Genomic DNA, 72,089 nt, shown 5'->3' on the forward strand with positions numbered 1-72,089 from the left:
AACTTTTATATGTTTAATAGAGGGCAAAGCTTATTGTTAATCACTATTTATAGTATCTTGTGTTTAAGCAATAAGGGGAATCCAAGGAATGTATTTGATCTAAGAGACAAGTGATTTAAGTTAGTTAAATTAACGAGACCTTTCTCTTATGTTCATTCCTAAAACGTTCCTAGCCATAGGATTGCCAATTGGGCATTGACAATCCGCTAAGGTTAGTATGTGTTATGTCGACTCAAGCGTGAGTATGAACTAGTCTCAAGTCATTTGGTGTTGGACACTAAGGCAAACACATAGGTGCTCGAAAGAGTAATCGAGTACACTAAACAACGATCAAACGAGAGTTCGAACATACATGTCATGTGAGAACTCGATAGTTGCAATATGCAAAGTAGTCCTTTGACCTGAGGCATCATTGATGTCTAATGGTTAGGTCCTTGATCTTTGATTATGTCAACGGCATTCCATTGGAGTGTCCACGGCATTGTTGGGATTCCATCTAGTCATGTAGGCATATGAATGCACAACAAGGGATCTCTAACCTTCCATGGTGGAAGGAGAATACTCTAAGATATGATTCGAGAGTCTTTGGCCAAAGCATATGAATATGACTAAGGAAGCTTGTTCCAAATCTTATTCAATTGAATCATATAGAGAAGTATCACATTGGATAGTAGACATGAAACAAACTATCACTTAAACAATGTGATTAAGAGTATTGTATTAGAGAAGGGCCGTATTGCATTGTAGTTGTAACTAGATAGGTTCTCCAACCATTTCTACTTAGCTTGGGTAACCATGACATGCTGCTAGGCGTCACCCATGGTTTGTGGAAGCCCTAAAGATTAGCAAACACTAATTTTAAGGGAGAATTGAAATGTGGTTTCAATTCACAATCAATCGTTAAGAGTAACATCGCCCACTACCTCGCTAATTGGAACCTAATGGATCGTACACCGAGTAAGGATATAAGTGAAGAAATTATATGAAATGGATAAGCAATTAAATGGTTTAATTGAAGAATGGTCAAGATTAATTAAATAGTTAATTAATTATACGAAACGTTCGTATTGGGCGTTTAAGTTAGTTTTGGGCTTCGGGGCACAAAAACGTTTTGGTCCACAAGGCCCATTATGTTTAAGTTGTATGACAACTAAAACAAAATGGGCAATTAAGCCCAATAACAACATATGGCCGGCCATAAGGGTGAGGGGTAGCAAACTTGTATTAATTACAAGTTTGCCACTCACATGAAATGAAGTATAAAATCAACATTATAGCTTTGTTTCACATTATGGGTTTTCTAATTGAATTTGGGTGAAACATATTCTCTCATTTTCTACATAGAGGCCGGCCACTTAGGGGAGGAACATCTAGCAATCTATTCTTCCCTAAGTCATCCATTTCATCTTCACACTACATCTTTGGTGTGGAGACTTAGAGACACCAAACCTTTGGTGTTTTGGAGAACAAATCCTCAAATCCTCAAAGTAGAAAAGGAGCACTAAAAGGGAGGAAATCACAAGGAAGATCCAAGGAGCAAGGAGGTGACTTGAAGGCCCTCCACTTGGGTGAATCCCTTGTGCAATCAAGGATGAGCTTCAAGGGTAAAGAATCTCTAAATTCTTATTCTCTTTAATATTGTTAAAGAGTCTTATGGTTCACCATATACTAGGCTTTGAAAGTCATGGGTTTTATGAATTGTTTTTGGATGCATGCCTACTTTAATTTGTTAATAGTTTGCCTATGTATTCAAATGTTCTTTACATGTTCTTAGCTAGGACATAAATTTTCCTTCATAATTCACATAAAACACAACCTCAAGGGCATTCTAAAATAGTTTGAGACCCATTGACCACAAGTCAACAGTCAATTAAAGATCGACAGTAGGGTCTACAACCCTGTATAACTCGACCCAGAAGATCCACATATCAGATTTCCAATCCGTAACTCCCAAAGATCCACAATATGCTTCAAGAATAACATATTAAAATTTCATTACGATCCAACGGTCGGATCTCCGCCAATTGCCTAAAACAAGTGGCCGTGAACATTTATTTTACTAACTTACAAATCCAATTCGGGAAAGATCCGTACGTTGGATTCTCGATCCATAAATTCCTATGATCTTTAAATATTACGTATTATAATGTGTCCAATTTTGGTGACGATCCAACGGTCGGATCGTCGATTCACATTTTTATCAAGTAATGTATCGTAACAAATTTAGGTTCCAACGATCAACCTACGTCATTCAAATAACAAATTTGGATTCAAGACATTCGACATAGCCTAAAAATAACATTGGCAGCCCACTGGCCACGCGCCGCCGCACGCGCCACCGCAGGTGGTGGTCGACCGCCCCAACTCGCTGGAAAATCCAACTATTTCCAAAAATTCTCAAACTTCACAGAAATGAAGACCTCAATGAGTGGAGCAACTTTCATACCTGCCACGAAGTCCAAAAGTGGACGGAAGATGGTCAATTGTTCCCACAAAGCCGGCAGGTGCCTAAAACTTCCCGGTGTCGATTCGTCTTCTACAGTGGTCAAACGGGGTCAAGGTTGGTTGGGTTTTGCTCCTGGGATGATGGGATACAAGGCCCAAGTGGTGGCATCGGCCATCACTTTGCCGATTTGCCGGAAAATCAAAAAAGGTGCCCGAAGCACCGTGAGAACCGCCAACTTTCGTGGCCTCAAACCGCCACATACCATGGTTAATCAAGGTGGTTCTTGGATGGGTTTTGTAGAGGGGAATGAAAGCTTCAAGATGGTGGTGGTGGCGTCGAAAAACTCCATCGGAGTTGGCCGGAATTGGCCTTGGAAAATGGGTGGTCACACAGGGTCGGGCACGGGTGCACGGGAAGCTTTCCCCTTTTTTTTTTTTTTTTTTTTTTTTTTTTTTTTTTCTTTCTTTTCTGATTGGGTCTCACCCTCTCCCTCTAATTTTAATTGGTTGCTTCCTATTTGTGCCTAAAATCTGATTGGCCACTTTCCCACAAGTTGGGAATTCAAATAATTTATAACTAAACTTTAAATAACCATTTTCAAACGTCCATAACTCTACCATTATAATCCGGACTCGCAAACAGTTTTCGCCTATGCGTTCACACCAACGAGTACTACAAGAATATGTTAAAAGAATAAGTCATACATCTTTCTAGACGATGGTCAACATAAGTCAAAATCTTTGTCTCTATGGCATTTTCGTAAATTCACGCTTTTAAAATAAAATAAAAACGTAACATTCGGAACGGGTTGTCACAAAAAGAATCTTTTACGTTATACCATGATTAAACTAAAGTCTATAAGAATTAGTGTATTGGCAGAATTTATGAATTATCATAAATCCTACGGGATGCACAAGTATGCGTACTATTATGGGATGCCTTAATTATATTTATGGCCATGAATAGTATTATATTGATTAGAATTATCGAATTACCATGGCATAATCATATTTATGTTAATTGCTTATTGTGCATGCTAGACTGGTGTTAGTACTCACTCAGGCTAGGGCCAGCCTTCATGTGTATGTTCACATCGCACCGATACCCTCACTTTGGATCTGTTGTAGGTGTCAGTCTTGTCTTAGATTGCTATAAGCAATTATGACTCGTATGTGATGCGCATAGCACCAATCTTCATGTGATTGTAGTACTAAAGTGTAAATCATTATTACACTTAGAGCGCAAGTTTTTTTAGTAATTCAAAATGATTTAATAACTTTTTTCTTAACGTGTTGAAATGGGTTACTCGCGTGTAAACTTGTTAAGGACCCATTCTTAACAGGTTCTTATCGTGTGACCTAATAACGATCCAATTAGTTATTGTGCTGATCCAAAACCCGTTATTTTCGTGTCGTGTTAATGGGTCGTGTAAGAAATTGCCAGGTCTACTTTTCTTCTTAAACTATGGGTTTTTGTCCTATCTTGAATTTTACCCTAGCCAAGTTTTGTGAGTTTTACTACTTATGCATTCTTCTGTTTATTTTTTAAACTCACATTTGCTTATTGTGCCGACTAAACGAGACAACTTCATCAAATATTCACATTAAGACCTGATATGCCATTTACTTGAGTATTTACACAATCAAGGTGAGTGTTCCAGTCCAATTTCATTAAGAGTGTGATTGTGTAAATTCTAGTAGATTAGATCTAGAATATCTTTTCTTGTATAACTTGTATTACTCAGAGAGCAAGTTTTTCTCTCCCTTATTAGTATAAAGAAAGGCACAAGGCATGAGGAATGACATATACAAAATTCCTTAAATCCTTCTCTCTGGTCGATCTTCGTCACTAAATTTAAGGGTGTGCTATCCACACACCATTTTTTACTTCTCACACAACCCTTGTTTATGTCATTTGATCTTCTTCAATTCATCTGATTCGACAGTCGAAAACTCAAAAGATGTGAGAGAAGTAAAAAGGAGTGTGTGGATATCACACCCCTAAATTTATACTACAATATTGATTTATAAGTCTTATCTTTATTGTCCCAACGGCTAGCCTTGAACAGTACATTTCTATTTGTTACATTTCTTAGGGTTATACTTTTATTAGTATTTAATACTATGTTTTGTGAATATGAATTAAGTTACAAAGCCAAAGGTTATAAAAAGGGAGGAGGTGCAGCCGATCTTTGAGAGATAAATATATACTTCATTCTATCACTTGTTACTCATCGTGTTCTTATTTTCGTTTTCTTTGTTGGGTTCCATTCTTTTGGCTTCGCTTTAACTTTGTTATTATGAGTGCACACCTAGCAAAGTTCTTTGATTGTTTCTACTTCTATAGCTTTATTTGTATGATGGGCGATTCGGTTTGGTTGAAAATATTACATTTTCGTAATTAACGAGCAAGTTTTTTGAGGGAGTTCAGCTTAGATAGATAAGAATGATAAAAGAAAACACATTTATTATAGCAACTTTTTAGTCTCTCTTGACTTTTGAAAATGATTCTTCTTCTTTTAGTAGTATTAGTAAATGCATGAATAAGAATGATATTAGCTATTTGTAAATTTATTAGATTAACCATAAAACTCAATGACTTGTAACCTCTAAAGTATCACTAACTAATGTATATGTCAAACAGTAATTGGTCTGAAGTTTCATCCAATAGGTCCATCTTAGGATGAATTTTTTAGTATGTCTAAAACACAGACACATAAACTATATATCATTATATCAACGAATGGACAACCACTTGTATAATAGTATATGATATACCGTCTCGTATTTTGCCACATGTAAAAATCTCTGCCGACTTAGGAAACTAGTCTTGGGCCTTTGAATATCCTACTGCGTGTTTCAAAATACAAGTACAACAAAATCCAACAAATCTAAGGGGAAGAAGACAGAGAGAGAGAGAGAGAGAGAGGTGATGAGGTGATAAAATGAGGGAGAACGAAAACGAGAGGCCCGAAATTAATTGCTTACCCTTACGTTCTCCCTGTGTGCGGGTGTCTAAGGCGCTGCTTTGCTTACCTTATCCTATCCTTCTCCCTCTCTCTCTCTCCTCTCTCTCTCTCTCTCTCTCTGAGACAAACATACAGACTCACTCTCTGTGTCCCCATCACAGCACTCTCTAATCAAATCACTAAATTGCGCTGGAGAATATGCCACTTCAGTACTTGTTCACGCTCTTCAATCCCCACCCACTCTGCCATGCCATGTAAAAGCTCCTCTTTCAGCTAGCTCCTCAAATCCAACACAACCCAATCCAATCCTATACTATCCTTGTTCATTTGTTAAAAAAGAAAAATATGAGAAAAACATAAATACAAATTTCCAGCTGGTTTTCAACTAAGTACGTTAGAGCCACTAACCCTTTGGATTTCTGTTTGGTTTTGCTGGTTGATTAGTTGAAGGGTGGGCGGACTGACGGAGATTTCATTTTCTTTCAAGAGTTTTGGTTCCAAGAGAGAGAGACTGCAGTTCGATACGTTCAATTTCAAAGTCATAGTTATCATCGCATCGCTAAGGTTATTAATTAGAAGGAAGAAAAAGCAGCAGCAGCCACAGTATAGTAGTTAGTTTTGGTGGACAATGGCTCCCAAGACTGGCAAGGCCAAGCCCCATAAACCCAAGGGAGACAAGAAGAAAAAGGAGGAGAAAGGTTCCTCCTTTTTTTTCCTTTTCTTTTTATTATTACTTTCAATTTCTTCTCTTCATTTGATACCATATGTTATCTCTTCTGTAACTCTTTTTCTTTGTTTGTATGTTTTTGGTCTAACAGTATCACTTTAATTTTGTTGGTGTTCTTTGCTGTGTGTATATATACATATATGTATGCATGTATGGATGTATGGATGTATGTATGTATGTATGTATGCATACAAGTAGTTGAAAGTAATTAAGAAACGCAAATACACTATTCTTTTCATTTTTCAAATAGAGATTATGTACGTGTTCTCTCTTAATGTTATTTAACTCCATTGTTTACTAATTCTTGCAGTTTTGCCTACCGTAATAGAGATTAGCATCGAAACACCAGATGAGTTACAAGTAACTCTCAAGGTACGTAAATAGGTATTTTGGACTTGTAAATACATAATCTACCTTGATTACATTTCATCACCTGCTGGCCATATGCACAAAGTTATATTAGTTGGTTGCTAATATTATAAAACACAACCTCGTTTTAAATCTGCAATGTAATGCATCCACCTGTTTTTAAACATTTTTTGTTTATTTTATATTTAGGTAAACAATGATAGACTGTTCGACAAAATATAATATCACAAACATTTCAACAAAATGTTATAACGGAAGATGATGCCATACATCTTCATAATCTAAACAATATAATTTCATGAAAAATGTAAAAAAGTAAATTTAATTAGACAACATAAGCAGCCTTTGTGTAACAAAGTAAGTAATTTGGGTTGGAATAATTAGATCTTCTAATTATTATTTTTGTAAAGATTTTTTATGTGTTTGGTAATTGTAATAAGAATGTATATGCATACATAGGGCATCTCTACGGACAGGATCCTGGACGTGAGAAAGCTGTTGGGAGTCCACGTGGAGACATGTCATTTGACCAATTTCTCCTTATCACACGAGGTAGCCTCTCCCTCCTGAGTTCCATTTTGCATCCTTTTCACTTGCACTGCGTACAGTACCTGGTGCCACTGGGTCCCACCTCTCATTTATTGTGATTGGTGATTGGTGATTGGTGATTGGTGATTGGTGTGATATAGGCAAGCATATCATTTAATTCCCATCTCACCCATTACGGCTTTCATGTTCCTTTTCATCTGAGTCAATTGAGTACAAAATTTAGATTTTTAAAATTTGATTCAACGATTATAAATAAAGGATTCCATTAAAAATTATAATAATTTTAACCGTTGAATCAAATTTCAATAATCCAAATTTTGTGATCAATTAGCTCAGGTGGAAGGAATGCGGTCGCAAAGAGGATCTCTTTCCATGTTTTAATTCTATTGTGACCGTGGGATGGATGGGACGTGCTCCTCCATTTCCGATCGCCACCGTTCGAAATTGACATCGATTGTGACGAAATCCTAATCAGGTGCGAGGACCCAAACTCAAAGATTCGGTCGACATCCTCTCCCTCAAACCCTGCCACCTCACCATCGTCGAAGGTAGGTCCATCCAACCGCTCTCCATTGCTAGCCTATTATACAAGACTTCCCTATATTTTATCAAAACTAGTAAGTTCCTAAATTTGAAAATTAAATTGTGTATCAATTAAACAGAAGAAATTCTTGCCAAAATAGAAGAAAACCATGTTACAAACCATAAATCACATACCAAGTTTAATTCTTTTAATGCATATTTGGTTTAGATATGACGCTTGGTTTTTCTAATTCACCTCTTATTGAGGTAAAAGAACCAACTTGTACGCTTATAAAGTTGGTACCTATGCCACAGATACACAAATTAATGTGTGGAGATAAAATTTATAATCTAAAATCAAGATATAAAATGTCACACCCGTCCAAAACATCGTATTTTATTTCCTGATATCGAAATATTACGAAAATTCTTTTGGTGGGCTAAGTGGAAACTCTTCGTGGATATCTAAATACTTTTCACCTATCTCTTTCTCGTCTTTCTAGATAGTACGTGTCCTTACGACCACGTGAGCGCAAACAAGACGTAAATTTGATATGCAACGAATTATTTAAACACAATTCACAATCAGGAGGGCAAAATGGTAATTTTACACTCTCATAAATCAACAACTTGTTTTTCGAGATAACAACAAGCTCTTAGTGTTGCAAGCTACAAACTGTGATATTATTGCCTTACTTGTTGGACTTATTAACAAATGGGCAAGTGGACCCGTTTATTTTAGTTCCTAATTAGGCTAGTGCCTAATAGACTTATTGTTTGACCCACGCACACAGATATTCTTGTAGTGCTCATAACTATGACCAAGTGGGCGCAAGCAAAACAAAATTTGAACTTATGATTTTACGAAACACACAACGCAAGCAAGGGTAAATTGGTCATTTACATTTATTGAAATTATCTTATTGTCATTTTCTTTGGTTGGAGTGGTGCCAAGTGGGGGCCCACAACATTGCCCGTGTACCCTTTCCAATTCTGACACTCTCTCTGACTTCCCTCATCTTTCTCTTTCTCTCTCAGCACTCTCTAACCCTCTCCTCCCTGTGAAAACATAGAAAAAGGGAAACAACCACCACCTCGAACTCGCTCACTCCCGCAAGCGTCACCAACATCCCTTGTTTCTTCTCTTCTCCCAAACTGAGAAACAAGGACAAAAACCTCGAGCTAGAGTCCAAACCTGAGGGATCATGATTTCCAATTCAAACTCAGAATTCTCTGGTTACTTTCTACCATTCCCGGCCAAGATAAGCCTCGGGGTAACCACTTTTCTCTTCCTCTCGTTGTGTAGATAAAGATTTGTTTATTGGATGTGAAATAGATGTGTCTTGGCGCAGATGAAGAAATGGAAAACCCACAACTTTTCGGTGAGACTATAGATTATTGACCTTTTTCAGACCGCCTCTAGCCACTAATTGAACTCCGAATAAGTATAATCGTATTCTTCTCGTTCCAAGCTTCAATTTGATATATAAATTGCTGACTTCAAGATTTGAGCTCGGAATGAGCCATGGAAAATCTGCCCAAATTCCGGCCATTCTCAGGTTTTCAAAGAACTCACGTAGTTATAGTTCGGCATGTGGCGATAACCTAACTCGAAGGTATAATGCTCTATAGTCGGCGACCTTTTGGCTACCCAACTAGCGTGTGGGAGAACTTGGGGTCCCTCCTTAGGTTTCTCGATGTGCAGAATCCAAATCTACCTTCTGCTTTCCCAAATTCGACTATTTTAATATAGTTTCTCCAATAGTCGTGTTTTGTAAAAATACGTGAAATTACTTTTGTCTTTTTTATTTACTTTAGTGGTTTTGTATTTAGGTGAAACATATCTCAAGGGCCTCTGAGACCCACACGTTGCACACACTTACTTTAGTTACCTTAGATTTTATTTTATTCGAACTTTTCCGCATCACCTTCACTTTATGGCTTCATCACCTTCTAGGTATCGACCATCACAGCTCGATTCAAGTGTCCAAGTAGACATTCCAGGTCGGGGTGTGTCAGTTTGGTATCAGAGCATAGGTTCAGCTAGTCTTGCATTCATCACACACTTGTAAACACTCTCAATTCTTGATCTCTAATGCCAGAATTATGCCTCCTCGTAGAGCACAGACCACACAAGTTTTTACTAATTTTGGCCAATTCAGTGTAGATTCCACCAATCTCGAAACAATGTTTTGGAGACTACCTTTGGTCTTCAAGTGAATCACTTTTATGAAGACCCCAAGTAGTCGAGAAAATGTTCTGCACCACGCAAAAGCAGGGAAACTTCCCCAGTTGATCAATGGATCATGACAACATCATAGTTCCTACAAGGACTAGCAAAGTCGTGGTGGAGGTATGAGAAGGAACAAATCTCGGAAAACAAAAGAGAAGACTAGGATAAATTGAAGCAACAGTTTGTGAGTAAGTTCTTGCCTCTTTAGTACAAGACCTAGAAGAGGGATGAGTTCATGAACAAGAAGCAGGCAGATTTTGGCAGCTAAGTACCACCAGAAGTCTAATGATCTGTCCGCTACTGTCAAGCCATCAGTACCAACCCTACAAAAATACTCCACCAGTTTAAGAAAGGGACTCACAAGTAGCTTCGCTCCTTGGTAGCATCTACACTATGTACCACATACAAGGAATTCTACGAGGCTTAACTTCGTGTCGAGAATTCTGAAAATGGCCTGAGTGACAATATTGGTGTTGAAGGTAGTAGGACTCAACGAAAAAATCAGGAAGTGATCTTTTTTTGGTCACCGGCAGAACTTGTCTTTAAAAAAAAACGACTACAATTCCATATCTTCTAAATGGGGATTGGATTCCAGAAAATCCTTTTGTGGGGTAAATCCAACGACAGTTCCTGTTTCCGTCCTCAAGGCAGTTCCAACAACACCAATGCCTAGAATTACTTCTGATGCAACACTCGTCAGTATATTGAGTGTAGGCAAGAAAGTACAAGTTATTACACCTATGGTTAGCAGGAATATCTAGCTAACTAGTGTCCTCATAAACAATAGAATCAACTCATCAAAGCAATTCCCTACCAGCAACCTCATAGGATCCAACCCTTATCACCAGCTAACTTATAATGGTACTATACACTATAAGTACGACACTATTCAATATCCAAAAGCTGTCAACCATTGTCCAAGCGGTATGATTCCTTATAATGGAAACACAAGGCAGTACTAGGTAGTCATGTCTCGGTGCCATAATTCTGGTTTATAGTGGTATGAAGATGGATAATACTATAATGCCAAGGAAACGTTAGGTAGCAACGCATTCGACAGGTAGGCTAATAGAGGCAATTACGGTTGAGGAAATCAAAATTGTGGAAATAGATGAAAAGGTCATGCAGGAGGATAGCAAACTCATGACCATGTCAACGATGTCACTTACTAGGATGCTCAGAATAATCTCGACGTAATCACGGGTACGTTAAAAATTCTTGGCCATTTCCTGGAGTTTTGATTGCTCTGGGTGCAGCCCACTTAGCCATATCACTCTTATTTATTCAAATGACTCTAACTCAAGGTACTCCTATCAGGTAAGACATGAGAATCGCAATGCCACAAGGGAAAGTCTGCTATGTCCAATAGGAATCCAAATGATTCACCGTTCTAATTGCCAACCAAATGATGCCAGTTAATCTCATTCCATTAGAGATCGTAGGCTTTGACGTGATCCTAAGAATGGATTGGCTACATCAGAATTATGTTTTGGTGGATTGTCGATAATAACTTTTGAATGGATAAGCATGATTGTGGTCACTTTCACAGACGAACATAGGAAACTAAAGCATAAGTTATTATTTGCCATAAACGTAAAACGAATACTAAGAGAAAGCTGTGAAGGCTTCTTAGCTCATGTCATAGTAGAAGAAAACAATCTAATACGACTCGAAGACATACATTCTTGACGTCCTTCTCAAAGATATATATGAGATACCTCTAGATTGAGGAGTGGTGTTCACCTCGATCTACTTCTAGGTACAATACATATCCCTCTTATCACCTTATCATATGGCTCATGTAGAATTGTGAGAACTAAAGGCTCATGTAGAATTGCGAGAACTAAAGGCTCAGTTGCAAGAACTCGTAGATAAGGGATTCATCCAACCTATCACTTCATTATGGGGAGCTCCGGTCCTATTTGTGAAGAAGAAAGACAGAATTGTGAGGTTGTGCATCGATTATAGGTAACAATTAAAAACTGTTATCCTTTGCCTTGAATTAATGATCTTTTCGACCAACACTATGGAGCCCGATTCTCAAAGATCGATCTAAGGTCTGATGTTTATCAACCGAAGATCAAATTTGATGTTCCTAAGGTTGCATTCAAGACTTGATATGGTCGTTATAAGTTCCTTATGATGCTTTTCAGGTTTACAAATGCTCCAATAGCTTTCATGGACATGATGGACTGACTATTCCTCTCTAGCTCGGCAGGTTTGTGATAGTATTTATCAACAACATTCTTGTCTACTCTAAGAGTGAAACCAAACATGCCAAACACCTACGATGGGTTCTAAGCAAACTCAAGGAGGATCAACTATACACCAATTTTAGCAAATGCTAGTCCTGGTTCAATCAGGTGTCTTTCTTGGGACACGGGCTCTCAACATATGGTATTCTTGTTAATCCTCAGACGGTAGCAACAATGGAAAATTTGGAGTGTCCACGAAATGTTATCGAGATACAAAATTTTCTTGGTCTTACTGGCTATTATTGGTGCTTTGTCAAGGATTTCTCGCCCATAGCCTTACGTTCACAAAGTTGGCCAAGAAAGGAGTCAAATTCGAATGGGACAATGAATGTGAGTAGATTTTTTAGCAGCTGAAGTATTGTCTCACTCAAACCCCTATCCTTACACTTCCTAACAATAGTGGTAACTTTGAATTCTACACTAATGGTTAGCCGAATAGTTAAGGCTGCGTGCTGACACAACATAGTGGGGTAAGCGCTTATGCTTCCGTCAGCTGAAGCCGCATGAAGTGATTTACCCTACCCACAATCTGGAGTTAATAACTGTTGTCCTTGCACTGAAAATCTTATGGCACAATCTCTATGAAAAAATGTGTTGAATCTTAACCAATCATAAACATCTCAAGTATATCTTCACCAAGAAATAGCTTAACCCTAGGCAGAATCGATGGATGAAGCTAATCGGGGACTACGATTGCACCATCGAGTACCGCGCCAGTCATACTAATGGAATGGCTGACATCCTCGATAGAAAACCTTATAGATGGTTTAATACTCTTTAGGCCTATCATATTCCACTTCTAGCAGAACTTAGGAGCATTAGTTGGATGTTAGATACTGATGATCAGGGAGTTTTGTTAGCCAATTTTCAAGTCAGGCCTTTCAACTTTTGGCCTATGATGAAAAAGAAAATTTCTTAGCATGTAAGCAATTGCTTGATTTGTCACTAGATAGAAGCAGAAAGAAAGAAACCGTACAAGTTTTTGCAGTCACTTCCTATATCTGAATGGAAATGGGAGAATATCACCATAAACTTCCTATAAAAATTGCCTCGTACACATTGAGAGATGGTATTTTGATGATTGTCGACTGACTCACTAAGTCAACACACTTTATGCCAGTTCGTGAGAGCTACATTCTAGACCAGTCAACATCTTTTTTTACTATGTCTGCAGTTTCACCTCTAAATTTTCGAAGATATACACATTCTAGTCAGCCTTGGCACACATCTACTCTACAACATAGCTAACCATTCTCAGACGGACGGACAATCTGAGAAAGCTATCCGGACACTAGAGGATATACCGAGACCCTCAGTTCTTCAATGTGTAGACACACACTCTACTGAGCGAGTCTACGAAGTTGGTGATTAGGTGTTTCTGAAGCTATCATCATGGTGATTCTGCATATCAGTAAGAGCTATAAAATTAAACCCCTGTTTATCGGTCCTTACTAGATTTCCAAGCAAGTTGGAGAAGTTGGGAGATTACGAAAATGCCCGTGGCAGGCTAAGTGAAAATCCTACGTGTACATCTGAGTTGTTTTCACTCTTTGTCCATTTTCTTGTATTTCTAGATAGTACATGTCTTTACAAATAAGTGAGCGTGAGTGAGATGTAAATCGAATGTACAAAGAACTAAACGTAAATCCGACGTGTAGTGAATGATATACGCACATTTGACAACGAGAGAAAACTAGTAATTTTGCACTCTTGGAAGTCGACAACTTTTTTTTCGAGACAACCGTGGACTGTTAGTGTTGTAGGCTGCACACTGTGATATTGTTGGCTTACTCGTTGGACTTGTTAAATACGTCGTCAAGTAGACCCATTTATTTTAGTACCTAATTAGGCCAGTACCTAATGGACATTGTTTGGGCTTGAACCAAACACACACATACACACATTCTTGTATCGTTCTTCACTACAAACGTGTGGGCACTAGCGGAATGTAATTTAGACTTATGATGAAGATTTTACGAAACACAGTGTAAGGGCAAATTGGTAATTTCAATAAATGTGAAATTATCTTGTTGTCATTTGCTTTGAAGGTTAAGTGTGTGCCAAGTGGGGTCCACACCTCTACCGCGTACCCTCTCCACTTCCTCACTCTCATTCTCTCTCTTTCTCACTTCCCTTATCTTTCTCTTTCTCTTTCTCTTTCTCTTTATCTTTCTCTCTCAATGATCTAACCCTCTATACTCTGTGAAAAGATGAAAAGACAAAAACAAAACAACCACCACCTTTACCACGCTCACATTGGCAAACTTCACCACCATCCTTCATTCCTTCTCTTCTTCCCGAACGTAGAAACAAAGACAAAATATCGAGCTAGAGTCCAAACCTGAGGGATCATGACCTCCATTTCAAAACCAGAAATCTCCGGTGAATTTCTACCATTCACGACCAAGATAATTCTCCGGTGCCGGCGTCGACCTTAGTGGCACACATGAAATTACTTTGGTAGTTTCGTATTTGTGGCGGCGTGTGAAGAATATAGTTTTTCCAATAGTCGCATTTCGTACAAATACATGAAATTTTTAATATTTACTTTAGTAGTTTCGTATTTAGGTGAAACATAGCTCAAGGACATCTGAGACCCCCAAACTATGCACTCTTACTTTAATTACTTTAGGTTTTAATTTGCACTTTTCCACATCACCTTCACTTTATGGCATCTTCACCTTCCAAGTGCTGACCAGCATAACTTGATTCAGAGTCGAATTAAACATTCCAAGTCGGACTATGTTTTAACCCACAAAATCTCATGTATACAACTACAAATGATACACAAATTGATTGGTAACTATACCAGAGATACACAAAATTGATAACATAAAATATCAAATATCACATAGATTAACTACATAAAAACACACGTATAAGATTGTACAAGAACATTCATCCTTAGTGAGTACCTTATTTACTAGTTTTTTAATTTGGTCCAATCAAAAGATGTCACGCTTTCCTTGCTTTTCTATGAAAAATTAATTAACTTGTCTATTCCTTTTATACAACGAAATATGTGTCAAAATATCATTGGACTAAAATAAAAATGTGAGCATATAAAACGCTTACTAGTGAGTACCTAAGTATTATCCAAATAAAGTAGCCAATACAATGAATGAAACAAATAATAATTTCTTTATGAATAGAATTTGTCAACTGACACACCCCGACCGAAATCAAGGCGTGCTGGCCGTCACGTGAGGATGACGTAGCCATGTGCACAGTGCGGAAGCAAAAGATAATAATAAAAGTACGAATAAATAAAAACCAATCTACTAAATAAACTAGTTAAAGTAACACACTAGTGTGAAACTAAGTGTGATAAACATAATCAAAGCACAGAAAACCTAAGTGCAGTCCAAAAAAAGGAAAACTAATTACACCACACCCAAAGGTGACCCTACATTTGGGATGTTCTGTCATAACCACTATCAAGTCCTCGTGAACCACCAAAGCTGTTTCTAACTAGAACCTGGAGGGGTGCAAAACAGAAAGTGTGAGTGGGCAAAAACAAAGCTTTTCAAAATCATTTCATTATCAAAAATTCTAACCCCTCTCTGTAAAACCTGTATAATTTCCCAGAAAATAGAATATACACATATATAGAAAACATGTTCAGAAATATGCCATGTCGAATGCTTCCACATAAAATGTATGTAACCCAGGTAATGTCAATCAATGCAAGTAACATGTCAGCCGGAGTCACCTAATGTGACCTGTACGGCTGAATCTAGAGCTCAAATCCCCAACTCACTAACTATACTTGCACACGAGTCAGAACCACCTAAAGTTATATGTACGATAGAACTGGGTGTAAATAAATACGCTCAAGTGCTACGATTATGTGAAGACTGGGCGAACAATCGCTGGTCACCTATAAGTTGGAACCACCTATAGTGGTCTGTACGACAGGACTGTGCACCTAACTTGGATCCAAGATGAGCGTGTGGTGCGGGAGGTGAACATCACGTGAAGGACTGTGCCCTACTCTGGGCAGGAGCACTAACACTAGGGGTGCAGGTTATGAGTTCTCTATGCATCTCACATAATCACTAATTCACAATCATAAACCATAAACTTACTTGGCACTTACCTGTGCGTCCGCAACACCAAACATACATATATGCAACTATTAATGCATAAATAAATAGGCAAATGCTATGCATGGCATTTAAAACATATAAAGATTCCATTTCATTTTCTGGGAAAAACCACAAATATATAGGTATATACGGAAAACCAAAAGCCCACTCACTGATATGTGGAAGGGTCGTAACCCCTTTCCCTCGAGTGACTGTGCTCGTCCTCAGGATAGGTCTCACCTATATGCGAAACAACTATAAAAACGTCAATTTAAAGCACATAGCCAAAACTAGGTAATAACTTCTCATACAATGCTCAAATGGGGTGTTTGGATACACCAACATGATCTACTCAACTTCACGAACATCCCCATATTTTTAAAATAATTTTTTGACCTCCCACGCGCCGCCACGCGCCTGCCAAGGCACGGCTAGATGCGCCGGCCACGCACGGGCACGTGCTTGGCACACGTGTGGGAACCCTAACGGCGTTAGGGAATATTCTGTCCAAAAATGGAATATACTGTTATATATACTTGACGCCGTTAGTATATTTCGTCAAAATTGACGGAATATTTCTTGTCTTCTCCGGTGAGTCTCGCCAGCCGTTGCTGTCCGCCACCGTCAGCCCCGCCGTCTGCAACTCGAATTCTCGCCGGAAACTGGAAAATTTTCAAAACTTCATATCTTCTTCATTTCTCAACCAAATTCCCTGAAATTGGTACCAAAATGAAGCTTACAACAAGTAGAACAAAACCTTACCACTTTCAAGCCCTAAAATTCATGGAATCTCACTGGAGAAACTTCGCAAAATCCGGCCAACCTTAGAACTTGCTATCCTGACGTCCAAAATCCTTCAAAGTTGTTCCCCGAGCTTCGTGAAAGTATTCTAAAGCTCCCTAAGACCTTAAAATCCACTGAAACCTTCGCAATGATTAGTGCATGAACAATGCATGAAACTTGGGTTCTCGGGTTCTAGGGTTTTCGAGGGTTTCAAGTTCTAAAAGGGGTATGGATGAACTCAGGAGCTTGCAAGGAGTTCGAATCTTACCTTCTAGATGTCGATCCGTGCGTGAAAGGTTGGTTTTGAAGTTCATCCGTACACTTGCAAAGGAAATGGAAGAAAATCCGAGAGAAAGAAGAGAGAGGGAGTCATGGGAGTGTATAGTATGGGTGTATGTGTGTGTTCTGTAAAGTCAACCACCAAAACAACAAAACAACACACCAAAATGGCAAATATCCACCAAGGACATTATCGCCATTTCACACCTATTGTACAATTAATTCGGGACGGGCTGTCACATCAACTACATAAATTCAATATATAAAAAATCAAAGCATTAACACGTGCCCATTAAAATCTGCCAATAACTAAAGAAAACAACATTAATAAAATGTACACACAAAACCCCACTTATGGAACTATGCATGAATGGAATTTGTCGACATTAGTAAAATGTGCAAAAAAAGATAAACAAAACAATCAGGGATGAAGCCAGAAATTTAACTAAGGGGGGCACCCTAAAAAATTTGAGCTTCTTTTTTGGATAAATAAAACTAGTTCTTTTACAAATGCTGAAAACATTAATTACAAAATGCCTAATTTTATTACTCTATGGTCTAATTTTTGTCTTTAATTGTTGACAATTTAATGCTCATTTGTACTAATTAACTAAATACATGCAACTCAACAAGGTTTAGACATTAGTGCGTGATAAAAATATATAAGACAGAGAAGCATTTAAAAACTAAAAGAGGATTTTCACTATTTTAATATGATTAATTAATATACAAAGTAAAAAAAAATGGCAAAGATTAATTGAATAATTTGTAATGAAAAAAAATAAGGATGGGAGGGGGCATGTGGCCCTACTGGACCTTACCTCCCTCCGTCCATGAAAACAATACAATAGGGGAATTAATTTCATATAATAAATCATGAGCAAATTATGTGCTTACTAGTTGTGGAGAGGATTAAATAGGTTGTAAAATTCACTCAAATCTTGAATTAGCTTTACTCTTAACTCATCACCTTACAAAAGGAAGGTTTACTTACGTGAAATGTTGGTCAAGGATTTAATTAGAAGATACATGATTCTTGGGTTTATTTCAGTTTGATCCTTTAGGGTCTTCTTGATAACTATTTTAAATAATGCTAGTCTAACTGCATTTTTATATTAAGAGTTGGTTTGAAATTATGGTGCTTTGAAAAAATTAAAAAATCTAGAACACTAAATGATGTTACATATTATATGCAATACCACATTAATTATTTATTTTATCTCATTGGATGTTATTGAATATATTGCATGTCACACCAGGTCGTCTTAAAATGTCTTACAAATATGTAATTGCCTATCAGTACTCTTTGGTTTTTATTTTACACTTTTTATAATTGAGATAAGAGAAAAAAATATTGGGTGGGGGAGACTAATAAAAATATGAAATAGGGAAGAAGAAATATAGAAAATTGAAAACAAAAGTTTAAAAGTAAAAACATGAATGATTGTTGGTTTTGGGGTTTTAATTTTTTAATGCGTGCCTATATACATTTCTTTACATATTTCTTCCACTCTTCTATATAACCTCAAATCCTAAACAAATTTCATCGGCCCAAGAAATGACGACACATGCACGGGTTTCGTTTGCTCTTAACCCTTACGTGGGATAGGTAGTAATTGCGAGAGGGGACGCCGCCTATAAATCACGCCTGACAGAGGAGACACCTCTGTTGAGCAAGCGTGCTCTCCATGTCTCACATGATGGACTCACTTTACTCAAGGTATTGGGCCATCCTACCCAGAAGATCGTGGATGTGCTCGGTTGGCCGAGTAAGGTCCAAGATGTTCTCCACGATCCCAGAAAGGCTCACAGGTGAGGTTAGCCTAGAAATGGTTGAAAAGGCAAGAAGTCCAACATGATTTTCATAATATAATGATCCCAATAATCATGGTCCGCATACAGGCCATGATCACCGACGGTCATCCCTAATAGGACTTTCAAGTGGTGCCCCTTATCACATCTAACATAGTCAACCGTTGTTCACTAAATCAGCAAGATAACATTGGGTTTAAACCAACAACTTAGGGAGTGCCACATGTACCCTAATGAATTGTCTTCAAGCCCATGGTAGTCTCTATATAAAGACATGTTCATTTCTATGAGAAGGTAACCGTGCCTAGACAAAGAACACGTTGGTTGTGATTCATTCTACTCAATTAAGTCTAAGTTAGGCATCAGATAGCCTTTGCTCACACCATATCGGTGTGACAAGGTCTTGTCATTTCTTTCTTGGTTACTAACACACTGGAGATATTTCTTCCACTTGTGGGGAATTATTTTGTCAAAATTGGTTGTTTCATCGGGAGCTTGTTCATACTCATAGCCATCTCTCAATTCTGAGTATAGAAAACTTCAGGGAAAACAATTTCCAACCCTAGCACTATCGTTATGGTACGTACTCGGAGTAATAACGATTTAGGGAAAAGCTCTCAACTTCCTATGGTCCTACCTAGCAAAAAGAATAAAACCAAACCCCTCTTCCAAATCATGTTCCCATTTTGGAAGTACATGTTATATATCAATTAGGATCCACCTCTACTGTGGAGAATTGGGTCGATTCTAAGGCCAGAGGTTTCCCACAACCATGGTTTAGTGGTTTGGGGGACGAAAGTGCTGATGGGATTTGATGTTCGGATAGAACTTCTCATCACCGCCTCCTGCATGCAGAGGTAGGAGCTTAATCAAAACGAAAACAATGGTATTCCTGAGAAGGTGAATCTACTCAAACCTCCTTTGCGAAGTCCCGGTCCAAGGAGAGGCAAATTAGGACCTTAACTTGAGGTTATGAAAAGAACTAGCTCATAACGTTGGGATCTGCGTAGGTTCCCCCTCTGGACGGGCCGCAAGATAGCAGAGCTGCAACAAAGGTGCCTTACTCCCTCAATGGGGAAAAGTAAGGGGGCATGAAATGATCCCAATAGTAGAAAAGTTGTAGGGGACCCATGGAACCTCGCACCACAGCTCTTTCCAGAGCTTTTTCAACATATGGGTAATTCAATGAGGAGCTGTAGTGGCAGTAATGTAGGGGCCATTCGCAGCAATAAGGTCTTATTCCGGTGTCAGCCTTTAGTGGAGTTAGTGAAGATGACAAGTCTAACAAGAGGGTTAGCTTCTTTCCCATAGGACTCAGAAGGCTTCTCTACAAAAGATGTAGAGGAAGAATGCAACGTGATCAACACCCAAAAAGGTAGAAAGGCTGATTGAGCAACACCATAGACAGATGCCTACCTTTTCTAATCAACATGAAAAAGAATTGAGAAGGGACATGCGTACGTAGTCCTCCTCTATGTTTACTAACAGGATTCTTAGGACTTATTGACTAGGCATTCTAAGAAGTTTTCTCTCCCTCGCTTCAGGATGTTCTCTGGGAATGATGAACCAATGGTGCATCTAACGCATTATAGAATTGCAATGCTGTTACTGTACCAACATAAATATGCATTGATGTGTAAGATAATCCCTACTACTCCAGAGGGAATGGTTATGCAGTCGTTCAATGACCTGCCTTTTTGAACCATTGACAGTTAACAAGAGCTGAGATCATGTTCTTGACTCAAAATTATGTTCTATAAGGACATAAAGGAGAAGCCAAATCATCTCTACATTGAGGCTCAATGCAGGAGAGAGCCTAAGTAGTTACACTTAGAGGTTCAAAGCCTAAAAGGCTAATATTAAGAACTATGATTGTTGCATTATAGATTGAGCCTTCAAATTGAGGTTACCTACTGGTCATCGTCTTTTCAACACCTAACTAGAAGAGGACATACTTCTTATTGTCCATGCCAGATAGACTTGATAGGACTAAGATCATTAATATTATGATTAATAATCTGCCACATCGTTGTTGTGTAGAAGAGATCAAATTCACCCCAGACAGGACGAAGATCATTCAAATTATGATCAATAAACTTCTCACAGTAAGGTTTAGCGAAGAAGTGATGCATCTGGAGTGGTTGGCTAACGTAGTATTTGTCAGCAAGAAAGGGGGACAAGTGGAGACACTATGTAGATTTCACAAACTTGAACAAGCATTGCCCAAAGGACAACTTTCCTTTGCCAAGGATAAAAACAACTTGTGAATTCTACGTTTGGGAATCACCTCCTAAGCTTTATAGACACATATTCTGGGTACAACCAAATCAAGATGCATGAGAAGGATAAAGAGAAGACCTCTTTTATATTTGAAAGGGGTACATACTGCTACAAAGTCGTATCATTCGATCTAAAAAATGTTGGTGCCACATGCAAGAGGTTGGTGAATCGAATTTTTAAAAATCTCATTGGAAAGAGTATGGAAGTGTATGATAGAAAACTGAAATGAAGTAATGGTATTCATGTTTATGTATTTCAGATAGGGATTTGTTTACAACATGAAAAGGAAAAGAACAAGTAAATTAAAACAACTAGCTCTCTCAAACCCAGTACAATGATAAATGAATTATATATACACAAACGTATGAGACCTAAACTATGCTTAATAGTAAGTGTACGACATGCTTGTCAAGAGAAAAAAGAGTAGAGATATTGGATGTCATTATTAAAAGTAGGGTTAAATATTAGAAGAATAACAAGTGGTGTCTAGTGGTGATGGAGAAACAGCTCAGCTTGTGTCATTGCCTAGCTGTTATCTTCGGTCCTCCCTCTCACCTAGGGAGGACCGAAGATAACACCTAGGCAATGACACAAGCTGAGCTGTTTCTCCATCACCACTAGACACCACTTGTTATTCTTCTAATATTTAACCCTACTTTTAATAATGACATCCAATAAGAGACCATATTACTCACCTTATCCTCAGAAAGTACTATATGAAACTCAACCCTTAGAAATGTACTTTTGGAGTGTCTTTTATCAAATTCCTTGGATGCCTAGTTTCATAGAGAGGTATCAAAGCACACCCAAACCAAATAAAGGCAATCTTATAGGTGAATTCCCCTTCAACGAAAAAGGAGATTCAAAGTCTTACTAACATAGCAACAATGCTCAACCAAAAGAGGACCTATAGGGGTGGCACCTTTCCCGTGGCATTTGGAACATAAGTCGAGGTCCTCATACAGCATGTCATCCCCATTATCCACAATAGCGTGACAGATGTGGACTTTAGTACCCTAACCTAGACCTTTTGGATGAGAACAGAGATACAGCTCTGGTCAGGCAAGTCCAGTACGGTAGCTGGGCTCTTAGTTATGAGTCACCACGACTCAACAAAAGATAAAGAAAAGTTGGGACCTAACTAGGAATGAACCTACATAGTTGAGCAAGCTTAGGGCAGATGAAGCTAGCCAGAGAATTTTATAGCTCATTGACATTGTCATGAGCTAGAGGAGAGTGGCTTCTAGACGGAGGTGAACCCATGGGCACTTTAAGGCTCCAGTTTGAATAAGGACCAGCCTCCGTCTATCGACGTGATCTTGTAGAGGAAGATTCGTCAGTTTGCCTGAGGACCAACCTTTGTCTGGTTGTGGGATCTTGCAAAAGAAGAGTTGTCACGACCATCATTCTCAATCTTTGTTTTCAAGTTGTGCATGTGAGGGTGTTGTTACTAGAGTGCCTCTAGCGCCTTTTATCCAACATTGGAACTTCTTATTCCTCATTTTATTCTGATTCTCATCTTCTCCAAAGTCATGGACGGCCAACATGCTGTTGAGAATGGCCTTGACACGGTCCCACATGCTCTTCACGCCTCACGTGATGGACTCACATTAATCAAGGGTTGGCCATCCTACCTGTCAAGGTAGATGTGCTAAACATATAAAAGCATGTACATTTCTATGAGAAGGTGACTATTCCTTAACCTAGAAATCAGAGGGAATTTGGCTCACACAATATCGTGTGACAATGTCTTACTTATCTTTTCTATCTTGGTTGCAGGAAACCAAAACAATTCTATATATGCTTGTGTGGAATTTATTCTCAACAATTTATTTTGTTTTTAAATGGAATAAACTAAAATTGAGATAATTATCAAACCATCACTTTCACCTAAAAAAAAAAAAAAACAAAAAAAAAAAACCATTACTTTAATTCGTAGATATGTTTTTGTTTAGTCCGTAAAATTTTTTATTAATGGTCCCTGCATTTATATATGCTATAAGAATAGACTGTGATTTCCATTAGACTCAAAGGCACTCCACCATTAACTCTGTAGAATTTTGTAACTCATATTACTCGTTGTTGCCATTTGAGAAGCAAAGTGGAACACCAGTAAAATTTAGAAGGCAAGTTTGTAATTAATTATATAACTTTCTAATAATTATTTTTTAATTTTTTGTTACTTTGGTGATGGCCACAGATGACTACACAGAAGAGCAAGCCGTGGCACACATCCGGCGACTGATGGACATCGTCGCTTGCACGACATCTTTTGGTTCGTCATCCGCTTCTTCACCTAAAACGCCTGGCCGATCAAACTCAAAGGGCGACGTACCGAAGCACCAAAACGACGACGGGCCCAATGCAGATGCAAGGGCCAAAGTTTCGGGTTCAATTTCGATCGTTGATGCCGAGTCAGCTGCTGCCTCAACCGTGTCCATGTATCCTCCTCCAAAGCTCGGGCAGTTCTACGACTTCTTTTCCTTGTCTCACCTTACGCCTCCTCTCCACTGTATGCTTTCCTTCCTCTCTCTCCCTCCCTCTAGAATATGATGGTTTTGTTGAATGTTTATACTTAATGAAGTTGGTGCTTGTTTTGCAGACATAAGAAGATCTACGCGTCCGTTCCTTGAGGATAAGACAGAAGACGACTTGTTTCAAATGGACGTACGCGTTTTGCAACTATATATATATATATTTATTTTAAACTTGGGTTGAGTTGATAATAGTATAGTATTTGGTGAATTGCAGATTCGGGTTTGTAGCGGGAAGCCGACGACAATCGTGGCTTCCAGGAAAGGATTCTACCCTGCTGGAAAACGAGCTCTAATAGTTCACTCTTTGGTTGTTCTTCTTCAGCAAATTAGTAGGCCATTTGATGTTGTATGTTCGAAACTATTTCATGTTTTTAATTAGGTGTTTATTTTTTATTTTTATATTTTACTGTTTTGTTGTTAGTTTAAAATTAATTTTTGTATGGTTGCTGGTTGCAGGCATACAACGCTGTTATGAAGGCTTTCATTGAGCACAATAGAGTAGGTTTTTAGTGTGACCATTATCAATTCAAACTTACATACGATGAATAGGAGAAGAATATTTTACCAGTGCTTGTTTATTATTTTTGATCGCAGTTTGGAAATCTTCCCTACGGTTTTCGCGCAAACACATGGGTTGTCCCTCCAATTGCTGCTGATAAACCGTCAGTTTTCCCATCACTTCCTTTGGAAGACGAAAACTGGGGAGGAAGCGGAGGTGGTCAGGGAAGAGACGGTAAACATGATTACAGGCCATGGGCAAAGGAGTTTGCCATTCTAAAAGTAATGCCTTGCTCAACAGCAGAGGAGAGGCAAGTGCGAGACCGCAAGGCTTTTTTGCTTCACAGTTTATTTGTGGACGTCTCTGTTCTTAAAGCTGTTACAGCAATTAAGCGTCTAGTTGAGACTAACCATTGTGCCTTAAATGATCCCACTTTTTCACTTGTTCACGAGGAAAGTGTTGGAGATTTAATCATTAAGGTGACCAGAAATATGCCCGATGCAAGTATAAAGGTAGACTGTAAAAACGATGGCAGCCAAGTTCTTGGAATTCCGCAAGAACAAGTTACTCAGAGAAACCTACTCAAAGGAATAACAGCTGACGAAAGTGCAACTGTTCATGTGAGTATACTGATAGTATTTTTATAGTCCTACCTCTATAATAAAGTCAAGACGAAAAATATCGAATACTGACTTTTGGTCTTGTAGGATACTGCTACACTAGGTGTTGTGGTTGTCAGACTTTGTGGGTTTACGGCTGTTGTGAGGGTTTCAAGTGAGGTGAATTGGGAAGGAAAACCTGTTCCTAAGGACGTTGAAATTGAGGACCAGCTTGAAGGTGGTGCTAATGCTTTGAATGTTAATAGGTAATGCTTTATATTTTGGGCTTGCTAAGTGATTGGTGGAATGCCTTTTGGAAGAGTATGTATATGTACATCCAAACCACAAAAACTTAAGGTAGTAGGATGTAGGCCAACATTACTTTGTGCACAACTAAACCACTAAATACTAACAACTACAAATATATGTTTCCTCTAACATTTACATTGCACTATTTCAGCTTGAGGCTGTTATTGCAACAGTCCTCCCTGCCTCAATCATCAAATGCGGTTATACGTACAGATTTTGAAAGTATACTTGCTACTAGATCTCTCGTGAAGAAAGTACTTGAAGACAGTCTGTTAAGATTGCAGGATGGACCCACTAATAATACTAAGTCCATTAGATGGGAGCTAGGAGCATGTTGGGTACAACATTTGCAAAATCAAGCTTCGGGAAAAACTGAGTCTAAAAAAACTGAACAAGCTAAGATTGAGCCAGTTGTTAAGGGTCTTGGAAAGCAAGGGGGGTTACTAAAGGAAATTAAAAAGAAAATGGATGTCAGGAGCAACAAAACTGACCAGCTGAAGGATGTTGTTGGGGTTAACAACCTTGATATGAATCAGAATTTTGATACCACTACTCAGGAGGAATTAGAAAAGCGAGATGTAGAAAAGGAAACTATTTGGAGAAAGATGCTTCCTGAATCGTCATATTTGCGCCTCAAAGAATCTGAAACTGGTCTTCACCTTCAGGTTTTCTAGATGCTTTCCCTCCTATTGGCGTTGTGCTATGTAGTTTTCATGTTGCAAATGTGATAAATTGTGCTCATATTTGCAGTCACCCAATGAGTTGATTGAAATGGCACATAAATACTATGTTGACACTGCACTTCCAAAACTGGTTAGTTTCTAAACTCTACTTCTCAAACTCCCCTTTCTCACTTTATTTTGTTTGCCTTCAGATGTCTTCATCTTAGTAATTTTTGTCGTTGTGTTAGGTTGCAGATTTTGGCTCCCTTGAACTTTCACCAGTCGATGGAAGGACATTGACAGATTTTATGCATACTAGGGGTTTGCAAATGTCTTCCCTAGGACGTGTGGTAATTATTTTTCGAAGTTTCTTGTACATATTTGATTTGTTACTTCTTCTACTATAATAGTATGTTACCCCAAGAATGTCATTTTGCGCATCACCATGTATATCCTCTCCCTTATGTTTTAGTAAATGAGTAGTGATGGATGACCTTTTCAGAGTGTCGATAATAGCTCTCATCTTCTTTATGTTTAATTATAAAAGTGATCGAGCGAATAAAGATAATATGTAAGTAGTTCTATGTACATATCTTTGTTCATCCTAGATCAGATAGTGTGCAACTTGTCTTATTTTATCCATGTCATTTTAGGTTGAACTTGCAGATAAGCTTCCTCATGTACAATCACTTTGTATCCATGAGATGGTTGTGCGAGCCTACAAACACATACTCCAAGCAGTTGTAGCAGCAGTTGATAATATTGCAGACTTGGCTGCATCAATAGCGGCATGTTTAAATATATTGCTAGGAACACCATCAACTGAAAATGGGGATGTAGATATTACTTATGATGATGCATTAAAATGGAAATGGGTGGAAAGTTTCCTTTTGAAGAGGTTTGGGTGGCAATGGAAACACGAAACTGTTAAGGATCTAAGGAAGTTTGCCATTCTCCGTGGATTGTCCCACAAGGTAAAATATGAGCTGACCATTTGCTACTCTATATATATATATATATATATTTCATGTCTAAATCTTAGCTGCTTGAATCCCTGCATTTTGAATTATTGAAACACAATCACCATTCATCAGGTTGGACTTGAGCTTGTTCCTAGGGACTACGATATGGACAATGTATCTCCTTTTCGGAAATCAGATATAGTAAGCATGGTCCCTGTATATAAGGTAAGCACTTGATTGGAAATTGGACTCTCAAGTTCCATTAGGAGTTTTCTGTTTGTATGAAATTGTTGCTTCTTTGGGCAGCACGTTGCATGTTCATCCGCGGATGGGCGTACACTCTTAGAATCGTCCAAGACTTTGTTGGATAAAGGTAAACTGGAGGAAGCGGTTAATTTTGGCACTAAGGTACGGAGGAAAGCATATTATGTTGTATACATATCTATTAATTTTCGGAAGGTAAGAAAGAATTGACCCAAACTTTGATATGAATTCTGGAAGGCACTCTCAAAACTAGTGTCAGTATGTGGGCCTTATCATCGAATGACAGCGGGAGCATATAGTCTTCTTGCTGTAGTATTGTACCACACTGGGGATTTCAACCAGGCGACCATCTATCAGCAAAAGGCATTGGATATCAACGAGAGGGAGCTTGGACTTGATCATCCTGATACGATGAAAAGTTATGGGGATTTGGCTGTTTTCTATTACAGACTTCAACATACAGAGTTGGCCCTCAAGTATGTATTGTATGCAGTGCTCTTATTATTCAATGTCATCAGATCTCATCCTAGTTATGGATTAACTTGTGATTTGTTTTAGGTACGTCAACCGTGCTTTGTATCTTTTGCATCTAACATGTGGGCCGTCTCATCCAAATACGGCTGCCACCTATATTAACGTGGCAATGATGGAAGAAGGTCTGGGGAATGTCCATGTTGCTCTTAGGTATCTCCATGAAGCTCTAAAGTGCAATCAAAGGCTACTTGGACCTGATCATATACAGGTTCTCTCTCTCTCTCTCACATTATTATTGCATTATTCTTCTGCTTTATACTAATTGGTAGCACACATTTCTGGTTACTTCAGACCGCTGCTAGCTATCATGCCATTGCTATAGCACTCTCTTTGATGGAAGCTTACACATTAAGTGTTCAGCATGAACAAACTACCTTACAGATACTTCAAGCAAAACTTGGCTCCGAGGATCTACGCACACAGGTAACAACACTTCATAATTCATCTCATATTATTTATTTAGCAAATCTTTCTCCCACCTACAAACACTTCATAATTCATACATTGAATAATATTGTAGGATGCGGCTGCATGGCTTGAGTATTTCGAGTCTAAGGCTTTGGAGCAGCAAGAAGCTGCACGCAATGGTACTCCAAAGCCAGATGCCTCTATCTCCAGCAAAGGACATTTAAGGTAATTAATAACAAATATCATAATAAAATTTAGTTAATTGACGGACCAATGCTCGATCCACATTTCTCTTCAAACCGTCACCCTTCTCCTATTAGCCATCTAATGCTTTCTACTTGTACTTCTTATCGAAAATATCCTCATATTTTGATCACATCAATCAGTGTGTCAGACCTTTTGGATTATATAACACCAGATGCTGATACGAAAGCGAGGGATGCAAGAAAAGCTCGTGCAAAGGTTATAAACATTTTATCTACTTGTAGTTTAATATAGTCTTGCTCATTTAGTGGTTGTTTGCATGAAATATATGACAAGCTCTCTTTCAATTCAGGTTAAAGGAAAACCAGGAAAAAACGAGGCAATAGTCTCAGATGGATACCAGAAGGATGAAATTTTGTTACCAAGTCAGCTTGTTGCCGAGAATTCAGGTGATAAAGAGAACCAGTCTGCACCTCCATTTGCAGAACCTAAGCATGAGAAAGTTGATTCAAGTCTACTGGATCAATCAATAATATTCGAAAAAAAAGATGATGCAGCACAAGATGACGCCTCAGATGAAGGTTGGCACGAAGCAGTTCCTAAAGGTCGTTCACCCATGGGTCGCAAATCCTTTCTGTCAAGGAGACCAAGCCTCGAAAAATTGAATACTAATTTTGTGCATGCATCCCAATTGTCACGATACCATGGAAAGCCTAATAGTTTGACATCTCAAAAAACAAGCCCAATTGAGCCTGCTGCTTTGCCTGGACCTGCTCTTCCCGTCTCAAAAAAGTTTGTTAAGAGTGCAAGCTTCAGTCCTAAGCCAAGAAACTCTAGCATGTCAGTTAGTGGAGGGACAGAGAAGCTCTCAAACCCAAAGTCAGCACCTTCTACTCCAGCTTCTATTGATAAAGTTACCAAGTCATCTTCTGTGACAAATCCAACCAGTGTTCAGTCAGCTGGAAAACTTTTCTCTTATAAAGAAGTTGCGTTGGCTCCTCCTGGAACAATTGTGAAGGCAGTGGCAGAGCAATTACCAAAAGGAAATGTTCCTCTTGTACAACTTTCTAAGGTTGGCCAGGAGAAAACTGCAACAGATGTTACCGGTGAAGTGATAGTAGTTAAAGATGTCGAGGAAGAGGAAAAGCAAAAACTTGTGGGAGAGAAAGTGGATTTGACTCTTGAGGAAAATAGTATTGATGTAAAACATACAAAAGTGCAGAACTCTGTGGCAAAGAAATCTCTGGGAGTTGTAAAGCATGGTAGTGCTGGAGTACAAGTGGAAACTGAGATCATAGAACTGAAAACCACTGCTTATGAAGAAGGACAAGTTGAAAATGCTGAAGTCATGGTTTCAAACGTTGAGATTTCTATTACTTCCCAACCCCCAAACGCTACTCAAAATGGACAATTGCAAACTCAAGCGCTGGACAGTTCGACCAAGGTTTGCCCTGATTCAGAACCTTCATTTGTTTTAACTGAAAGCACAACTCACTTTATGGAAGAAAATTCTTCCCTTTCGGAAGCAAAGGTTGAAGAAGATGGAAGTCCACATGATTTCTCTGATGGTGGGATAGTTAAGCAAGGGCCAACTGATGGAGAAAAGTTAGATGAACCAGAAACTAGAAAAGAGACCACCAAGAAACTTTCTGCAGCCGCACCACCATTCAATCCATCCCTAATACCAGTTTTTGGTTCAGTTCCAGTGGCAGGTTCCAAAGATCATGGAGGGATTTTGCCCTCACCAGTAAATATTCCTCCTATGCTTACGATCAGTTCTGTTCGTAGATCACCTCATCAGTCAGCAACAGCAAGGGTTCCGTATGGTCCACGATTGGCTGGTGGATATAATAGATCTGGAAGTCGGGCTTCACGTAATAAACATGTCTTCCACAATGGTGAGAACACGGGGGATGGAAATCACTTTAGTCCACCTAGAGTCATGAACCCACATGCGGCAGAGTTTGTACCTGGCCAACCTTGGATTCCCAATGGCTATCCAGTATCTCCTAGTGATTTTTTGCCTTCCCCAAGTGGTTATCCCATGTCCCCAAATGGATATCCATTGTCGCCTAATGATATTCCAGTGACTCAAAATGCGTTCCCAACATCTCCAATTGGTTCAGAAGAGTCGTTAACAATTATAAATGCTCCACTTGGTGTTGAAACAAATATTAAAGGTGAAGCAAAAGAGAATAATGACATGTCTTCATTAGAAGTTGGATGCGAGATGCAAAAAATTGAAGAAGAGTTGCAGAAAGAAGAGTATGTTGATAATGTAGTCTCGCATTCTAATCTTGAAGCAAAGCCTATTGAAACATATACGGTTGTTGATATTGATGTAGCAAAAGAGATCAGCAGCAAATTAGTGGTTGAGGAAAATCCAAGTAAATGTTGGGGAGATTATAGTGACAATGAAGCTGAGGTCATTCAAGTTTCTAGTTGAAGAGATGGATCGTCTGAAGAGATTTTTCCCACGAAGCATGTGGTATAACTGACTGAAACCTGTCGACTGTGAATACTTGTGATACAGTTTTCTTTCTACAAAGTTGAAGGATAATTTTAAATGAAACTGAGTTCGTAAGCTGAAAGGTGAAAGAAACATGACATGACTACGGAAGTGTATGTAGAGTACGTAATTCAGTAGTGGATCATATTAATCTTCCAGTTCATTCAATAATTTCTTTTTCTTTTGATTTAACCGTTGTCTGTTGTCAATGGAATCAACCCATCGAATGTGAATCCTCATGATCGTGTATTCCTTGGGTGATGATTGCTTTCAACTTGTAAGACAATAAAGTTCAAATTCTCTCATGTATTAAGATTTTCCAGATATTCCAAATTTTTCGTTTTGTACTCAATTATTTGTTTTCAATTTCATGTATTATATGAATTTACATTCCATGAGTTTATTTTTTTATGCTTCTTCTCTTGAAATTGTATGCCAGCAACAAAATTGGAAAACAAGTAGTCACTAGTAGTCTAGTATAAAAAAGGTAATAAATGTGTACCGTCGTCTGGTATGAAAGAAAAAAGTCACGTGAGGGTCATCATATAGCATTTGCCTTCTTCCCGAGGTCTGTGCATGACCGATTTCTTGGCCATTTTTTCAGAGCGTTTTTTAATCTCAATCCTCAACCAAAAACCACAATCTACCTATCAAAATAAATCTCAGGACTAGAGGGGTCGAAATATACCTACAAGGAGTCAAACCGTGGTCGGAGATGGCCGGAAATGGCCTAGAAGATCACGGGAGACGCTGGAAAAACTGGGAAGTTTTCCCCCTGTAGGATTTACCTCCTATGATAAATACCATGCATAAGGTGAAGAGTCCACCCACGTGAGAATATTAACCTCCTAATACTTATGTAGCCTGTTGAATAAAAAGAGTATTCAAGATAACTCTAATGATCCCAAGAAGAAGAAAATAGAGCACACTCTTAAAGAAAGCTCACAAAACAAACTAATTAGCAAAGCTTTTCTTATTTAGCTCTAGGCTTTGTTTTTCCTTGGATGATATACAATGCTTGAGGACTTGGGTATTTATAGCAAACCAAATGAAAGCTACACCATACACTTACTTCACCTACAACATCCACCTACTTCACCTACAACCTCCACTTACTTCACCAACCTCACACACTTACTTCACCAACCTCACACACTTACTTCACCTACAACATCCACCTACTTCACCTACAATTGACATTGATTTTCAACACTCCCCCTCAATGTCAGCTCTCATTCTTTGCACTGTGCTGAGCAGACAGCGAAAATTTTCGAGCTTGCCTGTACTTAAACTTTTTGTGAACAAGTCCGCAACTTGATCATTCGTCTTGACCTGTCTCATCTCAATCTCTTCTTGTAGAACCTTTTCTCTGATAAAGTGGTAGTGCACTTCCACATGTTTAGTTCTTGCATGAAAGACTGGATTTTCCGCCAAGCGAATTGCCGATTGGTTATCACAGTACAATGGTACTGGATAATCTACTGGTTGATGTAGATCACTCATCAACTGTACTAGCCATGCATTCTCTTGAGCTGCCATTGCTGCTGCTCTATACTCTGCTTCTGTGGTTGACAAAGATACCGTTGGCTGTCTCTTGCTACACCAAGAGATGGTTCCAGAACCAAGCTTAAACACATACCCAGTTGTTGATCTCCTGGTGTCATGATCTCCCGCATAGTCAGCATCACAGTAACCAACTAACTTGCAGTCTTCACCTTTCTTGTACAAAAGACCATAGTCAATTGTACTCTTCACATATCTCAGTATTCGTCGAACTGCTTCCAAGTGAGGCTTCTTTGGATTTTGCATGTACCGACTCATCACACCAACTGCATAAGAAATGTCAGGTCGAGTCAAGGTTAAGTAGATCAGACTACCTACCAATTGTCGATACATCGTCGCATCTTCCAAATCTTTTCCTTCATGTGCACTCATTTTGACATTTGGCTCCATCGACGTAGAGATCAGCTTGCATTCGAGCATTCCGAACCTCTTCAATAAATCTTTGAAATATTTTTGCTGACAGAGAAATATTCCTTCTTGTGTGCGATCAATCTCTAGACCAAGGAAGTGCTTGAGTTGGCCAAGTTCCTTCATCTGGAAACGGACTGATAGATTCTCCTTCGTCTGAAGAATTTCTGCCTCATCATCACCGGTTATGATTAAGTCATCCACATACACTAACACAATAGCTAGCTTTCCTTCATTGGCTTTGACAAACAAGCTGGAATCTGCAGGTGTTACTGAATAACCACTTTGTGTTAGAAATTCAGCAATCTTACAATACCACGCCCTGGGTGCTTGTTTCAATCCGTAGAGTGCTTTCCGCAGTTTACACACATATTCAGGATGATCTTGGTTCTGAAATCCCATTGGTTGGATCATGTAGATCTCCCGATCCAGCTCTCCATGAAGAAAAGCATTCTTCACATCCATCTGCCACAGATTCCAGTCTTTGTTGGCTGCAAGTGCAAGTAAGACTCGTACTGTTGTAAGCTTCGCCACTGGACTAAACGTTTCATCATAGTCTACTCCGTACTGTTGAGAAAAACCACGAGCTACTAGTCGTGCCTTGTACCTCTCGATTGACCCATCTGGACGGCGCTTTATCTTGTAAACCCACTTGCAGGATATGGGTTTCACATCTCTTGACTTTGGCACGAGATCCCAAGTCTGATTTTGCTGAAGTGCATCAAGCTCTTCTTTCATAGCTGTCATCCACTCAGAACTCTGCAATGCTTCTTCAAACGTCTCAGGTTCTATTGCAGTTGTTTCTTCAATTATGGCTGCATTGGCGTATTTGGGATTTGATAGGAGCATATTCATGCGACTTAAATGGCTTGTTCTCGTGCATTTACGTTATGTTTCTCTCGTTATTTTAGTCCTTTATGCTTCTTTTGTGTGTTTTCAGGTTCTAAGGGCCTAGGGAGCAAGAAAGTGCATTTTGAGGCCATTTGGAGCATTTTTGGGCATGGATTGGATAGCTTATCCATGGAGCCAAAGTTTGGACGAATTTGAAGGCCTTATTTTCACTTTGGACATAAAACAAAGGGCCTAGCCCATTCTCTCTTAAACCAACCCCAAGGCCATGCATTTCCTTCCAATTCCAAGACCCACAATCACTTCAAAGGCCATGCAAATCCATATTCAACACCTTAAACTACAACCATGCATCATTACACCACCTTCTCCATCTTTATTCCACATATAATTCACCTTAGCTATCACATTCACACACATGCAATTACAAAACACCATCAAAGCCGTGCTTCCCCCTTTGTTCCCACCAAACACATGCACTCAAACAAAGCCAACCTAGCTAACCCTACATGCATTTTTTATTCACTCTTCATCATTGCATACATCACCAAACACTTCCATTGTTGCCGTGCCTTTCCCTTCCATTTTCTGCACCTTTCCTCCTTGCAATTCCACATGCTTTCATCATCATAACCCACCTACAATCCACCTAATTCACAAAGCTTTTCCCAACAAACAATTTCACCAAACACATGCACCAAAACCTTCATTGCCGTGGGTTCCCTTGCCTTTCCAGCATTCCCCTTGTGCAATTCCAGCTTTCCACCCACTTTCCTAGCTATTTTTCACATGCATTGCAGCCACATTCTCACCCACTCTCTCCCTATATAAACCACACACACTTCATTCATTTGTCATTCATTCACTCCCCATTCAATTCACATCTCATTTTCATACACAACACACCACAAATACCTCCATTCTTGCCGTGCATATCCCTTCATTTTCTGCATATTTTCTCTTCATTCCAACCACTCCTCATCCCCCAAAAAACTCACCTTAGACCTTGTGCTACAACAACGAAGAAGAGAAGAGTGCCTAAACGTTCATACAATTCAAGTTTGAGTTGTTGGAATGTTTAGGTGTTTCTTTGATTTCAATGTTTAAATTCAATTTTCTTTGTTTTGTAATGGAAGAGAAGAGTGCCTAAACGTTCATACAATTCAAGTTTGAGTTGTTGGAATGTTTAGATGTTTCTTTGATTTCAAAGTTATGAGGAACTAAACCCCCTTTAGCTAGGGGGTGATTCAAAATACATGTTTATGCTTGCAATATGAATTGATTACTTTTGGTTGGAATTTCATAAATTGTGGATTCAATTTGTTTAACCATTTGAATGAATATGACGCTAGAATATAAGTGAGTTTCACCTAATAGTTACGAACTTATATTCACAATAGTGGAGGTTGCTTATAAACAATCGCGTTAAACGAATTCTTGGCATAAGTTTCATGCGTATTCCATAGTAACGAATGCCTCGTCAACACTTATAATTTTCATTGAACTTAATGATCTTTGTTGAACGTCTCTATCATGCGTATTCCATAGTTAGGGACTTTGATTGAGAATAACTTGGTTGAAATGCGTATTCCATTCAATCTAACGAATCTAGGGAAATCTAAAAGTTAATATAAGCGGACCTAATTAACTTGGAGCATTGAGTTTCATAATTTATCGAAAGACCAACCGAAAATCAATCTTGTATGCAAGTGTAACATGTGTGGAGAAAAACCCCTTAGCTATTCCATCATCCATATTTTCATCACATTCATCTTTACTATCTGTTTTAAATTATAATCTGTCCGTTTAGTTTAATCTCGTCCAACCACAATCCCCCCCTATTTTGTTAAGTCTTAATCATTTGATTTGTCTTATTTTATGTTTTTAAGTATTTGGAGTCTTTTGAACTTGTTTTGAGTCTTTTAGTTTGTCTTAGTGTTTTAAAAGTTAGTTTTATTTATTTGAGTCAAGTGTTTAGCATCCCTAGTTAATCCCCGGTTAGAACGATCCCTACTTACATCATTACTACAATTGTCACAAATAGGGTTTAGTTTGTGTGCGTATAAATATCGCACCAAATTTTGGCGCCGTTGCCGGGGATTGGCAAAGTTGCTAATCCCTTGTCTTGAGTCTTGTTTAAATTGTTTAGTTTCTGTTTTGTTTTAATTTGTTTTGCACCGTGTGTGTGTTTTATTTTCTTACTTGTGTGCAGGTACTAGTTTATGACCCGTATCTCACAACCTGTTCGTGAGCAAATCTCCGACTTTGACGGTGATTTCGAGAGGACTTTGAGAAGGAACAAGAAATTGCAAGAGTCTAATCCTCCTAGTCCCGAACCTGAAGTAGAAGAGGAAGCCACGGATTGGGTTAAAGAGGAAGTACCAACCATGGCCGTGGACAATCGAACCATTAAAGAGCTTTCTGCCTCAGGTTTGGCCAATGCAACCCCTCTTTGCATTCAATACCCCGCGGCTGCCCAAGACAAGACCGATGAATTTGAACTCAAATCCAGTTTGTTACACCATATTCCAAAGTTCCATGGCTTGTCTATGGAAGACCCCAACAAACACTTGAAGGAGTTCGAGGTGGTTTGTTCGAGCATGACCCCCGTCAATGTGGATGGGAGTATATTGAAGATGAAGGCCTTTCCATTTTCACTTATGGACAAGGCCAAAGATTGGCTCTATGAACTAGCCCCGGGAACTGTGACTTCGTGGGAGAGTATGAAGCGTGCTTTCTTGGAGAAATTCTTCCCTACTTCGAGAGTGATTCTCCTACGGAAGAAAATTAGTGGTATTCAACAGAATCATGGTGAGACATTCCCGGCTTATTATGAGCGCTTCAAGGGCCTTGTAGCTTCATGTCCTCAACATCAAATGAAGGAGGAACTTCTCCTTCAATATTTCTATGAGGGCCTCCTTCCTATCGAACGTCAAATGCTTGATGCATCAGCGGGAGGAGCATTGGTGGACAAAACACCAAGGGATGCCAAGATTCTCATAGCCAACCGAGCGCTCAACGCTCAACAATATGAAGGAGTGGGTCAAAGGGAAGCCCCACGGCAACAAAGTGTAAATGAGGTGAGTGCTATTTCTGAAATTCAATCACAACTTGCTAATCTTACTTCTCTTGTTTCTCAGGTTGTGATTGGTCCAAAAGCACAAGAACACCAAGTTTGTGGCGTGTGCTCAATTCAAGGGCATCCATCCGACAAGTGCCCTCAACTAATCGAGAATGGTGGGTGGGAATCTGCCAATGCAATTGGTTTCCAAGGACAAAATCAAAACAACCCATACTCGAACACTTACAATGTCGGATGGAGGGACCATCCAAACTTCAAATGGAGGGAGCCACAACAAGCGGCCCAACAAGGAGGATTTAGGCCAAACCCCCCTGGTTTTTATTCCAAGCCGTATGCACCCCAACAACCCCAACAACCTTCGGCATCATCTCATTCAGGTACGTCCTTGGAAAGTGATCAAGCTATGCAATTACTAACCTCTATTTCGCAGGGATTACAAAATCAAAACAACCGGATAGCAAATAACGAGAAGGAGATGATGGATATGAAGAAACAAATAGGGCAGATTTCTGAGTTCCTTGGACAGATTAGAGAGCAAGGAAAGCTTCCTAGCTCAACCACAGTCAATCCAAAGGGAGGATTCGAATCCGCCAAGGCCATCACCCTAAGGGGTGGAAAAGAAGTTGGGACCGAGCCAAACAATCCCAAATCTGCCCAGAAAGTAGATGAAGAGACGACACAACCTGAGGCAGATCACCCTAACTCGGCCAAATCAGGTAATTTAAGTTCAAATTCATGTACTTCACGTGCTAATCTGCCCAATGTACCTTTTCCTAGCAGGTTCATGCAAGAAAAAAAGGAAGAAAGCGAGAAGGACATTCTTGAAATGTTCCGGAAGGTGCAAGTGAACATACCGCTTCTCGATGCAATCAAACAAGTTCCAAAGTATGCTAAATTCCTCAAGGACCTATGCAATACAAGGAGAAGAAGGGCAAACAAAGAGGTAGTGAAGGTAAGCGAGAATGTGTCCGCTGTTTTGCAACGTAAACTGCCTACCAAGTGCAAAGACCCCGGTAGTTTCACGATTCCTTGTGTGATTGGACATAATCGTTTTGAACATGCCATGCTTGATTTAGGTGCATCCATAAATGTCATGCCTTATTCTATTTATGCATCTATGAATTTGGGTGAATTAAAACAAGATGGTGTAATTATACAATTGGCCGATCGTTCTAACGCGTATCCAAAAGGAGTTTTGGAAGATGTGCTTGTGCAGGTGAACCATTTAATTTTTCCGGCTGATTTCTACGTCCTAGACATGGAGGATTCAGCCCATTCTACATCTTTGCCGATTCTCCTTGGTAGGCCATTCATGAAGACGGCCCGAACAAAGATTGATGTATACAAAGGCACCTTGACAATGGAATTCGATGGGGAAGTGATTGATTTTAATATTTCTGAAACTATGAGATATCCCGTTGATGACCATTCTTGTTTTTCCATTGATGTTATCGATTCTTTGGCGTAGGTATACCTTGAAGAATTGAACGAGGACGCCCTGGAAACAACCATCACTAAGGCCATAGAGCGCAAAAATGAAGGATTTGGGCCAATGCAAGGCCACGGCAATGAGGAGGAATTCTTTGCAATGGGTTCTAGTGAAGAAATAATTGAGGTTGTGGCAGCCCTTGAGTCATTGCCACAACAATATGGTAAGGTTCCACTCTCACTTTCAAATTCAGTTTCCACTAAGATGCTACCTTCTGTTGTTCAGGCACCATTGCTTGAACTTAAGTCGTTGCCGGACCATTTGAAGTATGTGTTTTTGGGAAAAGGCGAAACATTGCCCGTCATCATTTCATCAAGTCTCACGGCAATGGAGGAGGAGAAGCTTGTGAGGGTGCTGCGAGAGCACAAAACGGCCATAGGGTGGACTTTGGCCGACATTAAAGGAATAAGCCCTACCACATGCATGCACCGTATACTTCTTGAGGAGGGGGCTAAACCAACTCGAGAGGCTCAGCGCCGTCTCAACCCTCCAATGATGGAAGTTGTGAAAAAGGAGATTATCAAACTTCTTGATTGTGGAGTGATTTATCCGATCTCTGATAGTCGTTGGGTGTCACCGGTGCAATGTGTTCCAAAGAAGTCCGGAGTGACAGTGGTGAAGAATGCTGAGAATGAGCTTGTGCCAACCCGCATTCAAACAGGTTGGCGAGTATGTATCGATTACCGGAAGCTAAATGCCATGACTAGGAAAGATCACTTTCCTTTGCCATTCATCGACCAGATGCTCGAAAGGTTAGCCGGTCATGCTTTTTACTGTTTTCTTGATGGATACTCTGGATATAACCAAATTGTGATAGCCCCGGATGATCAAGAGAAGACCACATTCACAAGTCCCTTTGGAACATTTGCTTATCGTCGCATGCCATTTGGCTTATGCAACGCACCGGCCACTTTCCAAAGGTGTATGGTAAGTATATTTTCCGATTTTGTTGAAAAGATCATTGAGGTTTTCATGGATGATTTCAGTGTATTTGGGAGTTCATTTGATAATTGCTTGGATAATCTGACCTTAATTTTGAAACGATGTGTTGAAACTAACCTTGTCTTGAATTGGGAGAAATGTCATTTTATGGTGAAACAAGGTATAGTTTTAGGACATATTGTTTCAGAAAAAGGAATTGAAGTAGATAAATCGAAAATAGACCTTGTACGTCACTTACCCTCTCCGACTTCGGTTAGAGAGGTACGTTCGTTTCTTGGCCATGCAGGGTTCTATAGGCGTTTTATCAAGGACTTCTCCAAGATGTCCAACCCTCTTTGCCGATTGCTTCAAAAAGATGTGCCATTCAAATTTGATGAAGAGTGTAATTCGGCATTTAACCAACTCAAGGAGAAGCTAGTCTCGGCCCCCATTATTGTACCTCCAGATTGGAGCCTTCCGTTCGAGCTCATGTGCGATGCATCCGACTATGCATTAGGAGCTGTTCTAGGACAAAGAAGAGACAAGCGGCCGCATGTCATATACTATGCCTCTCGGACTCTCAATGATGCCCAATTGAACTACTCCACGACGGAAAAAGAACTTCTAGCTGTGGTTTTTGCTTTAGATAAATTCCGTTCATATTTAATTGGAACTAAAGTAATCGTTTATTCTGATCATGCAGCTTTGAGGTACTTGCTCACGAAAAAGGAAGCAAAGCCGAGGCTTATCCGATGGATGCTTCTTCTCCAAGAATTCGATATCAAAATCCGGGACAAGAAAGGAAGTGAAAACGTGGTGGCTGACCACTTGAGCCGTATGGTGCATGAAGAGGATGTCGTGCCTATCATAGAGACATTCCCAGATGAGCAACTGATGTCTGTCAAGGTAAGTGAACCCTGGTATGCTGATTTGGTGAATTATTTAGTGTCTAAACATGTTCCTAGTAAATTACTTAAACACCAATGTGATAAATTGAAGAAAGAGGCACGGTTTTATGTGTGGGATGACCCGTATTTGTGGAAATATTGCCCTGACCAGGTTATACGTAGGTGTGTGCACGATTCTGAGTTTAATGCTATTCTAACCTTTTGTCACACTTATGCTTGTGGGGGACACTTTGGCACTCAAAGAACAGCACTTAAGGTGTTAGAATGTGGTTTCTATTGGCCTACCATCTTTAGGGATGCTAGAACATTTTGCATGTCTTGTGATAGATGCCAAAGAACGGGCAATATTGGTCCTAAACAACAAATGCCACAAACCCCCATTTTTAGTGTTGAAATCTTTGACGTTTGGGGTATTGATTTTATGGGTCCGTTTCCTTTGTCACATGGGTTTCTATATATATTGCTTGCTGTGGACTATGTGTCGAAATGGGTGGAAGCAAAAGCCACCCGAACTAATGATTCTCGAGTGGTTGCAGATTTTGTGAAAACTAACATTTTTGCAAGGTTTGGAATGCCACGAGTGCTAATCAGTGATGGAGGTTCCCATTTTTGCAATCGAACCATCGAAGCGTTGCTCAAGAAATACAATGTCATGCATAAGGTGGCCACACCTTATCATCCTCAAACGAGCGGGCAAGCCGAGGTTTCGAATAGGGAAATCAAGCAGATTCTTGAGAAGACCGTGGGGCCTACAAGGAAGGATTGGAGTTTGCGCTTAAACGATGTATTGTGGGCGTATCGCACTGCCTACAAAACCCCCATTGGGATGTCACCTTTTCGGCTCATCTATGGGAAGCCATGCCATCTTCCCGTCGAACTAGAGCATCGTGCACATTGGGCCGTCAAAACGTTCAATATGGACCTTGATGCCGCAGGTTTACATAGGAAGCTTCAATTATGTGAGCTTGATGAAATCCGAAATGAAGCATATGAGAATGCCCGGATTTACAAGGAGAAAACAAAGGCATTTCATGACAAGATGATTCGTGCCAAGACGTTCTCTATTGGGCAGAAAGTGTTGTTGTTCAATTCTCGCCTTCGGTTGTTTCCGGGTAAGTTGCGTTCCAAATGGGTTGGTCCTTTTATTGTCACTAATGTTTTCCCTCATGGTGCAGTGCAAATCAAAAGTTCAAGGACGCAGCAAGAATTCAAAGTGAATGGGCATCGATTGAAGCCCTATTACGAAATGTTTGAGGAGCATGTCGTGGAGGAGGTACCCCTCCATGCCGTGGAACCTAGTCAAGCTTAAACGGAGGTACCGTCCGGCTGCAAGACGTAAAAGCAAGCGCTACTTGGGAGGCAACCCATGCATTCAACAAAGGAAGACTTAGAAAGCACTCCAAATCCAGATTCCTAAAAAAAAAAAAACTCTTCTCTTTGTTGCTATTTCGTTTCTGCCTTGTTAGGTTGTTTAGTTGTTATTGTTTGTTTGTTTATTAATTGTGTGAGTCTATGATTGTAACATTGAGAAAATGTTTGATTTATTGATAGGCACTGCTAAACAAAGAAAGATGGTGCTTCACAAAGGTTGTTTGCTTGAGGCCCCACTACGTGGCTTTACTCTTGAAGCGGATGGCGTAGGAACAGAAGGCATCGGAACAGAAGGCATCGGAGCGGAAGGCATAGGAGCAGAAGGCATCAGAGCGGGAGGCATCGGAGCTAGAGCATTCCAGGCCTCAATACTTGGCCAAACGCTGGTTGAGCCAGGAAAAAGGTGCCTCTGGAGGAAAGACGAAAACCTTTGACGGTCACTGTGAATCCGACCTTCAGACTCTTGCAGCTCATCAAGCTTCCTCTTCATGCCCGTCGAATAGTTGTTGGCAAGCACATGCAAGCTTCTATTCTCGTACTTGAGCTGCTGGATCTCCTGCTTGAGACTTTCCACCTCTGCCATCAATGATTCTACCTGACGGGAGCGGGCAAGCAGGCGTTGGCCCATGTTGGACACAGAACTCACACACTGAACACTAAGTGCGAGGGACTCTTGAACAGCCAACTCATCGGACCGTCCTGACAGCAGCCTACTATCTTTTGGAGTGAGGAGGTTCCTAGCTACTATTGTAGCTGTTGTGGCGTCCTGCATCACGGAGTCTTCACCTGTGAGAGGACCGTTAGAAGAAAAGAAAGAAGGGCGCCATACGTTACCTTGACGCGGCGCGCCCGTATCACTGCTAAGGCTCAATTCCAAGCTAAGGTTCGATGAGTTTGCCATTTTTTCAAAAGTGTTCAAAGAGAAGGGATGGAGTTAAATTTCAAAGGGCCGGAGTCGATTTTCAAGATGGGAAATCTTCAGAGTGTGTTTGTTGTGGTGATCGATAGCTCAATAAAAAAGCCAAGGCGACGCGTCCACCAATTCAAAAAGCCGGAATTTCCGGAGTAATTTAGGCGACGCTTTCTCGGCTTTTCAGAAGGCGCGTTCAACTTTGTCAAAAGATTTCTTCTTTTCAGACAACACGTGGAGGCCATCATCACAACTACACATCTTTAGCCGACAAGCGCAAAGTTCGGCGACGCTTTCTCTGCTTTTCAGAAGACGCGTGCAGCTTTGTCAAAAGGAGCCGCATCTGCACTACCACGTGTCGCTCAAAAATCGAAGGGGCGCCTGCTTAGAAATCGAAGAGGCGTATTCAAAAATCGAAGAGGCGCCACTATTTCAAAAAGCCGGAGTTGCGGGATCAAAACGTTTTTCGACAAAGGTAAAAAGTACCACCACTTGCTATTATCTCTATATATGTCGACCTTCGTCTTTTATGGCAGGGCAAACCTGAAGAAAATGCCCAACTCTCCCTCACCTCTGAGGGTGCACTCCCAGCAAAGCCTTTCAAAATACTAAATTCTTTCTTCTTCCCCAAAGATGATACCAGATGTCTGGAGTACAGATGACCCAGGAGGAAACAGCACAACAAATACATGTGCTGATTCATTCACCGCTTCTTCAAAAGCAAAGGTATCTCATATCATCAAGGTCAAAAGCAAAAGTATCTCATATCATGCTCTTTCCCTGTCTTTTTCTTTGTCCTTGTTCTTACTCGCATGGCAAAGTAAAAGAAGCAATCAGCCGGCACTTGGAGTCAGTCTTCCGTTCTGGAGTCAACTGCCTGGAATCTATTCCTGATTGCTTACCTAGCGTTGCTCTCGAGTAGTCATCTTCAACGGTTGATACACTTCCGGAGAAGGGACCACTTCTGCAAAGGGGAGCGAGTAAGGCAAGTGAAAATGATACATTGAAGCATGTGGAGACAAACATAGGCTGAGTTATCCTCCAACCCTTTTCATTACGAATTGGAAAGATTGAACAAAGAAACAGACCAAAGGGGTAAGCTCAGACCTTCGGGGAAGACCAAAAGAATCCTCCAGCCCAGTAGCACAAAGGAAAATCAATGATGGGCGGAAACCAGTTCGAGAGTAAGCCTGTGGAATCATCAAGATCAAGCCTCAATGCAATCAACAAAGAGAAGAGGGAATTTACACTCCATAACCAGATTTGCGTCCCTAAACTCTTCTCTTTGTTAATTACATTCTGCCATGTTTAGTATGTTTAGTTGTTGTTTGTGTGTTTACTTATGTTTTGTGTGAATCTATGCTTAAAACATTGAGGACAATGTTTGATTTAAGTGTGGGAGGGTAACTAATGTTGTTAATGCAAATTCGTGGGATTTTATCACCCATAACTTCAAATGTTGTTCCTTGCTGTTTTAAGGTGTTTTTAAGTTGTTTTAGAGTGTTTTAGTATGTTTTGTTTTTATAACTCCGAAAAGCACATAAAAATTTGAAAAATTGTTTTGAAAAGCCTAAAAAGAGTGTTTTGAGTCGTTTTTGTGAGTTTGTGTCTTAGGGTACCTTCCAACACAATGATAAGGATTTGGTTTATAATTGCATGACGGTTAGAAAGAGTTATAAACATAGAGAAAAGTTTGATTTACTCTTGGTATATGCTTGGTTATGGTTATAATGTATGACTTCACATGCAATCATAAAAGAAAAAAATTCGTTTTTGTAACATGCTTGAAGGAAGGAACTCAAACAAACGCTACAACCCTGAGAGACTTGAGCCTATAACGTTCTTTGGAGAGTATAATCTGTGATTTCTTGTTTTCTAAAGTCGTTGCATGATTTCATTATTCTTTGCTTGGTTACTACTTAGAAGGCGTTTCATCATATAGTTCCAAATGCTAGAACTCATGCCCATTTCATTCAAAGCATGTTATTGATTTGCATAACACATATTCAAGATGAAGTTGTGTAGTTGCCACCATAGCCAAATAGCCTCGCTTCCCATATTTCGTATATGTTGTAAGTTGTACCCCCGTTGAGCCGTGTTAGCCCATGTTCTTTGTTAACCCACTTTTTCCTCACCTAGCCTAGCTTAGGACAATCCCCACCCTTGTTCTTAAAAGATAGTGAGCATGACTTAATTGAATTCCTTTTGAGTTACATTATGAAAGAAAATAAGTGTGGGGGAGAGAATGTTTAAGTATTTATGTTTTGAGATTCAAAAGAAAAGAAAAAAAAAAAAAAAAAAAAAAAAAAAAAAAAAAAAAAAAAGAGAGAAAAGAATAAGTGATTGAATAAAGGTTCCAAAACACCAATTCTGGGCGTAAATTGTCTAAATTCTCCCTTTTTGTTCAAAAGTTGAGTTTTCATTCAAAAGTGAATTCTAAGTTGATTCAAATGCTTTGCTCACTATTTCTTTAAGAACCTTTGTTTTCCATATCCCTTCTTTGTTATCCACATACCCCAAGCCCCGTTACAACTCTCGACTTCTATCTTGAGTGTTGTGTATTTCAATTTGTGGAGTTTGAACTTGGTATGAGCTTATGGTGTCACTGGTTCTCGCGTCTAAGTAGTAGCATTCCATTCATGAGATCATATCTAAACATGCTTATTAACTCCAGAAATTGCGTTCTTTGTGATACTTATATGTGAGTGTTCGTTTTCATGTTACATCAATCTTCTCACATATGACTAGATTAGGGTGTGTAGTTAGAAATTTTGAGTGAAAATCGAGTGCATATCTTGTAAGGAATTGAGCAAATTCTCTAAGGCATGTTACTACATTCAAAACATGGTTTTAAATGCTTAATTGTGAACTAGTATATGGTGACTATGATTAAGAATGTACTTAAGTGTGAAGATGACTAAAATCTGTGAGAATGATGATTTTTAACATGTCATGTGCATTGGAAATCCCTAAGACGATTGTTGGAAGGTTTAGGTTTTGTTTTGTTTTTCTGTTTTGCTCGAGGACTAGCAAAAGATAAGTGTGGGGGAGTTTGATAGGAGCATATTCATGCGACTTAAATGGCTTGTTCTCGTGCATTTACGTTATGTTTCTCTCGTTATTTTAGTCCTTTATGCTTCTTTTGTGTGTTTTCAGGTTCTAAGGGCCTAGGGAGCAAGAAAGTGCATTTTGAGGCCATTTGGAGCATTTTTGGGCATGGATTGGATAGCTTATCCATGGAGCCAAAGTTTGGACGAATTTGAAGGCCTTATTTTCACTTTGGACATAAAACAAAGGGCCTAGCCCATTCTCTCTTAAACCAACCCCAAGGCCATGCATTTCCTTCCAATTCCAAGACCCACAATCACTTCAAAGGCCATGCAAATCCATATTCAACACCTTAAACTACAACCATGCATCATTACACCACCTTCTCCATCTTTATTCCACATATAATTCACCTTAGCTATCACATTCACACACATGCAATTACAAAACACCATCAAAGCCGTGCTTCCCCCTTTGTTCCCACCAAACACATGCACTCAAACAAAGCCAACCTAGCTAACCCTACATGCATTTTTTATTCACTCTTCATCATTGCATACATCACCAAACACTTCCATTGTTGCCGTGCCTTTCCCTTCCATTTTCTGCACCTTTCCTCCTTGCAATTCCACATGCTTTCATCATCATAACCCACCTACAATCCACCTAATTCACAAAGCTTTTCCCAACAAACAATTTCACCAAACACATGCACCAAAACCTTCATTGCCGTGGGTTCCCTTGCCTTTCCAGCATTCCCCTTGTGCAATTCCAGCTTTCCACCCACTTTCCTAGCTATTTTTCACATGCATTGCAGCCACATTCTCACCCACTCTCTCCCTATATAAACCACACACACTTCATTCATTTGTCATTCATTCACTCCCCATTCAATTCACATCTCATTTTCATACACAACACACCACAAATACCTCCATTCTTGCCGTGCATATCCCTTCATTTTCTGCATATTTTCTCTTCATTCCAACCACTCCTCATCCCCCAAAAAACTCACCTTAGACCTTGTGCTACAACAACGAAGAAGAGAAGAGTGCCTAAACGTTCATACAATTCAAGTTTGAGTTGTTGGAATGTTTAGGTGTTTCTTTGATTTCAATGTTTAAATTCAATTTTCTTTGTTTTGTAATGGAAGAGAAGAGTGCCTAAACGTTCATACAATTCAAGTTTGAGTTGTTGGAATGTTTAGATGTTTCTTTGATTTCAAAGTTATGAGGAACTAAACCCCCCTTTAGCTAGGGGGTGATTCAAAATACATGTTTATGCTTGCAATATGAATTGATTACTTTTGGTTGGAATTTCATAAATTGTGGATTCAATTTGTTTAACCATTTGAATGAATATGACGCTAGAATATAAGTGAGTTTCACCTAATAGTTACGAACTTATATTCACAAGTAGTGGAGGTTGCTTATAAACAATCGCGTTAAACGAATTCTTGGCATAAGTTTCATGCGTATTCCATAGTAACGAATGCCTCGTCAACACTTATAATTTTCATTGAACTTAATGATCTTTGTTGAACGTCTCTATCATGCGTATTCCATAGTTAGGGACTTTGATTAAGAATAACTTGGTTGAAATGCGTATTCCATTCAATCCAACGAATCTAGGGAAATCTAAAAGTTAATATAAGCGGACCTAATTAACTTGGAGCATTGAGTTTCATAATTTATCGAAAGACCAACCGAAAATCAATCTTGTATGCAAGTGTAACATGTGTGGAGAAAAACCCCTTAGCTATTCCATCATCCATATTTTCATCACATTCATCTTTACTATCTGTTTTAAATTATAATCTGTCTGTTTAGTTTAATCTCGTCCAACCACAATCCCCCCCTATTTTGTTAAGTCTTAATCATTTGATTTGTCTTATTTTATGTTTTTAAGTATTTGGAGTCTTTTGAACTTGTTTTGAGTCTTTTAGTTTGTCTTAGTGTTTTAAAAGTTAGTTTTATTTATTTGAGTCAAGTGTTTAGCATCCCTAGTTAATCCCCGGTTAGAACGATCCCTACTTACATCATTACTACAATTGTCACAAATAGGGTTTAGTTTGTGTGCGTATAAATATCGCACCAGGATTTGGCCTTCGTGTTCTTGTTGACCTTCGGAGTTGAGATTGTGGAGTTGATTCTTCCGTTTCACTTGGCCCACCTTCTTCGTTTGGTTGTTGATACACGCCAGTTTGCCAAGGATTCTGAGCTACGCTTTGTTCGACATCATCGCCATTTGGATCTCCTGATTCATCTGAACTTGGTTGGAGTTGAATAGTATGCTACCCCATCTTCTGTTGCAGCTTTTCTCCAAATTCTATGGAGTCTGGTAGCACCTCCTTCTCTGAGGACCACCAAGAAGATGCTTCATCAAACACCACATCTCGTGAAGTGTAACATCTTCCACTTGTTGGATCACAACATTTCCATCCCTTGTATTCAGATAGATTTTGCAGCTTTTGTTTATCATCCGTCATATGATTTGAGCAGCCCAAATCTACGATCCAATCATTTTTGTAGTCAATGCGTTCTGGTGTTGTTACTGTGAGGGCTAATTCTTCTTCTTCCTCCGTAGCGAATAATGCTTCAGCATCCCAGCCATCTTCACTATTCTCCTTCGAACTGGAAGTAGCAGTATTACTTTCAACAGGCTCTTTCTTGGTCCAACAATCTTTCGCCATGTGGCCCATCTTCCCGCAGTTGTAACACTTGCCACTAAACTTTTTACTATTACCGCGATTCTTCCCCCAGAACGAGAGCCTCCATTTCCTTGGTGACTTTGCACGTTTTCTCCATCCTTTTTAGATCCACTACCAGTGTACCGCTTGAAGGTGCCTTTGCTTTTGTTGGTGTAGAGCGCTTCCTCTTCACTCTTCAGCGAGACTCCTCCCATTTGCTTGGCCATAGCTTCTTGACTTGCAAGCAAATTTTCAAACTCAACAAGCGATGGTTGTGTCGGCCATCCTTGTATAGCGGCAATGAACCCTCGATATTCGGGTCTCAAACCATGGATAATTAGTCTCTTCATCCTGGTTTCCCCAATAGGAGCTGTTGGATCTAATTCTGAAATTTCGCGGCATATCGACTTCACCTTGTGAAAGTACTGGGCAATCGTCATGTCGCGTTGTACCATCGATATCAGCTCATTCTCGAGAAGTTGCAATTTTGTATCGTTCCTCTTCGAAAAGAGTGTAACAAAAGTGTCCCATGCTTCCTTTGGCGTTTTAGCATCCCGAATGTGCTCCAACATTTCTTCTTCTATTGTGGTCTTTAAGGCAAACATTGATTTGCCTGCTTTAATTTTCCACTTCCGCAAGACGCCGTTAACATCTTCCGCTGCCAGTTGTGTAACTTCACTACCACCGACAACCTCCCACAAGTCTTGACCTTGAAGGTAAGACTCTATACACGTTGCCCACGTGTTATAGTTTTGGTTGTTGAGCTTCTTGATTCCTCCAACAACTTGAAGATCACCCATCGTATCGGCAAGACTTTGACTACACCGAACAAGCTTGAGTGACTACCGTGCAGAGTAATACACTACTCTCGACACAAAGAAGCTCCCTCTCAAGGTTTGTGATAACCCCAGCAATAATCTCAAGAAATTTTTTCTGATGTGGAAGATCAGTCAAAACTGCAACCACAGAGCATACTCGGAATTTCAAGAGACTTTACAACCAATGCTCTACCAAGAACGATCCCTGACCGACTTGGCTCTGATACCAATTGTTGAATAAGAAGAGTATCCAAGATAACTCTAATGATCCCAAGAAGAAGAAAATAGAGCACACTCTTAAAGAAAGCTCACAAAACAAACTAATTAGCAAAGCTTTTCTTATTTAGCTCTAGGCTTTGTTTTTCCTTGGATGATATACAATGCTTGAGGACTTGGGTATTTATAGCAAACCAAATGAAAGCTACACCACACACTTACTTCACCTACAACATCCACCTACTTCACCTACAACCTCACTTACTTCACCAACCTCACACACTTACTTCACCAACCTCACACACTTACTTCACCAACCTCACACACTTACTTCACCTACAACATCCACCTACTTCACCTACAATTGACATTGATTTTCAACATAGCCAACCCGACAACCTTTGAGGTTCTAGACGAGCACCAAAGCACTTGTTCGTATTTGTAGGAGCGTGTCAAGATTCAAGCTTCCGCATAAAGGTACGTACGTTCTTCCTACAGTGGTATTAGAGCCACTCACACACTCCTCGCATGATTACATTGTTGAGAATCAATGTCAAGCCCAAAACCATAAGTAATCCACAACCCAATCTAAAGTCCAAGTTCATATCTAGTTTGATGATGTAATTGCTTACAAATGCAAAGTTAGGTAAGGTTGTGTGGAAAACAACATAATTAGGTGCAATTAATGTGTTTGGTGTGGTAGTTGGAAATCTTAGTTTAATTAAGTGTGTGGTGTAGCTTTCATTTGGTTTGCTATAAATACCCAAGTCCCTAAGCATTGTAAATCATCCAAGGAGAAACAAAGCCTAGAGCTAAATAAGAAAAGCTTTGCTAATTAGTTTGTTTTGTGAGCTTTCTTTAAGAGTGTGCTCTATTTTCTTCTTCTTGGGATCACTAGAGTTATCTTGGATACTCTTCTTATTCAACATACATGAGATATTTATGAATATGCCATGTTAGGAATGTTGAAAAACCATGGATGCTAGGGATATGTTCTTTACATTCATTTGAAATTATGTTTAAAATTTGGCAAAGAAAAACCAAGCGGTTAGAGAGAAAATTGAAACTTTAGTCTCGGATTAGCATGAAAAACGAATTTTTCCAAGGTTTTTGTGAGCTTTTTTTTAATGCACTTAGAGTTGTTTTTGGAATTCACCCAATAAGACTTAATTGTAGACAATAATCAGAACTTTCTAACGACATAGAATATTCATATTGACAAAGTTATGGCCTCTGTGAACAGACTTCATGAGAACACGAAATTGGAAGTTCTAGATTTCATGAGGAAGAAGACGAACAATGGTTTGTTCTCTTCGACTCTCAGCCTAGGCGAGTACACCGGTACCGCTAGATATACGGGGATATTGTTTACACCTTTGAACTCGTCTCAAGGGGTCGAATCTAATGGGATATAGTGACACACCCCGACCCGAAATGTCCACTAGGACTTTGAATCGAGCTATGTTGGCTGACACCTGGAAAGTGACGAAGCCATAAAGTGTAATGATGTGGAAAAATGTGAGTAAATTTAAACCTATAAGTGCCTAAGTATAAGAGTGCACTGTGAGCGGGAATGAACCCATTTCACACATGACGACAGAGGATAAGTAAAGTACAGTAAGGTAGATTGAGAATCATACCATCGAAGGTAATCTCCAATATCAAGATTTGCCACAAATCCTCGTCGATAAGAAAGCTCAGCTATTAAAACCTAGAGGGGCGAAAAACAAGGGTAAGTGGGCCTGAAAATAAAGTTTTATAAAAACCTTTTGAAAACGATATAACCCCTAGCCGTAAAACACGTATAGTTTCCAGATACTACGTATAGGTAAGAAATCAAATGCAAAACAACAGTAAATCCAGAAGTATGCCACATCACAATATCTCAACAGTAATATAAGTAAAATCAAGTGTTCAATCAATCTATACTAGCACATAAGTCGCAGTCACCTAATGCGACCTGTACGATAGAACATAGCTCATCAATCTATACTAGCACACGAGTCGGAGTTGCCTAATGCGACCTGTACAACAGGACTGGGTGTAATCATAATATACACTCTAGTGCTACAATCACGTGAAGATTGGCGTTATTCGCGGTCACCTTTGAGTTGGAGTTGCCTAATACAACCTGTACGACAAGATTGGCACCTAATTGGATCCAAGGCGAGCATGCGGTGTGGAGGTGAACATACACGTGAAAGACTGGCCTTGGCCCTAGGTGAGCACTAACACCGGGGTGCAGCAATGATGAGCATACTACATAAATATAAGCATGCCATAGTGATTCGATAGTTCTAATCATCATACTAACATTCATAGCCATGGATATAATTATGGCATCAAAGATTATAAGCATACCTGTGCATCCCGTAGAATGTAGCATATTTCATAAATTCCGTTACTTCGCTAATTCTTATAAACTTTAGTTTGATCCAGGCATACGAAGAAGATTCTTTGTCAAATATTGATAGGAGCATATTTATGCAATTTTGTTAGCTTATTTCTTTGCATTTACCTAGTTAGTTTCTATTTATTATAGTAATTTAAGCTATTTTCATGTGTTTGTAGGTCCAATTGGCAAAGGTGACAAAAAAGGGCAAAATGGAGCAGTTTGGAGCAGTTTTGGACTTGGATTGGATATCATGCATGGGGAGCACTTGGGATGGACGTTTTTGGTGGTCAAATGAGGCTAGGAATGTGCTACAATCTGTAAGAATTAGGATTGAGGCTTGGAAGACAAGGAATCAAAAATAAAGGGAAACCTTATCCAATCTTATCTTATCCAACCTTATCCTTAACAAACCTTATCTTATCCTATCCTAATCCTACTTTACCTTATCTCCAGCTGCAAGGGGGATTCCTTATCACATTAAACCATTTCCTATCTGATTTAAGGAGTCCTAAAACAATGCAAACAACCTAATCCTTTTCCTCCACAAATTGGGCCGTGCCCCCTGCCCATTAATACTACTTATTGCCACAACTTTGAAGGGGGGAGAGGAGAAAAATACAGAGAGTGCCGCATTTCTGAGAGCAAAAGAGTGATTTGTGCTTGCAAGGAAGGAGAGAAGGAGGAATGCCTTGCACCTGCACCTAAGGATTGTGTCGAATCTGCCATTGGAGTGCTAGGGAATTCCAGAGTTCTTTCTATCCTTATTTTAGTTTCGATGTTTATTTTAGATTGCTTTTCAACTATGATGAACATGTGTAACTAAATTTCTTTTTAGTTAGAGGTGAATTCGAAGCCATGAACATATGTTTTATATGAATTGATTACATCCAGTTATTGTTTCATAAAACATGAATGCGATTTACTTATTTGTTTTATTAAGAACTTGTTCTTGTGTGTTGATTAAGGGTGCACACTTAGTTTGCATGCAAGGATTTGATGCTAGAATATAAGGGAATTTCACCTAATCGGTATAAACTTATATTTACAAGTAGTAAAGGTCACTAGTCATGATTTTGTTAAGTAAATTCCTGGAAGGAGTATCATGCAGTTCATAGTTACGAATGTCTTGTCAATGCTTATGATTTTCACAGAACTTAATGATCTTTGATATGTATCTCTATCCTGCTGTTCATATAGGGAACTTGATAAGAATAATTTGATTGCATCACTGAGTCCAATTCAATGAAATTAGGAAAATTTGAGAGTTAATTAGTGTTATTCACGATTAATTTGGGGCATTGTCATTCATGGTTTATAGGAATAATAATTGGAAATCGATTTGTATGCATATGGTTCATGTGTGGAGAAGAATCCTCTAGCTAGCCTTTCACCCAATTTTCATTCATACTTTACTTTGTTTGATGCAATTTACTTTAGTTTCTTAAATTCATCCAAACCCCCCTAGTTCTTATTTGTGTTAGTTTCGTCTAGTTTACAGTTTTTAAGTCCAGTTTGTGTTGATTAGCATCCTTTCTAATCCCCGGCTTAGAACGATCCCTACTTACTCATACTACAATTGTCTACAAAGGGTTTAATTTGTGTCTTAGTTTTTACCACACCAAATATATAAATGGAAACTATCAATCATATATACATATTCAATGAAACTAGTTAAAGTACTTAGTACACAACAAAGTAAATCAGCTAACTTGGACCTGGAGGGGCAAAAAATAGAAGGGTGAGTGGGAAAAAACAAAAGTTTATAAAATCCATTTATTTTTTGAACATGCTAACCCCTCGCTGTAAAACATGTATAGTTTCCAGAAAGTTATACTGTAGACATGTAAATTTTGTTGCATACAAATGATGCATCACAAAGCTCCACGTGGCATATGACTCATCACAAATGGACAAGTCATCAATGACATGTGGCACAAATCAAGCAAAGGAAGCTCAAAAGCATTCCTAAAATTTGGCAAAAGGGAAGAAATCTCCTTAAAATCGGCAAGGGGTCCAAAATCTCTCAAAACTGGAAATTAAGCTAAAGCATCTTCACAAAACAAGCAAGAATTGAAGATTGCTCACAAAATAGGCAACAAGCCCTATAGATTTTGGCCAAGAAAGGGAAAGCGGCTGAAATTAAGCTTTGGAAGTCTACAAATACAAGGTCCCAGGACAAACAAAGGGTCAACAATTTCTACATTGAAAGGCAGAAATTCTCAAAAGGAAAACCTCTGCCAAATCTTTGAAGACTAATATGTCACCAAAGCTCACTTCGAAGAACGCACAACCAAAGTCGAAGCTTTCTTTCGACCAAAGCTGAAGCATTCCCTTGAAGAATCAATAAGCACTCGTGCCGATTCCTTCAAGACTTTGTTGCAAGCTTAAAACTTGTAACGACGTTTGATTCAAGATCAAGTCACCAAGACCCTTGAATCAACAAAATCCCACATCAACATCACATTTGCTGCAGGTCGTACAAAAACCTAGAGTTGAAGACTATCCATGCATTGTTACAAGCTCAAAACTTGAAGCAATCGTTCAATCGTTCGTCCGAGATCAAGTCATCGAGCCCCTTGGATCAACAATCAACCATTTACATCAAATTTGAAGACTAGATCAAGGGAAAAAAAATTGTAAACAAAGATTGTAACCTACAAATTCAAATTAATACAAATCTACTTTATACATGTGTTCTCGTTTCATTTGATACAGAATTTTCGGGTTTACAAATTTGGCACGCTTAGTGGGACCCCTCTGCCTTTCTTCTCTATCTTCAAATCCCCAAGAAACACACATGGCATTAAGAAAGGATCAAGCTATTCCTGCAACCAACACGAAGAACAAGAACATCCTTGCTGCCAGTGGTGGCACTTTGGGTGTCACAACCCAAAGCAAGGCAAAAACTCTTTTACCGTGCCTTCCACCCCTACATAAACTCTGCCAAAAGAGTAAGAGCACTCGAAGCACAAGCCCGTAATCACCTTGGCCTCACTAAGAGCTCGAAGGGAAGAAAGCCAGAGGAGTTACTCCAAGTTGTTAACTTCTGATGCCGACTCAAGCAGCAGCTTGTATCTTGTAGTCATGCAAGTCATGACTACTGGTGCAACGTCAGCTGGCTCAAATGAATGAAGCAATTGCAAGGCTGACAAAGACCGTGGGGGAAAATGACTTGCAGATTGCTACACTCGTCAACTGTCTGGAAGTGCAGTATGACGAGAAAGTTGCCCCGAAGGTTGATCCACCAAAAAAGGAAACTGATGAAAAGAAAAAGCCTCTGATGGACAAAGATGAGGAGAAGCTAGAGGTGGACCGAACTGCGACGTTCATGGGATTTCTCTCTATCCAACAGCTGCAAGAGATGATCACAAGCACCATCAAGGCACAATACGAATGAAGCTCACATGACTCCATCCTGTATTCAAAGCCTTACTTTAAAAAGATTGACGCCTTGAGGATGCGAATGGGTTATTAGTCACCAAAATTCATGCAATTCGATGGTAAAGGCAAATCCCAAACAACATATTACCCATTTCATTGAAACCTACAACAATGTTATAACATCATTGACTGGTATACCGACCTTGAGCCCGAATCCATCAACAGCTGGGATCAACTTGAAAGGGAATTCCTTAACCGCTTCTATAGCATTCACCGCACCGTAAACATGCTAGAGCTGACGAGTACAAAGTAGTGGAATGATGAACCTGTCGTCGACTACATCAATAGATGGTGTTCATTAAGTCTGGATTGCAAATATCGGCTTTCTGAAACCTCTGCTATTAAGATGTGTGTTCAAGGCATGCACTCGGGGTTACATTACATCCTCCAAGGCATAAAACCGAGAACATTTGAGGAGTTGGCAACTCATTCCTACGACATGGAGTTTAGTATCGCCAATCATAGGAAGAATAAACCGATCACCGACTTTAAGAAGGATAAAGTGTTCACCCTAAAGGTAGACAAGACTGGGAAGAAGCCTGCTAATGAAGCTTTTATCGTCAATACTACCCCTATTAAGACCTCCTCCAAGAACAAAGTGAAGGAGATAAGGAGAGGTTACCCTTCTCGCACCCAAGATAGGTATAAAAACACTTTGAGGGAGCTGGAGCAAAAGACATACGCTTTTCCTGACTCTAACGTGGCTGCAATGTTAGACAACTTGCTGAAAAAGAAGGCGATCGAGTTACTTGAATGAAAGCTCCCTGAAGAGATAAATTACGTTAACGATCCTAAGTACTGCAAATACCATCGTATTATAAGTCATCCAGTCGACAAGTACTTTGTCCTTAAGAAACTCATCATGAAGCTAGCATAACAAGGGCAAATCGAATTCAACCTTGAAGACACGGCCGTAACACATACCACGATTGTGTTTAGGTCCTTTGATCCCGTGCCTCTTTAAGTGACGCATGACCACTCATGTCCCTACTTAAGCTGCACGGCAACTTTTGCACAACCATCGTTGGGGGCAAACAACCAAAATGTACTTACTGACGATGAAGAAGGGTAGACACTGGTGACATAGAAAAAGACATAGAAGCCAAGACGACAAGCCACAAAATGAGCGTAAGAGCTGTTAAGCCAATGTACGTAAGGGAACCTATGGAGCAAGAGCCATCCATTCCTGTCTCCTTGCACGAGTACTTCCTAAAGGGCTTCTTCTAATAGTGCACTACCGCTGCCTGTCACATGGTTGAAGTGGAGAAGCACTACGATTGCCCAAGGAGATGCAAAAAGCACTAGTAGTGGTCTTGGCGAGTCTCGATGACCACGAGGTATAAGAAAACAAGGGCGAAGGCTTGAAGTTTTAGCCACATGAATATGCCACATGTTGTGCCACCTATGAAGCAATCAACTTCACTAACGAAGACTTGCTACTAAGGTCAAAGCCTCATAACCATCATCTCTTCGTCTCTGGGTACGTGAAAGAGAACAAAATCAACCGTATGCTTGTGGATGGTAGGTTGGCCATAAACATCATGCCAAAGTCAACAATGATCATAATTAGCATCAAGGTGGATGAACTATCCCAAAGTCACCTCCTAATCCAAGGTTTTAACCAAGGAGGACAAGGACCGATGGGTATGATTTGAGTGGAGATGACCATTGGTGAACTCAAATCAAGCACGCTATTCCATGTGATTGATGTAAGAGCTTCCTACAGCTTGCTCTTAGGAAGGCCTTGGATCCACGAGAAAGGAATAGTGTCGTCCACCCTTTATCAATGCTTAAAATTCTATCGAGAATGAGTAAAGGTGACATAAGGCGACACAAAACCATTCACCGAAGCCAAATCACACTTCGCGGACACCAAGTTCTACATGGATGAAGACATGGTACCTAAAGCTCTTCCAAAAGAGATCAAATCCACAGGCAAAGCCGCACTTAAAAAGCAGGAGTGGAAAACCATGCCCAAGGAGCAAAAGTGGGAAGTTGTGCCATCTTCAAGCAAAGACGATGATAAGCCTACCAAACCTACAACAACCAAAGGGAATGTGACTCCCTCAAGACCAAGAAGATATTCGATCACTTGAAGGATTTACGAAAGGTTTTGACAAACTATGAAACTACAACCTTAAGATGAACTCGTTGAAGAGTGCATTTGGCATCATCTCTAGGAAGTTCCTCGACTTCATTGTCAAGCACTGTGGCATTGAAGTGGACCAATCGAAGATTAAGGCCATTCAAAGCATGCCTGAGCCAAGGACAGCTAGCCTTTATTAGGCTCTTCATCTCCAACCTTGCTGGATGCTGCTAACCCTTCAGTCAACTCATGAAGAAGGATGCTCCATTCATATGGGATGACGCCTATCGCAATGCCTTCGAGAGAATAAAAAGGTACCTAACAAGCCCACCTGTTTTAGGAGCACCCGTTCCTAGAAAACTGTTCATCCTATACATTGTCGCACAAGAGGGTTCGTTTGGAGAACTTTGGGAGCAAGAAAATGAAGACCAAAAGGAAAAAGCACTATACTACATAAGTAGAACTCTCACTAGTGCCGAGCTCTACTACTCATCGATCGAGAAGATGTGCCTTGCCCTAGTCTGTGCCATCCAAAAGCTAAGACACTACATGCATGTTTACACCATCCACTTGGTTGCTAAAGCTGACCTGGTCAAATACTTCATGTCCAAACCAGTTTTGACAGGGCAACTAGAAAAATAGGTGTTGCTTCTCAATCAATACGAGATCATCTATGTCCCAGCTAATGCCATCAAGGGACAAGCACTAGCAGACTTCCTTGCCGATCATCTAATCCCAATTGATTGGAAAATCTCATACCACTTGCCCAACAAGAAGCTGTTCTACATTGACGTCTTCTTGACACGGACAATGTTCTTCGACTGATCCACACGAACAGACAAAGTGGGGGCAAGTGTAGTATTCATGTAACCATAACGATAAGTACTACCCTATTTCTTCCGACTAAGCGAGCTATACTCCAACAACGTCGCTCAGTACCAAGCACTGATTATTAGACTCCAAATGGCGATCGACATTGAAATCACAACGCTAGAAGCGTACGGTGACTGCAAGCTCATAATCAATCAACTCTTGACTGAATTTGAAGTAAGGAAAAATGATCTTGTCCCATACTTTTGGCTAGCAACTCAACTGCTACAAAAGTTTGAGGCCGTAACACTAGAACATGTGCCAAGAAAAGAAAATCAAATGGCGAACACTCTCGCTAACCTAGCCTCAAGTATGGCACTAGGAGAAGACAAAGTTGCGGATGTGCTAGTTTGCCGAAGATGGGTGATCCCACTCGTCACTGAAATCCTACTATATGACACAAACATCATCTCAGTACTTTCAGTTGACACTGAAGAATGGAGACAACTGTTGATCGACTACTTGAAGCATGAAAAACTTCTTGACGATCCTAGACATCGCTTTGAAATACGTCGACGAGCATCTCACTTCCTCTACTACAAAGAAATACTTTACCGACGTTTTTTTTAAGGAGTACTTCTAAGATGCCTAAGTAAGGAAGAAGCCAATCAAGCTATAAAAGAAGCACACTCAGGCGTATACGGAGCGTATCAGCCTAGACCGAAGCTACACTTCCAACTTAAAAGAATGGCTGACCAAGCATGGTGAAGGATTGCCTAAAGTAAGCCAAAAAAGTGCCAAGCCTGCCAATTCCACGCCAACTTCATACATCAACCATCTAAGCCATTACACCCTATGGTTGCTTTATGGCCATTTGATGCATGGGGATTGGATGTCGTGGGACCAATCACACCAAAATCATTCATTCCTAGTGCAAAAATATGGTTGGTATAATGGCACAAGTAAGGGTGTCGAACCACTGGGACTGATTAGACCTCTATAAATTAGCCTTGAAAGAACCCTAACTAAACAATGAAAATAACAAATTAAATGTAGGTTGTGTGCTGTTAATGAGAATACTAAAAATGCAAGAAAAATGTAACAACGAATGGTAAGTTGATTGAGAAACGATAAGGATGGGTCTAGGGATTTCGAGTTCACCATTACAAAACCAATTCCATGTTTATAAAGTTAAACCATATTCAATTACCAACCTGTTTCCAGAGTTCGTTTTACATATATATGATCAGCCATATGATGTATGGTTTTGATCAAATTCTCCTAATCTACAACCTAATTGGGATGTTCAACTTTGGTTCCAAATTAAAAGTCTTTAGCATGCAAGAAAACGTTAAAGAACCAAAGAAAATACATGGCAGGATGTTTGCATATCATTCTCTTCATTCATTCACATGTCTATCAAGATTAAGCATGATGTTTACTATAATCTTGATCAAATGATCTACAAGAAATCCTAATGGTAATCAATCATTTAATAGACAAATTTAACAAATGATTCAGTGAATAAAACAAGAGACATATTGATGAATTGAATATTTTAACATAAAACAATGGATCAATTGTGCAAGGCTACATCGAAATCCCTAGGTATGAATTTGGTTACACATCATGTTCACAGAGATAAAATTGGAAATACACAACATGAGTGAAAATAAATCAAAGAGAGAGGAAACCCTGGAAGCAATTCTAATGTTGAACTTTTCCAAGAACAGCCTGTCGGGATGAGTCTTCGGTGATGTTGGAGTGTACAGAATGGGTGGAGTTTTGAGTGTGGATGAAAAGAGAGAAAAATAATGACTAGAGTTGTGAAATTTGCTTAGAATGAAAGGTGTGTGTAAAAGTGGCTGAAAGGCTAGGTTTTATGATGTTAAAGAGCTGTTACAGATTGCCAATATATCCTAGTAATTGGGCATTTAATTCCCACATTTTTTTGCTGTTATTGGTCTTATAAAGAGCCATATTCATCACCATATTCAGTTTCCACTTTTAGTTCTTTGTCTACATTAGCATCCTTATTCAATTCTCCACTTTTAGCACCATTTTGCCTTATTTGTCCTCAACTGAACTCCAAAATACGATTAGCTGCACACTAACACAATAGAGGGTAAAATGCAACTAGTTTAACTCAAAAATATCACAAAGGGACTAGGAATGGATGGTATAAATGTATGAAATATATGAGTTATCACTACATCCTAGCCGCAACGAACTACTTCTTCAATTGGGTTGAAGCCGTACCCCTAAGGGAATTCAAGAAGGAAACTGTCGTCCGTTTCATCAAGAAACATATCATCCACTGATATGGTGTGCCTCAGTACATCATCATCGACAATAGAAAACAGTTCTCCAACTGACTCATGGACGAGCTTTGCAAGAAATACAAGTTCAAGCAGCACAAGTCTTTTATGTATCATGTTTCGGCCAACGGTTGAAGGAAATATTTGTGAAAACAAGTTCATTTGAGCGACGTCTATGCATGCAATTAACAATTAAAAGGTGGAATCATGCTTGTATGCACTCAAAAACAAAATTTTACACATGAAATTCAAGGCAAAGTAATTATGGTGAACCAAGACTCAACTCAAATCTTAAAGAAAAGAGTTGAGAAACTTTTATACCTTTGAAGCACTTCTTTGCTTAGCAAAGGATATTTACCTAGTCTCCTTGCTCCTTGACTCCATGGATGTGGATGGAGGAACTTTGCTTCTTGGCTCCATGACTTTTTGGATGGAGGAAGGAATGGATTCTCCAAGTTCCCACAATAGGGAACCTCCAAGTCTCCACACCAAGGAGATCATTAAGGAAGAGATGTGTGACCTAGAGGAAGAAAGATTGCTAGCTATTTTCCTCTAGGGTGGCCGGCCTCTTAAAGAGAAAATGAGAGCTTGTGTTATCTCCAATTTCCTCAAAGAAAACCCTCATGATGAAATGACTATAATGATGCATTTATACCACCTTACATTTGAGTGGCAAACTTGCAATTAAGCCAAGTTCACTACCCCTCACTCTTATAGCCGGCCTTGATGGGTTTGTTGGGCTTTCAAGTCCTTTGTGTTTTCAAGTTGTCATACAACTTGAGTTATTGGACTTGACATTCAAATCCCATTGGACCTTGAGGCCCAAAACTAACTCGAGGTCTAATATGAACTTATTTGTTTGATTAATTAACATATTAATTAATCTTAGCCATAAATAATTAAACCATTTAATCATCATTACTCATCTCCGTTGTTTCTTCAATCTCTACCTTACACAGATTACGATCCATTAGGTTCCTTTTAGCGAGGTGATGCGTGATTTATACGCACACAAATTAAACCCTCTTTTTGTCAATTGTAGTATAAGTATAAGTAGGGATCGTTCTGGACCAGGGATTAGGAGGGATTGTTAATCACTTGGATTTGACTCAAAAACGTAAAAACACAATATAAAACACTAAACTAGACTCAAAGAATGCAAAACTAAACTTTAAAACACTCAAACAAACTAAAAGACTCAAAACAGCACAAACACACTCAAATCTGCCTAAAAACCACTTTCTGGGCAGTTTTGAGTATAAACACAAATTTGGACGAAATTAAGTTGTAACTTGACTCAAGACTCTTAAAAACACAAACTAAATTGATTTCTAACTAATTTGACATTAAAGTAAAGGGGGATTTAGGTTTATACGAAATTAAATTAAATGAACAAATTGCAATTAAAACAGAATGTAAATATGAAATTGATGAAATGGAATGAATGGATGATAGAATAGCTAAGGGGTTCATCTCCACACATGTTACACTTGCATAATAAAATGATTTCCAATTGCATTTCAATAAACCATGAGTTCTCAACGCTCCAAGTTAATTAGGTCCGCTTAAATTAACTTTCAAATCTTCCTAACGTTATTGAATTGGATGATTGCATACAACAACCCAAAACATTCCCCACAAGTCCCCTACATGATTGCATAATAGAGATACAAGCAAGAATCATTACGCTCTATGAAAATTATAAGTGTTGACGAGGCATTCGTTACTATGGAATACGCATGAAACTTATGCCAAGAATTCGTTTAACGCGATTGTTTATAAGCAACCTCCACTACTTGTGAATATAAGTTCGTAACTATTAGGTGAAACTCACTTATATTCTAGCGTCATATTCATGCATGAAAATTAAGCGTGCACTCTCAATAAACATACATAAATAAGTTATCAATCAAACAGTTAAACAAATTGAATCCACAACTTATGAAACGCAATTAGAAGTAATCACATCAAAATGCAAGCATAAACATATATTTCGAATTACCCCCTAGCCAAGGGGGTTTTAGTTCCTCATGGTACAAAACAAAGAGAATCAAAGAAACACCTAAACATTCTAACAACTCAAACTTGAATTGTATGAACGTTTAGGCCCTCTTCTCTTCCATTCCTCATTCGTACAAAACAAAGAGTATTGAAATTAAACATTGAAATCAAAGAAACACCTAAACATTCCAACAACTCAAACTTGAATTGTATGAACGTTTAGGCCCTCTTATCTTCCTCTTCGTTGTAGCACAAGGTCTAAGGATAGTTTGATGGTGTGAATGGTTTGGGGAGTGGTGGAGGAATGGAAGAGGAGTGGTGGAAATGGAAGGATGGTGTTTGGATTGTAAGGGAGACTCACGGCACAAAGGGGGAAGTGTTGGTGGTATGTACAATGGAATGGAAGTGTTTGTGACTGAAATGTGTATGAATGAGTGTGAATGAATTGTGGCTGCAATGCATGCTTATTTATAGGTAAATAAGAGGGAACATGACAGCTAGGAGGTGGGTGGATGCATGTGCAAAACAGCTAGGTTAAGTGAATGCATGTGCAAAACTGATTTATGAAGGGAATGCATGTGTTGGCTTCATTTCTGGAATGTTGAATGTGCATGTGAATTAAAGCTAGAGTGATGATGATGAATGCATGTGCAATGACTGGAAATGAAGGAGTAATGCATGGTTTTGAAGTGATTGTGCTGAAAATGAATTAAAGGGTGCATGTGACTTGGAAATGCATGAGGAATGGCTGAAATGCAAGGGGAATGTGCACGGCAATGATGGTGTTTTGTGTGAATGATGGCAGATTGTGTTTGCATGTGAATTAGGTTGTGAAATGATGAAGGAAATGCATGTGGGTTAAAGGTAGATTGAAGGTGGTTTGCACGGCAAAGAGGAAGTGAATGTGGCTGATTTGAATTGTTAGTAAAGCATGTGATGCAATGGATTAAAGAATGGGAGTGCATGTGATTTAAAGAGTGGGAGTGCATGTGAATTGACAGCTAGGATGAATTAATTAAAGGGAGTGCATGTGGCTTGGTTGGAATGATTGGAATGCAATCTGAAATGGTAGATGGAATGGGATACACGGCAATGATGGTGTTTTGTGTGAATGATGGCAGATTGTGTGGGTGAGTGATTAGGTTGGAAATGCATGTGAATGCAAGGTGTGAATGATTATGAGTGCATGTGCAATGTTTTAAAGGATGGAATGCATGTGAATATGGTGGAAATCTGATGGGAACTCACGGCATTGATGGAAATGAATGATTAAATGTGCATGGCTGAAATATGAATGGAATGCATGGAATTAGGCACGACACAAAAGGAGTTTTCTGTGGTGAATGGGAATGCATGTGAAAATGCATGTGAAAGCATGTGAATTAAATGGATGTGGGTGGAAATGTGGCTGCAATGATGAAGTGAATGCATGTGGAATGGGTTGTGAAAGCATAAAGGGGGGAGCTGGAAATGCATGTGTGATGCACGGCTTTTGGGCATATTGGGTGTTGTTTTATGAAGATGCATGTGCAATGAAGTGGAATGGATTTACACGGCTAAGGAAAGGTTTAAATGTCCTAAAACTAAAGGGAACAAGGTTCCAACACTTTGGTCTTTAATTAGGTCTTCAATTTCGTCCAACACTTTGGCTCCAAGCATAAGCTATCCATCCTTAGCCCAAAAGTGCTCCAAAAGTCTCCAAAATGCATCTTTTTGCTCCTTTAGCCCTTTGGACCTACAAACACACGAAAATAGCTTAAAGTACTAAAATAACTAAAGAAACATAACGTAAATGCACGAGAACAAGCCATTTAAGTCGCATGAATATGCTCCTATCACGAGGCAGTGGGCGATTAGAACTCTTCAAATCGATTGTGAATTGAAACGTACTTTCAAGTTTGCCTTTAGTGATTATACACCTTTAGGGCTTCCACAGGCCACGAGTTACACATAGCAGTATATAATGGCTACCCAAGCTAATTAAAAGAGGTGGAGAACCTACTCAGTTTAGGATTACAATGCAATACGGTCTTTCTCTAATACAATACTCTTAACCACTTTGTTTGGTTTTATAGTTTATTCATGTCTACTATTGAATGTGATTCTTTTACTTATATGATTACCTTGAATGTGATTTGGAACGACTTCCTAAATCTCATTCATACCTTCTTTTCCTTCCTTCCTTGCAAAGCTGCGGCACTCTTTGTATTTTTCTCTCATAAATTCTCTCTAAAAGCTCTCTATATCTCCACCTTTTGTACGAGAGAATGTATGTATATATAGGCTAGGGTTCACGGCACCAATCTTTGGAGGACAAGGATAGGGCACGGCAGAGTTGTAAAGGGAAAAGGATAGAGTGGTGCGGTACAAACTTAGTGCAGAGGATAATGCTTCTAGAACCATATATTTAGGTGATTAAATGTGAAATTGATTCCCTCTTGCAGCTGGAATTGAGGTAAGATAAGATTAGGATAGGATAAGATAAGGTTAGTTTGGATAAGGTTTGGATATTGTTCCTTCCTTTTAGCTGATTCCTTATCTTCAATGTCTTGAATTAATTTCTCTAGATGTTAAGCACATTCCTAGCCTCTTTTGATCTTCAAAAATGTCCATCCACCTTGCTCCATGCATGTGCTATCCATTCCAAGTCCAAAACTGCTCTAAAATGCTCCAAATTGCCTTTTCTTGCCAACTTTGCCATTTGGACCTACAAACACACGAAAATGGCTTAAAATGCTCTAATAAATAGAAACTAACTAAGTAAATGCAAGGAAATAGGCTAACAAAGTAGCATAAATATGCTCCTATCACTATTTCAATTGTGTTATACACATCAAATGACTTGGAGAGCGCACGGTTATTGTTCACAATATAGTTTACAATAAACTTAGTGAACCATTTGGATAGGGACATAAAAGGTGAAGTCTTTGCCTAGTTTCCGTCTCTAGAAGTGGTTTAACACTTCAACACTCAATGATTCAAAATCATCATAAGTCCATGTTGATGGACTATTTTTCTCAACCAACCATTATGTTCTAAACATATTTACAAACTTTCACGAGTTCTTCAAGGAAACTCTCATTTCTTCATACAACAATTTGTTAATGAAGAATCATGGCACATAAAGTGTCCATGCCCTTGTGCTTACTTCTCAAGTTCCTTGTTCATTTAACAAAGAAACAAGCACTAGTGTTTGCATTAACTAAGGGTTGTTCAAAGCAACTCTTTTCTTCATACAATGATTTGTAAGTGAATAACTATGACACTAAAAGTGTCCAGGTCTTTATGCTAATATTCATAAGTTCCTTTATTCATACAATAAAGGAATAAGCATTGGTTGTTTGTGTTGTCCTCTTTATGATAGACTTATCTAACATGTTCTTCCAATGATACATTATCAATAGGAAGATTGTGAGGATGAGACTACTTATGTACATATACAATCCATTCAGGACAATATATGGGATTGCGATACCAAGTCCAGAAACTAAAGCCTTCGGCTCTTTCTTTGTCAAGTTTTGGATAGCATTTGCAAATATATTGGTAAATAAATACATAAAGAATCTAAATTGATTGATTTTAAGCTATTTGATCTGGGTCTTTTAAGTCAAATAGCACCACCCACTATTTTTGGCAAATTCCATAACCCTTGTCGGAATTCGAGAGTTTTGGAGGAAACTCTTAGTAGGATATGGGAGGCTCACTATTACCAAGCCCACATCACAATGATATGATGTTGGCATGCATCAATAATAATGAGAGAGTACGCTTACTCATTTGCATCTCTTGCAAGTACCTATGTTATTTGGCCTCTAGAGAATGAAGCCTCACAATGATATGATGTTGGCTCTATTGCACTTAGTTAAGTCATTTCCACCATGCAAGTTCCGGTAGGGGTTCAAGAACAACCTCACAATGATATGATGTTGATCATTCTCGTTGCCTACCCTCACAACATCATGTATGTGTATAAGACTCCTCCTAAGTGTAAGCACGCACTTTGTACTCCCCCATCATAGGGTGAAGTCGGTGTACGAGTCACAAACGATCGGAGCCTACCAAGGTGGAAGGCCACAAAAAAGTGTTCAAAGCACTCTCACGCTTGCCAACTTAATAATGGTTTGGTTAAGGGTTTTTAGGTCTCATCACATATAAGTATGCATTTTAATCACATTAAAACAATTTGGTCCTATTACAATTATTGGTCCATGTGATTGATTTAGTAGTATATGATACTCCCACTATGCTTGTAAAATGGTTTTTAAAGCAAGAAAATATGGTACTACTAACATAAGCTTTGCATTCATTGATGGACTATATAGTTGCCTTAGGGCCTTAGGATGACTATGAACCTTTGGTTAGATCCAACACGAGCCTAGTGTTGGATGTCAGTCTAGGAACGGTGATTGATTTTAGTTACGCATTCAATCATATTAAGGCGTGCTTTTTTTATTGGGCGTTGGACCCAAATACTCCAATTTCATGCATATCAAATAAACAAGAAAGGAGTACTTCAAAGTAAAGAAGAGCTTACGCTCTTTTACAACATTTGATCAAAACAAATTACTTTAAAGTAAAGAAGAGCTTATACTCTTTTACAACATTTGATCAAAACAAATTACTTTAAAGTAAAGAAGAGCTTCTACTCTTTTACAACATTTGATCATATCAAATTACAACCAAAATCTAATCTACACATTCCCATGGTTCAAACAAATTTGAAAGACGGCCATTCACATAGCTCAATTATCATAGGCTTAGGTTCATAATCACCGTTTCTTTAATTAATTAACGCTTAAACTTGAATGCAACATTGTCATTTGGTTTTTGTATCCATAGAATTGATTTAAATGGAGCTAAATGAAATGAAAATCCAATTCTCATTTAAAGATACAAAACTATTTTGTTCTCAACTAATTTGGGCCAAAAAGAAATAACCTCAACCATTGGGCTATATTGCAAAACACAAACGTTTAAGGTCACTTTGTAAAAACACAAAAGTCCACTACTTCATGTAATTACAACTAGAACCCAAAAATTTCAACAAATACAAAAACTTAACTAAAGGAGCAAAACAATTTTTCCTTTAGTGATTTTGGGTCAAAGTACAAATACACAAAAGTATCAAAACTTTATGTAATTGCATAAAAGCCGCAAAAGTACTCCCTTTGAAGAAGTGGCCGGTCATGGTAGGGTGAGGGAGTGGTTTTTGATGAAAAACAAAGTCTTAAAGCCAAGCATGTTGAAAAGGTGATGGGTATGGTGTTTAAAAAATAGGTATGGGTGTGTAAGAGAAGTACCAATCATGTACAAAAAAATTCAAACACATTTTCAACTTTCAATCACACTTTCAAAAAATGTCTTGTGATTGAAAAGTCTCACCAACCAACACAAAACAAAGACTTTATGTAATCAACCAAAACTTTTAATCAAAATACCAAACTTTTTGTTCTTGGTATGAACAAAGCAAGAACATTGAAGAACACACATGAAAACTCATAAGAGCTCCATGAATGTTTTCACTCAATAAAATTCAAAATTTCACTGCTCAAAAGGGGGTTAACATCCTAGGGTACTTAGGGTTTCCAAAAGTCATTTTAAAACACTTTTAACAAGACAAACATGAACCCAAAAATCCACCCTTTGGATTTGGCCGAATTTTCCCAAAAAACATGGCACCAAATTTTAGCTCCAAAATTTATGCTCATATGAACTACATCTACAACATTTGAGATGGCAAATTTTCTAACAAAATTTACATTCAAAGAAGCAAGAATAAAGCTTGTAACAATTACAACATTCAAATCAAAGACTATGAACTACAAAACCCAAAAGGATTCACCATCTACTAGACCTAGGCTCCGATACCACTTGAAGGAATTATTTGTGAAAACTAGTTCATTTGAGCAACATCTATGCATGCAATTAACAATTAAAGGCGGAATCATGCTTCTATGCACTCAAAAACAAAACTTAACCCATGAAATTCAAAGCCTAGTAGTAATGGTGAACCAAGACTCAACTCAAGATCTAAGAGAAAGAATTGAGATGTCTTTATACCTTTGAAGCACCTCTTTGCTTAGCAGAGGTTAATCACCTATGTGAGAGCCTTCTACCTTTGTCACCTTGCTCCTTGGCTCCAAGGATGTGGATGGAGGAACTTTGCTTCTTGGTTCCATGCCTCCTTGGATATGGATGGAAGAATTGGTTTCTCCAAAAGTACCCAAAGTTGGAGACCTCTAAGTTCCGACACCAAGGATGGTTGAGAAAAAGATGAATGGCCATGGAAGAGTTAGATGCTAGTAAACTCTCCCATGGTGGCCTGCTGTCCTAGAGAGAAAAGAGAGAGAGTTGTTCTCACTTTTCATCCTTGGCAAACCCTAATAAGGATGGAGCAAAGATACCCCTTCTATGCTTTCAACTTTTGTGTGCATATTGGACCAAAAGGCCCTTCCTCTCTCTATGGCTAGCTTTCCCAAGCCTTTGGGCTGTTTTGGGCTTCTTGAATTTTGGTTGTTAAGTTGTCATACAATTTAAGCTAATAGGCTTGACGATTCGAAGCCCATTTGGGGTTTAAGGCCCAACACTAACTCAAGGTTTAAAACGAACTTATTAATTTGATTAATTAACATATTAATTAATCTTTGCCATATACAACTAAACCATTTAATTGTCCTTACTCATCTCCATTATATCCTTTAATCATTAACTTACACGGTGTGCGATCCATTAGGTTCCTTTTAGCAAGGCAGTGGGCGATTAGAACTCTTCAAATCAATTGTGAATTGAAACTTACTTTCAATTCTCCCTTTAGCGATTATACACCTTTAGGGCTTCCACAAACCATGAGTGACACCTAACACTATGTCATGGCTACCTAAGCTAATCAAAAGAGGTTGGAGAACTTATTCAGTTTGGGATTACAATGCAATATGGTCTTTTCTCTAATATAATACTCTAGACCACATTGTTTGGTTTGATAGTTTATTCATGTGTACTATCCAATGTGATTCTCTTACTTATATGATTACCTTGAATGTGATTTGGAACGACTTCCTAAATTTCATTCATACTCTGGCCAGAGATTCTTAATCATATCATAGAGTATTCTCCCTCAAACGGTTTGAAGGTTAAAGATCCCTTGTTTCGCATTCACTTGCCTCTATGGCTAAGTGGTTTAACCCCAACTATGTCGTGGACACCCTCTGATGGAGTGACTTTGACATAGTCAAAGATCAAGGACCTAACCACAAGACAATTATGATGCCTCATGCCAAATGACTACTTTGCATTATCCCAACCATGAGTTCTCATGTGACATGAGTATGAGAACTCCTTATTGATCGCGTTCAGTGGACTCATTCGTTATTGAGCACCTACATGCTTGTCTTGGTGTCAATCACACCAATGATTTGAGACTAGTCACTCTCCTTAAGAGAAGACATAGCACGTACTAATGTTAACGGACTGTCAATGCCCAATTGGCAATCCTATAATCAAGAACGTTTAGGATATGTATACGAAAGAGAATGGTCTCATGAATCTAATTATTTAGATCACATTGATAGGAGCATATTCATGCGACTTAATTAGCTTGTTCTCGTGCATTTATGTTGTGTTTATTTAGTTATTTTAGTGTTTAAGGCCACTTTTGTGTATTTTCAGATTATAAGGCCAAAGTGTGCAAGAAGATGCAAATTGGAGTCTTTTGGAGCGAAAGAGGAATGAATGAGTTGAAGACTTGAAGAAATGACGAATTCCTACTCCAATGATGAATTCTTATCAAAACGAGGAATCCTACTCAAACAAGGTTTCCTATTTTAGGAAAGTTAATCCTAAGTTTCCCGTTTTGGTAACCTTTCCTAATCTTAAACGTCCGTATTTTTCTAGCCACTTTGAAGTCTTTGTAGGCGCTTTAGGACACAAAACGAAGGCCCTAGCCCAAATTCTAGCCCTAAGCCGTGCCTTTCCCCTTGTTTCCTTCCCTTGCCGTGCAAGGGGGGGCACTTTGGTCCCATTTTATGCACAAAAATCTTAACCCTAAACCCTAGCCGCACCTATTAAGCTATTCCCTTTAATTTCTGGTTTTATTTCCTAAATTCTAGCAGCCTTTAGGTGAATTTTAGTTAATAAAAATAAATTAGGTTTTAAATTTCAGAAAACCCTAGGTCTTACAACCTAGCCGCACCCTACTCTATGCATTTTTCACATTTTTCAGCCACACACATTCCCTTAATCCGTAGCCATCCATTTAATCCACCCATTGATCTATGAAACCATCTCATCCATTCATCCTATTAACCCTAGTTAAACAAGCCTTGCCGCAAAGGAGATCCCATTCATTTCCATTTTTAATCATCCAATATATCATTTTTTTATTCTTCTCAGCTGCATTTTTTTTTTCTCCCTGCCATTCCAGCCGTGCATTCCATCACCTTTCATCCCATTCATTCTTCAAGCCGTGATTATTCTATCATGGACCCCATTGTTACCATTGACCCTAATAGCCGCATCTATTCACCCTAATTCAAGAGCCGTCACAACCTAATTTCTCTCTAAGCCATTCACCGCCCAATCCCATAATTCATTCAGCCTTCATACAAAAAAAACATAACAGCCACAACCTCCCATTCACCTTTTTCTCCATTCCAGCCGTAGCCTCCATAACCCTTTTTCCCATTCCAATATTTTTCAGCCGTCACCACCATCCCATATTTTTCCAATTCCCATATTTTCACTGCAAGCCGTGCATCCCAACTCCCAAAAACCGTGCAGCCTTCACACACAAAACATCACAGCCGCAGCAAGGAGAAGAAGAAAGAGGACTTAGACGTGCAGAAATTCAAGTGGATTCGTTGTGCGTTCTAGGTGTAATCAATCCTTTGTTCTTTATGTTTAAATTCAATTTTATTTTTCTTGTTGTGAACATGAGAGGCTAAACCCCTATTTAGCTAGGGGGTGATTCGAAACCATGTTTATGCTTGCAATATGATTTGATTACATTTGGTTGGAATTTCATGAATGGTGAATTCAATTTGTTTAACTGCTTGATCGATAACTTATTTGTGTATGTTTATTGAGAGTGCACGCTTAATTTTCATGCATGAATATGACGCTAGAATATAAGTGAGTTTCACCTAATAGTTATGAACTTATATTCACAAGTAGTGGAGGTTGCTTATAAACAATCGCGTTAAATAAATTCTTGGCATAAGTTTCATGCAATCATAGTAACGAATGCCTCGTCAACACTTATAGTTTTCATGATGCTTAATGATTCTTGCTTGTATCTCTATTATGCAATTCATGTAGGGAACTTGTGGGGAATGCTTTGGGTTGTCGCATGCAATCATCCAATTCATTAACTTAAGGAAAACTTGACGGTTAATTTAAGCGGACCTAATTAACCCGGGGTGTTGAGTTTCATAATTTATCGAAAGACCAACTGAAAATCAAATTGTATGCAAGTGTGACATGTGTGGAGAAGAACCTTCTAGCTAGCATTCATCCATATTTTCATCACATTCATATTTACATTCTGCCTTTAAATTACAATCTGTGATTTAGTTTAATTTCGTCAAAACCTCAATCCCCCTTTACTTTAGTGTCCAATTTAGTTAGAAAGTGTCTTAGTTTGTGTTTATAAGTGTTTTGCATTCCTTGAGTCTTTTGATTTGTTTTTAGTGTTTTATTGTTTAGTTTTTCATTCTTTGAGTCTAGTTTAGTGTTTTTAACGTTTGTTTTACGTTTTTGAGTCAGTTTCCAAGTGATTTAGTAATCCCTCCTAATCCCCGGTCTAGAACGATCCCTACTTACATCTTTACTACAATTGTCAAAAGAGGGTTTTAATTTGTGTGCTTAATTAGTTAGCATCAAATTTTTGGCGCCGTTGCCGGGGATTAGCAACTTTGCTAATCCCTTGGATTGTTACTTTCTGTTTAATTTAGTTTTTGTTAAGAATTCTGACC

The 72,089-nt window shown here is 39.1% G+C and overlaps 1 protein-coding gene across 1 annotated transcript; it reads left to right on the forward strand.

The window, feature by feature from the left end:
• The first annotated feature begins 5,417 nt into the window (after window positions 1-5,417).
• On the forward strand, window positions 5,418-31,150 carry LOC137730635 (Tetratricopeptide repeat (TPR)-like superfamily protein). The gene is made up of 22 exons (XM_068469611.2): window positions 5,418-6,112; window positions 6,452-6,513; window positions 6,970-7,062; window positions 7,535-7,607; window positions 23,512-23,823; window positions 23,914-23,978; window positions 24,063-24,194; window positions 24,305-24,346; window positions 24,443-24,967; window positions 25,055-25,212; window positions 25,407-25,920; window positions 26,006-26,068; window positions 26,166-26,267; window positions 26,571-26,891; window positions 27,012-27,104; window positions 27,186-27,287; window positions 27,381-27,619; window positions 27,702-27,885; window positions 27,969-28,100; window positions 28,198-28,310; window positions 28,472-28,547; window positions 28,642-31,150. Exons 1-22 carry the CDS (start codon window positions 6,043-6,045, stop codon window positions 30,733-30,735), a joined length of 5,565 nt encoding a protein of 1,854 aa, XP_068325712.2. The 5' UTR covers window positions 5,418-6,042; the 3' UTR covers window positions 30,736-31,150.
• The last annotated feature ends 40,939 nt before the right edge of the window (window positions 31,151-72,089 follow it).

This window comes from Pyrus communis, chromosome 16, assembly GCF_041283825.1.
Source record: "Pyrus communis isolate YQ-2024b chromosome 16, ASM4128382v1, whole genome shotgun sequence".
Classification (NCBI taxonomy): domain Eukaryota; kingdom Viridiplantae; phylum Streptophyta; class Magnoliopsida; order Rosales; family Rosaceae; genus Pyrus; species Pyrus communis.

What these genes read in the sequence shown, in the direction of transcription:
- LOC137730635 (XM_068469611.2), top strand. Translation starts at nt 6,043, where the DNA reads ATGGCTCCCAAGACTGGCAAGGCCAAGCCCCATAAACCCAAGGGAGAC. An exon ending in GAAGAAAAAGGAGGAGAAAG is followed by an intron (nt 6,113 to 6,451) that starts GTTCCTCCTTTT and finishes TAATTCTTGCAG; the next exon opens with TTTTGCCTACCGTAATAGAG. An exon ending in CTTTCATTGAGCACAATAGA is followed by an intron (nt 24,347 to 24,442) that starts GTAGGTTTTTAG and finishes TTTTGATCGCAG; the next exon opens with TTTGGAAATCTTCCCTACGG.